Source organism: Homo sapiens, chromosome 4, assembly GCF_000001405.40.
Source record: "Homo sapiens chromosome 4, GRCh38.p14 Primary Assembly".
NCBI classification, from domain to species: domain Eukaryota; kingdom Metazoa; phylum Chordata; class Mammalia; order Primates; family Hominidae; genus Homo; species Homo sapiens.
This window is the reverse complement of record NC_000004.12, coordinates 31,684,230-31,756,318: the sequence shown is the minus strand read 5'-3', so window position 1 is coordinate 31,756,318 and position 72,089 is coordinate 31,684,230. Positions and strand designations below refer to the sequence as shown.

The 72,089-nt window shown below is 34.3% G+C and overlaps 1 long non-coding RNA gene across 1 annotated transcript; it reads left to right on the top strand.

Moving 5' to 3' along the window:
- Positions 1–26,800: 26,800 nt before the first annotated feature.
- Positions 26,801–54,259, top strand: LOC105374566 (uncharacterized). The gene is made up of 4 exons (XR_925555.1): positions 26,801–26,916; positions 39,118–39,194; positions 52,904–52,975; positions 54,200–54,259. It is a non-coding gene; the product is annotated as an uncharacterized LOC105374566 (long non-coding RNA).
- Positions 54,260–72,089: the final 17,830 nt, after the last annotated feature.

The window sequence follows — 72,089 nt, the reverse complement described above, 5'->3', positions numbered from 1 at the left end:
AGCCCATCTCTACTAAAAATACAAAAATTAGCCAGGTGTGGTGGTGGGCGCCTGTAATCCCAGCTACTCAGGAGGCTGAGGCAGGAGAATTGCTTGAACCCAGGAGGCAGAGGTTGCAGTCAGCTGAGATCATGCCACTTCACTCCAGCCTGGGTGACAGAGCAAGACTCCCTCTCTGAAAAAAAAAAAAAAGTTTCCGATTATGACTACATTTGAAGGTTCTGATTTATTTCCAAGGACTGAGGTATGGCAGATCTACCATTTTCTGGCTATGGAAATCATAAGACCTCATATGCTTCTCTCTGAGCTTTATTAAGCAGATATTACTTTGGTGCAAAAGTAATTGCGGGTTTTGCTATTGAAAATATGGCAAAAACCGCAACAACTTTTGCACCAATGTAATAGTTTCTTAGTTTTGGTGAGCTTCTAACATAAACAGGAGTTTCTGTAACATACCTACTTATCTGCCACCTCTGTGCATTTTCCCTGACTTTCCACTTTTCCTGCTAGTGTTCGGGATACATCTAACTTCTCTTTCCTTCTTACACCATCTGAGACTTTGCATTATTTGCAAGGCTTTTCATGATACCTAGAAGCTGACCAGCTGCACATAGCTCTCCACTCACAACATATCCATCATGCAACTTCCGTATAGCACTTACCACATAGTCTTAAATGTACTTTTATTATTGTGTGTCTTCCCCTGAAGAGTCCACAACTTGAAAACAGTGATATCTCCTTCATAATTGTATCCTCAGTACTGCAAACCGAGTCTGAAATATTTAGAGGCACTCTATAAAAAATGCTTATTGCATAAGTCAGAATTTGAAAGGGAAACATATCCTGTTGGATTGTCCTGGGTCTATATTTGTCACTGGTGAAGAAAAAATATACAATTATCAAGAGTGGGATGGGGATTGGGGAGAAACTCCTAAGCAAAATAATTGACAAGTTAGTACTTTTATGGGAAGCAGGTCAACTATATTCCAAATTGTTTCTTACCTGATTAAATTTTATTACTCTGCCTTTTTCTGTGTGTTTAAACTGAACTGAAATACCAGAGGAAAAATATTCAAAGGAAATAATTCAAACATAATTATTTGCCAGTAACTTTATGCTTGGAATTATTTTCCTATTGATCTATTATATGTTGTACGGGGAAGAGAAAGTTTGCCATGAGACAGTACATCATGCTGATTATTGATCTGTTGTGATGTACTGCCTCATCCACTCAAAGTGTTCATTTATGAAGGGTGCATTTCCACCAGCAGGGCCACTTTTGTGCTAAACTCCTAAAGCTTCATGAATCTCTTAAAAATCGCTTTCTTCAATGAACATATATTATGACTACACAGATGTGGCTCCTAATGGAATTTCCAGAAGCTGCACTTCAGAAATGCAGCTAGTACTAAAAAAAATGCACATAAAGATTTGAGAATGAAGTTTAAGAATCATAAACTTTGCAGACTATTTATTCTCTCTAATATGCTCAGATCATGCTTGATTATCTCTTGGAAACCAGGATAAATATCTCTTCAAATGAAATTAGTCTACATTTTGACTGTAAGTGATACGTGTCTAGAGCCTGTCCAAGGCTCATTTACATTGGTACATACATTTTCATTGAAAATAAATTAATGTGGCTCCCACATTGTGCCTTATAATTAGTAGATGATTATAAATGTTGTGTTTTGTATGGTTTGCATTAAATCTTAAGTCACATTTCAGGCAGAATTTTCAAAATAGCTATTTTCTCCTTCAGTTCAAAATTTAAAAAACAATAAATTTAGAGATATTTTAAAAAATTGTTTCAAGAAAAAGATACATATCAAGAGTTCATATACACTTGCCTATTAAATGTTGTGCTATGACATACTACACTGTGTGCATTTATGGCAGCATCACTTCTTTAGTACAGACATTGTATATCCTTCTATTTATAGTTCTAGTAATTTAAAGGTATAACCTACCATAGCACCCTGAAGAGTCTGTTCTAATCCACATGCTGCTCTATTACTGCAACAAAAAAATTACTTTGCCAAACAAACCAATACATTGCTTTCTCTGGTCTCAGGGTTTATTCTCCAAAAGACTACAGAAAACCTTATCATCTCAAATTCTCCTATCTGTGACACTGATGATTGTCACAATCCAAAGGTCCAGGGCATGTGAGATGGACAAAAAAGCCTAAAGCAACATCTAATTATGTTATTGTTTTTTCAACTACATATATATGTGTGTTTATATATATATGTGTGTGTGTGTATATATATATATGTGTGTATATATATGTGTGTATATATATATGTGTGTGTATATATATATGTGTGTGTGTATATATATATATATATATATATATATATATATATATAAAACCTCTTCATATTATAAAGAAGAATAAAAAAGCTGACTGCAATTTGTTTTCCTAGTTTAGGTTTCCAAATAGAATGTTAAAATGTATATAGCTGTGGGGAGGAGAGGTTACTCAGGAACATAAAAGTAAGTCAATGTACTAAAGAAAGAATATTATCCAGCCAAATTAAGACCTAAGTTACCCATCTGAAAGCCAGCTAGTGACACCAAAAATATGGGATGCCATGTATGCTCCAAGAAATAGCCAATAAAATACACCAACTTATAAAGGCCAACTGACTCTATTAATTATTTCATATAAACAGGTGTATATATATTTACTTGAAAACAGGAAACATTTATGACTAATTCATATCCAGATTGTTTAAATAATAGAAGATTTTACTCTACATTCTAAATTAAACTAAATTTCGATCATGGAAAAAATAGAAAAGTAAACTTTGCTAAATATTTGAGACGTCAATGCAAACTTTTAATATTATAAACCCACATATGTTGTAATATCACTAAATTGTCAGTGTAAACTGGATATAAAAATAATTCGAAAGCAATCTTGTGATGGCCTTTCTAAACATTGATGAAAAAGATTTTAAAAATTGGGTGCACACCCAATAAATTAACCTATTTCCAGAAAAATAGCCTTAATGAAACAAAAATGACAATTTGGGGAAAAATATTTTAGCATTAATGACAAATATATCAACATTAATCTGTCAGAGGACAAAAGTAAAATTAAATGCGTGTGCATGTGCATGCACACACACACACACACACACACACACAGGGAGATACAAGTCAGAATATCAAGGTAATAACATTATCAGAAAGATTTAAACCTGAGATCCACATCTGAAAGTCAATGAATATTATCAAAATATGAGGCATCCTCTTTTTCAAAACAATTAACTAATTAAAAAAAGCTGCTAAGATAAGAAGGATTTGTTGACCTGTTGGAATGTGTTAATGTATATGGACACACATAACTGCCTATGTATTACGTACATATGTACATATGTACAAACACACATATGTATATATATGCACAAATTTAGAAACATAAGTGTGTTTATGTGTGTGTTTATACTCACATACAAACATTCCCTAAAGTGAAAATAGCTAATGCAAATATTGAAATTTAAACTGTGGTGATCGTTGCACAACTCAGTGTGCTAAAAGCTAAAATACATTGATTTGGTTTGGTAAATAAATAATTTGCATACTATATGAATTACATTTCATTACAGTTTTTGTTTGTTTGTTTGTTTTTTGAGATGAAGTCTCGCTCTGTTGCCCAAGCTGGAGTGCATGGCACGATCTCACCTCACTGCAATCTCTGCTTCTTGGGTTCAAGAGATTCTCCTGCCTCAGCCTCCTGAGTAGTTGGGACTACAGGCACATGCCACCATGCCTGGCTAATGTTTTGTATTTTTGGTAGAGATAGGATTTCACCATGTTGGCCAGGCTGTTCTCGATCTCCTGATCTCAGGTGATCTGCCCACCTTGGTTTCCCAAAGTGCTGGGATTATAGGCCTGAGCCACCGCGCCCAGCCTCAATAAAGAAGTTGGTTTTTTTTGTTTTGTTTTGTTTTTTTGAGACAGAGTCTCACTCTGTCACCCAGGCTGGAGTGCAGTGGTGTGATCTCGGCTCACTGCAAGCTCCGCCTCCCAGGTTCAAGTGATTCCCCTACCTCAGCCTCTCAAGTAGCTGGGACTACAGGTGCCCACCACCATGCCCGGCTGATTTTTTGTACTTTTAGTAGAGACAGGGTTTCACCGTGTTAGCCAGGATGGTCTCGATCTCCTGACCTCGTGATCTGCCCACCTCGGCCTCCCAAAGTGCTGGGATTACAGGCATGAGCCACCGTGCCCAGACTTTTTTTGGTTTTTTAATAAAGAAAATGGTAACTCCTGAGTTTCCACTTCTTGAAATCTCAAAAAAGATAAGCATCCATAAGTGGTAAAAAGTTTACCATAAACCCTAAAGACAATAAATTGTGAGAATTTTAATAGGAAACTATTGGAATCTGGAAAGGAGGTGGAAGACAGAAAATTATTCAGTGGAGCTAAGGATGTTGAGTCAGAGCTAGCAGTAAGGAAAATCAAAAAGTAAACTGATTTACTCACAGAATCTTCAGGAATTGAAGGAATTGGGATACCCTAAAATGTCACAGAAATTTGTCTTACAAAGTAATGTTTTAGAGTTTAAGAGATAGTTGAGTACTCAGATCTCTTCCCATTGATCATTGCTAGGAAACGATTTCACTCACATCCGAGGAGATAACTGGAAACTTATTCTTTGAACAATGTCAAAGAAAAGATTTCTGAAATAAGGGACAAAAGGCATAGCTTGGGAGGATGTACTCAGACATCCAAGCCAGCCTTCCTCCCATTCTCAGCATTCAGAATAGAGATGATTTCACACACACAAAAAAATCTCATTAAGATTCTGGGGAAAATAAGTAAATACATCACATCTATGAAAAAGAATAGACACATACATCTTTCTGAGAAAAAATTAGACTTTGTGGAATTAAAATTACAATAGTGCAACTAAAAAATAATTCAACAGAAAAGTTAGCAGGTAAAATTGAAGGGAAAATAACTGAAAATAGAGCCAAATTTAAAAAGTGCAAAATATCAAATAAAATAACTATATTTGTCAGTGGAAATGCTTTTATTCAATTTTGTACATTATCAAAAGCGTTGATGTCTTAGTCACTTAAACTCATGCTCTAGACGCTGCATGCACACAAAAACAGGAGCTCAGGCCCGTCTACCTCTTCTCGACTTGTTCTTTCTCCAGCTTAGCATGTCCATCTCACTATGATTCCAGAGCCCACAAGTGTGTGTGTCCTATTTTCTCTCTGTTTCACCCACAGATCACATGAGTTCTACTGGAAGAGATTTTTCCCAAATGAATATTCATAAAGATGCCACAAGATGTTCCCATTAGACAACCTCTGAGTGTTTTGCTTTCTTAAAAAAAAGGAGGAGTTGAATAGCTCCTTTAAGCTTATTTTCCCTGTATTCTTAATTACATTAAATACCCAACAGCAAAGACTTGGAGCCAACCCAAATGCCCATCAGTGATAGACAGGATAAAGAAAATGTGGCACATACACACCATGGAATACTATGCAGCCATGAAAAAGGATGAGTTCATGTCCTTTGCAGGGACATGAATGAAGCTGAAACCATCATTCTCAGCAAACTAACACAAGAATAGAAAACCAAACACCACATGTTCTTGCCCATAAGTGGGAGTTGAACAATGAGAACACATGGACACAGGGAGGGGAACATCACATGCTGGGGCCCGTCGAGGGGTGGGGGTTAGGGGAGGGATAACATTAGGAGAAATACCTAACATAGATCATAGGTTGATGGGTGCAGCGAACCACTATGGCACATGTATACCTATGTAACAAACCTGCACGTTCTGCACTTGTACCCCAGAACTTAAAATATAATAAAATAACATTTAAAACAAAGTTTACACATGAAGATTTGGAGTTACAACATCTGAATATTAGGAATATATGCAAACACACCACATTATGACTTTTTAGAACATTGTAGACCCAAAGAACCTCTTTTGAGCTCCAGAGAAAGAGATAAAACAAAATGAAGCAAAATATTTGTAGAGTCAAGCATCAGAATGACATTTGAATTTTAGGTAGTAACATTCAGCAGAGGAAATACAACAATTTCATCCTTTAATGCTTGTAAACTTTCATTCACACAACTAGTAAAATTGTACCCTCCAGATGACTGTATAAATTTTTTTTAGGCTTCATTCTTTTAAAATAGGCAATGGTTGACAATGGTGGTCATTTCCTTCTTACAATTCTTATCTTTCATCTACTTCTTCTTGAGGACATGTATCATTAAAATGGCTAAGTTTTGCTACAGGAACAATAACTAATATTTTATTGGCTTACAACAACAAAGGTTTATTTCTACTTTTGCTACACCTCTCCATGATTCAAATTTAGCTCTGTGTGATGTGATCACTCAGGAACCTGGTGATGGGGCCTCCTCTACATAGAATAAGAAATATGAAGGACAGCCTGGGCAACAAAACAAGGACCCATCTTTACAAAAAAAAAAAAAAAAAGGATAGCCTGGCAGGTTAACATGCATCTCCTGGTGGGTTAGCGTGCATCTGTAGTCCCAGGTAATCAGGAGGCTGAGGCAGGATGATCTCTAGAGCCCAGGAGTGTGAAGGGACAATGAACAATGATTGCACTACTGCACTCCAGCCTAGGTGAAAGAGTGAGACCCAGAGAAAAAAAGAAGAGAGAAAGAGAGAGAGAAAGAAAGAAAGAAAGAAAGAAAGAAAGAAAGAGAAAGAAAGAAAGAAAGAAAGAAAGAAAGAAAGAAAGAAAGAAAGAAAGAAAGACGGAAAGAAAGAAGGAATGAAAGAAAATGAAGGAGGGAAAGAAGGGGAGAGAGAAAGAAAGAAGAAAGAAAAGGAAGGAAGGAAGGACGGAAGAAAAAGAAAGAAAGAAAGAAAGAAAGAAAGAAAGAAAGAAAGAAAGAAAGAAAGAAAGAAAGAAAAAAGAAAAAGAGAAAGAAAGAAAGAGAAAGAAGAAAGTGGAGAGAGGGGCAGGAAGGCAGGAAGGGAGGGAGGGAGGGAGGGATGGAGGGACAGAGGGGAGGAGGGAGGGAGAGAAGGGAAAGAAAAGAAAATTGAAATTTGAAGTAGCACATACATGCCAGTTTGTAAAGCTTCCATCCAAGAGTACTATGTGGCACTTCTACACAAAGTTCACGGATTAAAGGAAGTCATGTCTGTGTTCAACATGGTGGGAATTTGTAATCCTCCCCCTTGGAGGAGCTTTAAATCTTTATAGACATTGGTAGTGTCTATTGGATTGACATATCTACTTCTCAATAAAAAGCCCTATTTCTATATAATTATGTTGTCTCAGACTCACCATATCAAAGAATTAACTTTTCAACTCTCTCTTTAAAACAAGTTTAAATTTTGCCACAAGGTCAATTTCAATCTTTATTATTTGTTAATGGCACATTATTTTAATCGTTCACACATTGATGAAGCCCGTTTTTTTTCAGTATTCTAAATTTCAGGACAATGTATGACTCCATTTATTCTACCTCTAAAATAACCATCATCTTTATATTTATAACCATTAAAACAAAAAGAAAAATAACTCCTAAAAATGAAGGAAAAATTCATGTTTCATTTTCTATGTGCCAGGTACACAATTTTTTAAACATTTTGATGGTAGCAGTGGCACATCTTGGAGCAGCCACTGCAGGGACACCAGCTGCAGTTGGAGAAGCATGGGCAGGGCTGTGTGCTCCACATTGCTGATGGGAGCCAGGAGCAGGCAGGAGCGCTGCCCCCTACTGAGTCATCTGGGAGGGAACCCTGTGCTCTTAGGCGCAGCTGCAGCTGCCCAGCCGTGGCTCCAGACCCTGGCATCCCTGAGCTCTCAGGGGCCCAGGAAGCCCTCCTACCTCCACAGACTTGGAAGTACCTGCTTCTGCTCCCTGGTCTCTCCCCACTCCTGGCACCTGCTCCCCAGTGGAGCAAAGATGTGGCCGAGCCCTGGTGCTGTTGCAACCCAGGCAGTGTGCATGCACTTGGTGCAGCGCTAACATGCCAGCAGCGCCCTGATGCCTTAGCTCACTCTGGGCACTGATGAGCATGTGAGGGAGGTGGGGGAGGGGGAGCTGAGGGCAGCTTAGCATGGGCCCGGAGGCATCCCTCAGTGAAAACAGCCTGGGCACCGTGGAGGCATGTTGAAAGTGGGAGGCAAAGAGGTTCCTGGGCAGAAAGAGGCAGGTCCCTGGTGAAACCTCACCCTCAAACAAGGGATGGCCTGCAGCCTGGTCCTGGGCTGCCAGTTCTGGCAGTTCTGAGCAGGAGTGAGAACTAACAATGTTTTTTTCCAGGCCTGCCCATGGCCAGTCATAGACTAATCAGCACACACTTTTGCTTTTCTGAGCCCACAAAAACCCCTGGACTCAGCCAGACTCAGATATATGGGACTACCAGCTACAGGAAGGAGCTACCCACTTTAGATCTCCTCCACTGTCAGGATGACACTCCTGAGGAAAGGAGCTGCCTAGTTCTGGTGCCTGAGGAAATGAGCTACCTACTGCAGGTCTCCTCTCCTCTGAGATCTGGACACTCACTGGGACGACCTGCTGGCGGAAAGGAGCTACCCACTTTGGGTCTCCTGAGAGCTGTTCTGTCACTCAATGAAGCTCCAAGGGCAGCCTGCTGGCCAAGTGGGCAGAAGGAGTCCAGCAGGTACAAGCAATACTCAGGCAGAAGGCTCCACTCGCCACAGAGGTTTCCAGCTGGTGAAGCGACACTCCAAGGATCCTGTGACAATTTTGTATAAAACATGTGATATGGTTGTCATAAAAACTAAAGTATTATTGTAATCTCCTTGTGACACAAGATGAACTGATAATTACTCCCTTCATTTATGGTATAACCACAAATTTGTGTCTGTCTTGTCTGTTTCTGTATGCACTCTTGAGAGCTGCCTCACAGCTCTCATAATTTGCAGTCTAACAAATGAATCCCCAAAACAAAAGAAACCAAAACACTGAGAGATGAATTCTCCAAAATACTATTTTCCCCTGATATCATATCCTACTCCAAATCCTTCATTGGCTTTCATACCCACCTGTGTTAGATATGAGCTTTACAATGCCACATTGAAGATCCTCCAAAATACGACTGTAAATTCAATTCCTTTCCATTTGTGTCTTATTACACTTCAACTTGCACTGACTTTCAACTGCTCTTTTCTAAACATATTGCCTACATCCTCAACATTGCTTAACATATTGCTCACTTAAAACATCTTTTCTTAATTGCCTCTGAAATCTCATTCATTAGAAATACTCATAATTGGAAGTTAAACTAGTAAATAAAAATAATAAAATCATGGTTTATATTTAAATTTTTATGCATATACGTGGTATAAACCATTATGTATTATTTCATTATCTTATTTATAGTTTTGCTTTTCAAAAATTTAGTGCCATTATGACATACTTCTTATATTTTATAGAAAGAAATAAAAATTAAAATGTTATTCATTTTTCAAAATTTTCTTTCAAAGGAACTGACTTTCAGACTTTTCAATTAATCACAGAAATGTTAGGGAATCAAAGATACTCTTTTTTGTTTTCTATTACTTAAATATTTGTTCCATTCTCTGTAAATGATCTCAAGATTCTTAAGAAAAAGGGATATTTTGCCTCTCTACCTAAACATTCTCTGTTTTTTAATGTAAGATATCATGTTAAGACGTGGGTCACAAAATATTGACAGAATATAACTTTAATGAATTCAATAAAATATAAGCAATTAATAAATATGAAATGATCAGATGGTTCATTTTGTAAGGACAAAGAAGAATAAATATATTTCTTCTTTAAGTGGAATATTGACTAGAATTGACAGAAATTAAGGAGTAAAATTAACAATTCAAAAAATGATATAATGTTGTATGTTGACATAAAGGGAGTTAAAAGTGATTAATTAGTTTAAATTAAAGTTATTTAAATAGACACATAAAAGTATTTAAATAAAAGCTAGGACATTCTTTTAAGACCAATTCAAATAAATGAAGTACCCAGTGTGTCAGTATTTTTAATGTGAACTTTTCTCTGTAATTGAAAAGGATTTGTTCATTTGAGAGAAATAAAAAAGAAAAATAAGCAGAATTGAAAGATTTTACAGAGCACCATGAAATAAACGACAGAAACAGTGATTCACATACACTCCCCATATGTTAATTTACATATGAGTAGCATGTGTTGCATATATCAAATTTTGTGACATTTATTTCAGGAAGCATTGTAAAACTTTCAACTCTGGTTACAGCATTCACTTTGAATTTTATCTCAATGATGGTGTCATTGCTCAATGGAGAAATCACACAGAAATTACTGCATATATTTTCTGTTCGTAACACATTAAGATTACATGAAGTTGTATATTTTTACATGTGACATTATCCCTTGTTAGTTGCATATCAAATATGATGACACTGAAACAAATGAAACAAATATGTGTAATGTTTCTTGCTACTTCATCAACTTTAAAGGTATATCTGCCATTAAAAAAAGTATTAAAGTATTGAGAGTTTTTTTTCTGGATGATAATATATTAAGTAGGGTGAAAAATATGCAATTAAGTCACATTCTGAAAATTATTTTAAAAATATTTAATAATTTATATATTTTACATTTTAAAATATAAGTATTTCCAAGTAAACTTTATAAAATCAGAGCTATTAAAATTTTATTTTTTCACATTAAATTTTATTTAAAACTAAATGTATTTCTGAGTTATTGAAAAGACCATATGCTATAAGGTATTAAATATTTAGTAATTTATTGTCATTAAATGACCAAAAACTTCGTTTTAGGACTTAATACCCCCAGCCTGCAAAAGGAGTAGAAAGTAATTATATATTTCTTATTAAAGTCCTTTTATGACCATTTTCAGCATTGTTTTTTAAAAATGTAGTTTTTAAGTTATATGCTATAGGGAAATCAGAGTTTAAAACAGAAATATTAACAGCTACACTAAAATCCGTTGTGGTGACATGACTAGAAATCTATAATTACCCAAATGCTTTATAATTATGCCTTCCAAGCCACTTGTTCAGTTTCGCTTTCTTTGAGCATAAAGTAGTATCCTGATTCAAAAGAAATGATATTTGGTACTATTCAAGGATTAGTAGGGGTTTAAATGTTAATACTCTGAAACACTATTTCTTCTGAAGAATTCTCATTTAAATTCTTACAGAGGCCCTCCGAGTATATGCTGTGCTTAAAAAGGGCATTTGTGGAAAAAATACTATCTTGGGAATGCAAAATGCAACACACCACAGTAATCTTTGAACATTACAGCACTCTGCCTTTTACAGTGTTCTGAATACAGCTAGCTCAGTAAATACTGCATAACTGATATATTTTGCTTGAGCAAATATTTAGCAGAAGGTAAAAATGTCTTTTTATTCCCTCCTTAATGATGTATATAAAAAAATTAAATATAATTTTAGAATTGGTAAAAGAAGAGGTCAACTTTCTTCATATTAAGATGTAAGATTAAAAAAGTTAAAATGAAATTCATTTTGAGCAAATGAAAAGTCAGTCTCTCTCTCTCCCTTTCTCTCTCTCTCTCTCTCTCTCTGTCTCTGTGTGTGTGTGTGTCTTTCCCTCCCTTCTTCCTTGTTTCCTCTGGCTTACTCCTTCCTTCATCTTTTCCTTCTTTTTCCTTTTATTATGTTTGGTTTTGTTGCTTGCAATATAAACAGAAGCATAGAAACTTGATTCAAGCAGAGGCATTCTCTGAAAGAGAAATGTTCATTTCACATGGATTAAAAAAAGTGACTACTTAATTTTCACTTAACTCTTTCTCATTTATAGTTCTCTGAAAATGTATTATAATTTTCAATTTTTGTGGGCCTTAGAAAGTGAACATTTATTGAGAAAATTAGTTCTTTTCTTAGTTCTTCAATAGTTTGTTTCATAATTTAGGTTTTGCTCTGCTCTGAGATTAATAAATTCTCCAAGCAGCATTCCAGGCAATGGCTACTCTGGGGACACTTTTGAGAATTTGGGGATCCTTGGATATGTTATACTGGAGACTTGTGTCTGGGCCTTTGCCTTTAACCATGGGCCAATTGGTATATATGACCAATTGATTTCTAGATAATCCACGGGTTTCAAAAGCCAATGCGTGCCTCTAAGCCCCAATTACGTTAGGTTGGTTGGTTAGTCAGTTTCAGTCCAGCCTGAAACAGACATGCCATATAGTTTTAGAGTTAAAAATGACACATTATGGCCAGGCACAGTGGCTCATGCCTGTAATCCCAGCACTCTAGGAGGCCGAGGCGGGCAGATCACTTGAGATCAGGAGTTTGAGACCAGCCTGGCCAACAAGGCAAAACAAGGCAAAACCCCGTCTCTACTAAAAATACAAGAATTAGCCCAGCACGGTGGTGCACGTCTGTAGTCTCAGCTACTGGGGAGGCTGAGACATGAGAATCACTTGAACCTGGGAGGCAGAGGTTGCAGTGAGCTGAGATCGCACCACTGCACTCCACATTGGGTGACAAAGACTCTGTCTCAAAAAAAAAAAGTAAATAAAATAAAAAAAATTAAATGATACATTGTATAGTTTCTTCTGTTTATACATAAGGGCACCGAAGTCCAGTTTTGTTAAAGAACACATCCAAGGTCACAAAGCTGGTTAATGACAGAGTTAGGTTAATAGTAAATGTCGTGACACCTAATTCATTGTACTTCTTTTTCCCACACTCTTAAAATCTTTTCCAGTTTCTACATTAAATGTAGAACTAAAGATTGGTCCATGAAAGCCAGTAGCTGAAAACTTTATACTGAAATAATTCTCATTCCTGGGACAGCATATATTTTAATAAGACAAGTGAAAGGGTCTTTAAATGTTAATCACCTACCTCAGCTCAGCAAGACTCAGCAGATCCATGGACTGTTAAGTAAAGTAACCACTTATTTGACCATCTGTAATGGTGGTTATCAGTTATAAAATTTGGTTTAGGAGAAACTGGCATATGCCAAGTTATTAACAGCAACTTTTATCCCTTATCTACAAGTAATAGCTTTTGTTTCCTTCTAAATTGTTCTGCACACTCCTGTCAAAGACAGCACAGTATTATCTTCTCATAGTGTAGAATCTCCCAGTCCTAGTATTTCTTATGTCCATGTTTTCATTGAGTCTGACAATTATCTCTTTGAAATTATCAGATGAGGGAGAGATATACTTCTTAACTTACTGTACTTACATATGGCTCATGAGAAAATAACATAATCATATATTCTAAATGACAATCTGGCTAAATCTTAAATGCAGACAATGAAAAATTTGGTTGATTCTTGAATCCAACTAGCCAAAATTGTATGGCTATGCTACCAATATCATCTAAATTACTTGCCAAAAAGAAAAACAGCAGCACAAAACAAGGCTAATACATGAAAGTACTCTTTGCCCTTTCTCACTATTTAGGATTTTTGACACCCTATGAAGAAACAAATTGAGACACTAGTACTAATCCCAAAAGGTAAGACAATCTCACTTGCAGAGTAATGCCTAGTGAGCAGTGTTCCAAAGGTAAGTGTAACAATGAAATATGGCTGTTGTCACTAGACAGCATGAAGACAATGAACCTAATGTTGATGAAGAACAAGTGTTCTGTGTCACTGAAATCTTGACCAAAGACTGTCTAAATAAAATACATGACCATTTTGCTCTACTCTTTTATTTTTGTTCCTCACCCACTTTCATAAATCAAACCTAATCAGAACATAAAGCATTCATGATTTAAATACAGTAACAATAATGAATCTGATTCTTCCACCTCAAGGTAAATTTGACAAAAATTATTGGGAGTTTTAGGGGATGTCGAGAAAAATATAATTCTTGGATTTCAAAGAACTGATGGTTACATTTTACACAATTCCCAGCATAATGCCTTAAACACAAGGAGATACACAAAACTATAAATATTTATTGAACAAGTTAATATGGATGTCGAACCTGTGTTCTAATGCTACTTATAACACCAAGTTTATCTTCAATTCGATATAAACACTCCTCTTCAGGACAAGTTGTTTATCGATACTTTTCTCCATACCTCTTTATTTTTTTCCACCTTTGTAATTTGGTTCTCTTTAATGTACTTGATTCTCTTAAGTATTCTGCCTATCTAAATCACAACACTTTTTTTTTTCAAAATTCAGCAAATCAAAATTATTCATTAAACCTTTCCTGTCTCTTCAAAATTGAAATCGCAGAAGAGTGCTGCCTCAACCAAGTTGTCAAAATATAAATAAATTCATCTTATGAGACACATACTCTTTGTGTGTTCCTCATTGCTTATATTATGTGTGTTCTGTAATAATTTCTTTTTATTTTTATTACAAGATATATAGGATATGTGTATATAGTGAGTTCCGTTAGCAAATACTAACCATTCATTAGATATTCATTGGATATTCATGCTTTGAAATATTTTGTGCCACTTGAGTATGCATGGGAAAGAAAGGGTCATTGCAGAGATTACCTGTGATGACCACATACGTAGAAACTTTACCTTGTCTGAGATAATGTCCTATTTGATATTTTAATTTTTGGACATTCATAAGTAGGTCTGCTATAAGAATCTTGGTGTCAAGAATTCTTAATTAAATAAACACACACAGATTAGAAAGACAAATTCACTAGTGGTGAAAAAGTGATAAGCATCTGGAAGCATCTGTTGCTACTCACTTGATACTGGATCACATTCCTTCAGTGGTGTCTCTTTGCAACTTTTGTTGTCACAGGTTTCTGGTGTGTCAACTTTGGAAGAAAACTGAAAGGGAATCTTGGTTCATCCACTTCCCTAGCATTTTGCAAACTTGTGCAAGAGAACACTTGTGACTCATGATCAAGTAATCCAAAAATATACTGTATGGACAACTAAGCTTAAAGAATTGTGTGCACCCATACCCCTGTTGAAGATTCATGATGTCTACACTGGCATCAAGGGTCCTGAGATGTATTTTTATTTTATAAAAACATGTAGAGCCTGACATGTTGGATACAGAAACTATTCTAAATCTTAATATTAATCCATTTAAACTTAGAACAAACCTGAGAGATAGCTGCTATTATTAATTCCATTGTGTATATGAGGGGATGAGAGGTTAAATAGATTTTTCAAGGTCAAAGTCTAGGATCCTAGGTAGAGCTGGGATCTGCAGCCAGGCCTCTTCTGGCTCTTACTGTCCAAATTTCTTCTCATCTAAACCAAACTGCAAATTAATGTAAACTCCTTCCACAGATTTATAGCCTGAACTGTCAATATCCTCTGTAAATGAGTTTTCCAATGTTGAAGCTAGTTTTCCATGCAAGTCAGATTTTTAAATAACAATTATTATTCAATTATCTCTTAACTGAATATTGAAGAAACTATAGAGATGACTACAGTTGTAGCTTATAGGTGACACCTAGCTAATTGTGGGTGTATGACTTTAAGAAAATCAGTCTTTGGTAGCATTGGTCCTACTTTGCCATAGGGAAACAATGAGCCAGGGAAAAGAATGTAAACTTTGGATTTTTTTTCATAGTACCTTTTAATCTTATATCTGGTTCTGCACCCATTTTTATGCATGTATATGTATGTACACGTGTACGTATGCACACACAGCTTACACGGTGTTTTAAAATTTTGAGTGAAAATTTACAAATCAGGAAATATCTATGTCTATATCTATATCTGTATCTATCTATCTATCTCCATCTCAATTTATCAACTACCCTTTCTTTAAAGCCCTCCCTGATCAGTTCAAAATAAAGTAAACTTTAGCAGGTAAACTGAAGTAGCTTTATGTCTGTTTTTGGCAATTTCACGTACATAATGATTCTGCATCCAGATTTTATGTTCAAGAAAGGGCAAAAGCATTACTTACCTGGTTGTTGTCAGCCCTTTAGCAGGCAAGTGCAATAGTGTACTTAATTAAGTTAATTAAGTAAATGATTTTATTTCTTTAAAATACATCTATCATAAACTACTTTGGGAAATTCTTAACTATATTGCAATAAAATGTCCCCATTTTTCTTTTGTTTAATCAATTTATTCCACCATTTTAAAATACTCAGTAGCTCCCTGGAATTGTTTATGGAAATGAATCTGTTGTTGTAAGCAAAATCACCTCTAATAAGCATGGTTTTGCATGCACACTCCAGAGAGAAAGATTAAAGCATAACACATTTATATTGTCAATATTGATATCATTCATCACTATTGATGAATTCACTTATCCAGATCAGCCTGCTCACAATAAATTAATTTAACATTGATTTTAATCATGTTCTCTGACTTAACTTTCTTAAAATACATAGATCCATAACTAGATAAAACTTAGACTTGAAAATATCTTTCTTCTGTGAGCAATAATGTTTTTACTTTCATAAAATAACTTTCAAAAAAGAGAGCTAATACAACTTACTGTAGTAGAGGCCAGCTTACTGCTACCATGGAATGACAGATTCCTGGTGCCATGAGACTCTCTGGGAAATGTAGCCTTGTCAAGTCTCTGGGTCACAGAACATCAAATAAAATGGCCCTTCAAGGTGAATCACTCAGCACATCAGTGGTAAGGCCTGGCATTCCAAGACTTTGCTCAGAAAAGTCTACTATCATGTAATTGCCTGCCACCATCTGTGACTATTTTGAAGAAATAGAAAATTATCAAATTTAAGGGGGGGTATGTAGAGATAGATAGTGTGCTATGCACAAAAACAGACAAAACTGGTATCTCTTGTTTGTAATCAGCAAACATCCCCTTATTATCAGGGCACTCAATTGACTTTTGCTATTTTTAAAGTCAAATATAATCAGAGGCAGGAAAAAGGAATTGCTTCTGAAAATGAATGCACCAGTCTCTAGCATTTTTAAACCAATTTATCTCTCCATATTTTAAGTGTTTGTCTAAAACAACATGGAAAAAATGGACACATTTATGTCATCAGCAAACTTACATTTACTGACTTATTGATTTAGCAAGCATTTGTGTGACAGGGAAGAGCACATTGGTTTTCCTGGCAGCTCTGGTAAGATAATTCTAAAAGAGTTAGACAACCAACACATTTCTTACTAAGTCAATTAGGATATGATTAATTGAAAAATGGTAGCTAGACAAAACTACTGCCTTTACTTTCGAAAGTCTGTTTTGGGGAATACAGTTCAGATTTAGTTCTAGTTACTATTTGGTATTACCCATCACTGAAGTAATTGACTGTTTATTGCATCTGTTCAAAAATTCAGTACATACAAGATGTAATAAAATAAACATTTGTGTAATTACGTTAACTCAGACTCTTTTACTTAGAGACAACCACCATCCATCACATTGTCCTTTAATTCCACAGTGTTTGTGTTGGAGATGTAGTATTCCAAAATAAATGCTGGGTGTTTTTAAAAAATATATATTGGGATATTCGAAGTGGAAATATGATAAAATCAACATTTATCACATTATAGAAACATTATAAGTAGGAAGTAAAGTTCCAGAAATACCCTAGCACTGAATGAAATGACTCAAGTATTATTAGCTGCAAAACAGGAAAATGAGATCACTTGTCACTACAATTTGTTTTAGTAGAGAAAATCCATGTAGTCAGGTGAATGAAAGTTGACACCTATAGACATAATTATAACCTAATATTCTCTTTGTTATAGTTAATTCTCAACTTAAAGCATAAAGCATCAAAATGTTCCATTAAGAGGCTAGCCCTTGAATCTTTGGGATCAAAGAAAAGATAAAATTCCATCATTTCCACTTGCTAGCTACATCACTTTGTTAATTAAACATCCTGAGTTTTAATTTCCTTCTTGATTTGTTGTATAAATTAAATTATATTTCATGATATGTGACACATATATATGTATGCTATCATTTGCAAGAAGTATTGGGAAATTACATATAATACATGTAATTATATATATTATCATTTTTTATAATATTTCACGTTACCAATTATTTTCCCGCCTTTCCTTCAAAAACAGATGGTAGAACATTAGTGATGACAGGGACTGGTTATTTTTAATGGATTGCATTATTGTAAAAATTTAGAAAGTAAGTAAAGTTTGTCTTCTTACTTCTTACATTTAAAACTTCACTCTTACTTCTAGCAATTCTCCTCATCCATGCACTATCCATCCATCCATTTATTCCACAGATAGTTTTGAGAACTTCTGATTATTAGGAATTCTGACATTGTGTCAATCTGTTCTTGAGTTGCCAACATGGAACTAGAATTGCAATAGACTTATTGAGGGAAATACTTATGGAAGACAGGACAGGGAGAAAGAGTTGGCAGGACAGAAAAGACCTTTAGACCATGGCACAGTTGACACCCATGTGAACAGAGAAAGAAGAAAGATTGGCAGAAAAAGCCTCATTCTGGGATGCAGCTCTTAGAGATTCTTCACAAGCCCAAACGGGAGCTTCAGCAAAAGGAGCGCCCATAGAGGAATCACAGTCGGCAGAAATGGTCAGGCTCCAGCATCCCCATTGTCGTCAGCCATTTCCTATAGGCTGCCTGGAAAAAGCATGAGTGGCCTCAGCTCAAATACTTTGTTAGAACTTGAAGGCCAGCAGGTGGACAATGTCAGCTAACTGCACTCCTCCCGGCTGATTGACAAGTTCTCTCTTGAAAGGATATTAGGCTGCTTATCTTAACAAATGCTGCAAAGAGGAACTGGAAGTACAACTGATCTGCTATGGCCTACAACGTAACCTTCTAATGAGGAAGTGGCCATTGTAAGCAAATAACTGAAAGTGAGTGAGAGGAGTACTAATACACGAATAATATTGAAATGTGTCCAATTGCCTAATTGTGGCTAGGGAAGCAAGCACCTAATGCCTTTCAGGGCAAACCTTATGGTAAATTTAATGAGAATGTAGCATGAGGGAGGAGGGTTATGAATTGACCAAATAGGACAGGCAACACTAGGGTCATCTATTGACTCCAGATAAAATAGTCTTAAAAACATACATTTAAATGATCCCTATTTCTTTACTCCTACTCAAACATTTTGCTCTGATCTTTATCATAAACATAGCAGAGAATTCATGTGTTTCTTCGTTAATTACACCTATGCAATATATTTCCCAAGTATGGTGAGACTTCTGAATATCTCTATTAAAGCAAATGATGAATACTATATTTTACTTTATGATTACCCTTGATTTGGCAAACGCTTGTCAAATTGCTCGACAGAGAAAAACAGAAAAAATTCCTTCTAAATGCTTACAGTTTTTCGGTCTCAATCTATTTCTAAAGAAATATAAGCCTCTTTATATTCAGCCATGCAAATTTGTATGCAATTCACCACCCAGTACTTGCTAGATTCTCCCTCGACCCTTTGAACATGATATTATTTCAAATCTAATTTTGTCCTACCCATATGAAATAAGCCATAATTCTTTATCTCATTCAAAATGCCATTTGAATAACTTTCTCCTAGAATAATCTTCCTAATGGTGATCATTCTCTGAAGCTAAATGTAAATAGAAATCCTTCAGGGCACAGTTCAAACGCTCCTTCTCCATGGAGCATTTACTTTTCTTCTTTAATGGGAAAGTGTTTGCCTCCCTGACTACCTCTACATTGCATTTTTACTAAGACTCTTTTGAAGCATGTCTTACTTTCTAATGTAATTATTTAAACACAAGCTCATATTAGCTCTTAAGTAAACAGACTGCCTCAATTTACAAGAAGCTTTTATATAAATCTCATTTTCTATCTACAATGACCCCATGAGGAACGGGTCATTTTTAGTTTTTAATACTATTTTTAAATTTAATTATATTAACAGTAATTGTTTTAATACTAACTCAAAGAATTGTTCAATTTGCTTAGATATCAAAATGAGTAATGAGCAAAACCAAAAAGGAAACTCTGATCTTTTAGTATCAAATTAAGTAAACTTTCTATAATTCTTTGATGACAGCTCTCTGAGGACAAGATTGATATTATGTCCAAATATCTATATAATCTTTATGCAATAATAAAGTTAAACATTTAAAGTAATAAATAGTATCCAAACTGCAGACATCATTTGAGTACGTATTCCACAAACAGCAAAGAGTTAAATTATTTCCTCCGTTTGACCATACTCTATTTGGCATTTGTTCATTATTTGCTTATGTCAGTGGTCCTAAGTAATTTTAGCATGTATATTTTTTGCCCCTCAAACTCTAGTGTATTCTTCCAGGGCAATACGTAGCTTTTTTGATGGTGTTTATTTATTTGTTTTGGCATCTGTGCTGTTACTTGAAAACACCCAGTGAGAGTGTGTGTAAATCTTTAGTCTCCCTTGGGAAAATGAAAGAATAGTCCTTAAAACCTGTACAATTATGTATCTTTTTAGAGAAATTTTACTTTTTGATTATTAATTGTACTATTCTACATCTTCGATTTTTTTTGGAAAATTTTCTAAAGGTAGCAAATCCTTACAGCATATTAATAGTAAAAATAATTCATTTTAATAAATACTTGTAAAGCTACAACTGAGAAATGCATTGCAACTTTCATTATTTATTGTTTGCTGACAATATCTAGTATATGTAAATCCACTTGGCAAATTTATTCTTATTAAAGTATTTTTGAAATTAAGTACATAAGGATACAAGGAATAGTTTACTTAAATTGTTTAAATATATAAGAAAAAGTCATTGCTTATAAATTATGGCTCATAACATTTAATTAATATACTTGGTCTTATCTTTTAGTCATTTTGAATTAGGATATTGATAATCAGCAAAATATGTTCATTTTATGAGGGAATATTAAAAAGTGTGATACTGTATTGTTCTACATGTGCCCTCATTATGCTCTTTATATAGGTCAAGAAAAAGAGTGCAAAGTTGAAAAAGTGCGATTTAACATTTTACTCTAGTACAGATGTGTTCTGACCATCTTTGACAGTGTATCTTACAGGAAATTTCCAGATCTTTAAGTAACACACACCTAGAGGATTTTTTTTTCACTTGAATAAAAGCTTTTTTTTCTCAAACAGTTTAAAAGGTTTTAGATGAGGAGGTACCAGATGTCAGCAGTCCCAGTCTTTTTATTACAACTATAATGGAGAACAGCTTAGTGATTACCGCTGTGGAATTTAACCTTCGGGTCACCGATTCAATCCTTTAGTGCTGCTGGCTTTTTGATAATGATAGGTCTACTCTTGGACACACACACACATACACACAGAGAGACATACATACACCACCTACATTCACAAAAGGATCAAGCAGTCAAGGCAATATATGAAATAATAGAAAGTAAAACTTTATCTTAAAATGAGTTATAAAGACCAAAAGGAAATGCCACTTAATATTTATTATACTAAAAACATTAATGGGTACATTGATATAAGGTTTAATAGCTTCAGTGATATTACTGTAAAATAATATTCTGGATTATATTTTAGATTTTGCATTTCTTGTATACTCTTCTACTAGGATTTAAGGAAGTTTATTATCACTGACTTATTGCCAATTAATTCACCTTAGTTATGATCCTAATCTGCAAAATGGTATGGAAGGCCAAAGTTAATCAGACTATGGAGTGTTCCAGAAAACAGCGTGGAGTTTCATTAGAAGTTGTCCTTCCTTTTAAGTCAGGATAAAATGATTATTTTGAAGCAAATTTTGATTGTGAATGGGTTGGTTTCTACCTCAGCAAGAAACCAGGCTATGCATTCAATGAAGCTAATGTAGAAAAACTATTGTGGTTATAAAAGAGTTACCATAGGATGCAGAGTAAATTTTAAGTCCCTTAGTAATAATATTTCAGCGTGAAAGACCTGATCAGAAAGACCTTTGCTTCTGAGCAATGTTTCAACAACCCATTTGAGCTAGGGAAAATAAATGAAGGAATGAAAATAAAAACAACAGTCATGATTGCAGCTTATTGACAATTTGTACGAACAGTGGCCCTGCTAAAGAAGTTAACGTCATTTCCAAATCCAGGACACATATTAAAACAGTCATTTTTGGCCGGGCGCGGTGGCTCACGCCTGTAATCCTAGCACTTTGGGAGGCCGAGGCAGACGGATCACGACGTCAGGAGATCGAGACCACGGTGAAACCCCGTCTCTACTAAAAATACAAAAAAGTTAGCCGGGCGTAGTGGCGGGCGCCTGTAGTCCCAGCTACTCGGGAGGCCGAGGCTGAGGCAGGAGAATGGCATGAACCCGGGAGGCAGAGCTTGCAGTGAGCCGAGATCGCGCCACTGCACTCCAGCCTGGGTGACAGGGCGAGACTCCGTCTCAAAAAAAAAAAAAAAAAAAAAAAAAAAAACCAAAAAAAAAACAGTCATTTTTTGGTAGAAGTAGTTAAATATCTTGCTAAGATAATACAGCCAATGAATACATAAATCCAAGGTAAAGGTTCAAATGATATTCATCTTAACCTAGACTATAGGAAGCACTCTTTTTTTTTTTTTGAGACTGAGTTTCATCCTTGTTGCCCAAGTAGAGTGCAATGGTGTGATCTCTGCTCACTGCAACCTCTGCCTCCCGGGTTCAAGTGATTCTCCTGCCGCAGCCTCCTGAGTAGCTGGGATTACAGGCGCGTGCCACCACACCTGGCTAATTTTTTTGTATCTTTAGTAGAGCCAGGGTTTCACCATATTGTCCAGGCTGGTCTCGAACTCCTGACCTCGTGATACACACCCCTTGGCCTCCCAAAGTGCTGGGATTACAGGCGTGAGCCAAGGCACCCAGCCAGGAGGCACTCTTAACCACATTGTGATATTGAAGATGTTCAGTAAAGATGAACTGAAGAAAAGTGACTTACAAGCTAGTCATACTGTGTCTAATGGGCGGCTAAAATGCTTCAGGAATGTTACTTACACAAAGAAAGGAAAAGAAAGCCTACAGGTCCAGATAGAGTCCTCTAATCTTGAACAAATCAGTGAACTGGAGATAAGCAAGATTTAGCCTTTAGTTTATCATTCAATTTTTTATAGCATTATTTTAGTCCAGTGACTTATGTTCCTCATTATGCTGGAAGTAGACACCACTCTTTTTCCTCCTTGACAATACATAAATCTGGGATTTTCTCAATCTGATTCATGATGTAATAAAAATGAATATCTATATATATAGATATGTATGTATGTGTGTGTGTATATATATTTATATAGCTTCTCCAGCTTCATTGTACAGATTCTATGATCTCTTTTTCTTTCTTTTTGCTTGTATTTGTTTGGCATAAGCATTAAACATAATTTTTTTAAAAATGAAATATTATCTTTAAAAGACGAAAAAGAAATAGTCTTAGATAATCAGTGTGTGTGTCTTTCCTTACTCAAAGATACAATCATCATTTGTGCTACCCACCACTCTACTTTAGAACAAACAGGATTATCTTTAATTCCATGCCTTTCTTTCACACAAACCCACTATTCTTATTCTGGAGTAATAATCCCTTAATAATCAACCTAGGTTCCCAATTTTCAAGTAAAACTCCTTACAGGAACCTATATTAGTTCATTTTCATGCTGTTGATAAAGACATACCTGAGACTGGGCAATTTACAAAACAAAGAGGTTTAATTGGACTCACAGTTCCACGTGGCTGGGGAGGCCTCAGAATCATGGTGGAAGTCAAGGAGTATCAAGTCAAGTCTTACATAGATGGCAGCAGGCAAAAAGAGAGCATGTGCAGGGAAACTTCCATTTTTAAAACCATCGGCACTCATGAGAGTCATTCACTATCACGAGAACAGTGCAGGAAAGATCTGCCCCATAACTCAATCACCTCCAACCAGGTTCTTCCCACCACATGTGGGAATTGTGCGACTTAAAATTCAAGATGAGGTTTGGGTGGGAACACAGCCAAACATATCATTCAAAATGATTGGTTTTTTTTGTTTTTTTTTTTTTTTTTTGAGATGAAATCTCACTCTGTAGCCCAGGCTGGAGTGCAGTGGTGTGATCACGGCTCACTGCAACCTCTGCTTCTGGGGTTCAGGAGATTCTCCTGCCTCAGTCTCCCGAGTAGCTGGGATTACAGGCATGCACCACTGCACCTGGCTAATTTTTTTTTTTTTTTGTATTTTTAGTACAGACTAAAAATACAAAACCATAGAACAACACCATCTTGGCCAGGCGGGTCTTGAACTCCCAACCTCAAGTAATCCGCCTACCTTGGCCTCCCAAAGTGCTAGGATTATAGGCGTGAGCCACCGCACCCAGCAGAAACTTAAATGTAATGTAAATATAACGTGAATTGAGCCCATGAAACTGTAGACCTCTGGCTCCGAGCAACACTAAGGCTCATCTTTCTCAGCAGTATTTACCTTCGTAAGACTCTGAGTGTTTGTGGGTGTAGGGGTGTGTATTTGTATGTACTTTAAAAAATATCTGATTTCTGTGGTGATTCTGACATCACTGAAGCAAAACTGCTACTATATCTAGTAATTCAGAGTGTAATCTCTTAGAGTAGAATTTACTCCTTACTAAATAAATAAATGACAGACAGTTTTAGAAAAGGAAGGAAGGAAGGAAGGAAGATGTAGGAAGGAAAAGAAAGGTAGATTAAAATAAAGTAAGCCTCATGGTTTTTTTGCTTAGAAAATTTTGAAAACTGTCCCATTTTGTTTAGGAAAATCGAGTGAGACTCACTGGGTCTTCATGTGATAATATCGCTTTCAGGAAAATAATTTATATAGATAAGAGCATTTTTGCTAAATCTCAAAGAATGGGTCCTTTTTTCATTTACTACATGGTTCATTACATAATTCAGCATCTTTTGCTTTTTCTGATGGAAAATGGAGCCATATTTCAAAGTGGAATAGGAATAACTACAGAACCTCAGGCAATTTTCACAAAAACAAACACAAAAATGATATACAGCCATTAAATTCTAGTGTTTTGGTCATATACCAGTTTGGGTAATATGTGGTTCTTGAAGTTTTAGCCAGCTAGAATGTTTTTTACAATATTCTATCAATTCATGTTGAATTGCTTTCTGCTCTGCTAAGCAAACTACAAATTTTATTTCACAACAGAAGCAGTGTATCCTAGCATAAAAAATAGGATGTATGCTATTATGTTCAAAACATTTGAGCTTATTATTGCCCATTCTCCTCTTCCTTATATTTTATATGATTACTTTTGCATTTATTACTATAATTACCATGCAAAGTTTTAAAATTGTAATATCTTTACAACATTGCTATGACACTATAGAGAGCAAATATGAGCTCGCTGATGAGCTTTGACATTCTGAAATTTGGCAGATGACCGCTAAAGATAATTGGCTAAAAATTTATGAAAGTATTATTTGAAAGCTATGAAATCCAGGTTTCTTTCTATATCACAACACATTGAAGCTTGCAATTCAGTGTAGCACAAGTCATCTTAGACCTGAAGAGTGAGAAAGAATTTGTAACTGGTCCCATAATATAAATACTATCTTTTAACATTGTCCTTTAGATCAATGAAGTCTTGGAACGTTTTACTAGATTTCCTTAAAAGAAAAACAAATTGGTTATTGCTAGCATTATATATTAAAATATATATCATTTTATCTAAATAGTTCATGAAGTTATTATTTAATTTTACAGCTATGTAATTGGCACCTATTTTGTGGCAGGCTCCAGAATGTTTTAGGAAATACAAAGACAAGTAAGGCATGATCTTTAACCACCAATATCATAACCTTGTGAAGAAAACCAGATTATTTAAAAAGGGAGCTATGATGGAAATATGTATTAAAGTTTTGGCTATATAAGATTTATTAAAATCCTAAATAATGGCTTATTTCATGGGTTGATAATACATATAATATCCAAACAGACAGGTAATGAAATATATCAACTTAATTACCTCATGGATCAATTATACCACACTGGAAAAAAGTTACTGGTAATTAATGATTCAAAACAGAGTAGATCACAGGCTGAACTGCCAGATATTACCATCTCCAGGAGTTGTACAAAGTTTAATATCACTTAATATTGAAAATGATAATTTGCATGATTGTGAAAAACACATTTCCATAATGACTATTATATTTAAAGCACGTGTCTATGTAGCAGAAATAATTGCTTCCATTTTATTAATAATAAAACTAGGCCCAAGGATACTACCCAGGTCAAATAAGTAGAAAGTGTATGATTGTTATTTTTGCCTGCATTTTTCTTTCACTTTGCTTTTGACTCCATATCTCAACTCTCAGACCTGTTATTTCCCTAGCAATTGTAAAAGACAGAGTTATTTCTATTCTTTTCAAATAGGTATGAAAAAATACATTCTACACAATTCCTTCACATATCTAGAAATGTTCTTCCATATAAGGTTGGGATTTCTCAAAGTTTCTGGTTATTTCTCTCACAAAATTAAAAATAAAGGGTCTTTCAATATTGTAAACATGTAAGGAAGAGAAATGCAAAATATTTTTAAGTAAATTGCACTGCATTTAAAAAATATGTTTTTCTTGTTTACATTAATGGCCATCAGCAGTCAAAAATGTTAATGTGGCATCAGGAATAAATATGAAAAATCATGTTTTCTAAATGAGACATCATTTTGAAGGCAATTCAGAGATTTTTTTTTTTTTTGAGGCGGAGTCTGGCTCCGTCGCCCAGGCTATAGTTCAGTGGCGCCATATTGGATCTGGATCACTGCAAGCTCCGCCTCCCAGGTTCACGCCATTCTCCTGCCTCAGGCTCGGGAGTAGCTGGGACTACAGGCGCCCGCCACCACGCCCGGCTAATTTTTTGTATTTTTAGTAGAGAGGGGGTTTCACCGTGTTAGCCAGGATGGTCTCCATCTCCTGACCTCGTGATCTGCCCGCCTCGGCCTCCCAAAGTGCTGGGATTACAGGCGTGAGCCACTGCGCCCTGCCAGGCAATTCAGAGATTTTTGCAATATTGCTGCGTGGCCATACAGGTTTAAAGAACTTTGTCTTCTTAGAGCATTCATTCATCATGACAAAGGTACTGACTATAAATTTGAAACCTTCAAAACTATAAACTATTAGTATTAAATAATTATACAGGAAAGACATATTAAATTGCAATTAGAGAAAAAAAAAGAGGAGATAACCCCTTAATCTCTCTGTTGCTTAGTTAGTAAAACAAGGAGTTTGTTAGATATATTGAAGCGCATTTTATTTCTAATGTTTTACTGGACTGAGTCAAATTTCCTTTAGATAATGAATCACATTTCAAATATCAATTAATACTTCAAAAGAATCAGCTCAATGCATTTCAGTAATTTAGTAGATGTCAAATTAAGACTAAAATATTTATCAGGTGAAGGGGTGCCACTCTGGAAAGAGAATGAATAAAATCACTATACATTATAGGATACAATTGTGTAAATTTTTATTTGTTCATTAAAAGACTTGAAATTAAGAAAGATCAAAAAATATTGGGCAGACAAGTTATTTAGACCCTCTTTCCAAATAGCCCCAAACTAAAAGCTAAAAAAATTAAATGATACCTACTTGCTGCTAATATTCTATAATAGTATTCATATAAATTCATAGCTACTATTGCAATAGTAACTAATAGCACATGTATGATATAATAAATTATGTCTCTTAATTGAAGCTTTGTATATTTTCCCTTAAGCTCAAGTAAAAGTGATTTTGAAAATAATATATTGTGGAATTTCAAAAATCACACATCAAACTCTATATAGATAAATTATTCCAGAAACATGGTAATAAAAACAATTATGGTCTGTTAGGGTGGTAACTGGCATCCACAGGTACATTTTATAAAACCTAACATTTCATAGTTATAAATGTTAAAAATAAAAAATCAACTCAAACGTGAAAAAGACCACCTGGTTAAGAGAAAATATCAGCTCAGACTCTAGGTGAAGATAATGGGATTTAAAAAAAGAACATATTGAGAATACATTAAAGATGTAAGTCATGTGATATATATATATTTAAAATCTGCAGTCCTTGGAACTTCAGTCTGGACAAAAATGAATTTCATATAGCCTCATTAAATATTTAGCAACATTTGACACAAAGCCAAGAAAAAACCCAAACTTAATTTATACTTTTATTATAAAAAATTATTAGACCAAGCAGTGTGTTTTACTCTGCAGCAAAGTAATTAAGGAAAGAAAAAGAGAGGAATGAAATGGAAATGAAATTGCAAGTTAGATTGTGGAATAACACTCACTGGAGACTCAGAAGGGTGGAAGGTTGAGAGGGGGATGAGGGATGAGTAATTACTTAATCAGTACAACATATATTAATCGGGTGATGGTTACAGTAAAAGCTCCAACTTCACCACTGAGCAATATATCCATGTAACAAAACTACACTCATACTCCATAAACTTATGTTAGCAATGTGAAAATTAAACAAACAAAACAAAAAACTGCAGGATGAGTTGGATGGACCAACAGCTAAAAAGGGAAGAAGAATGAGAAAATGAGCTAGCATTAGAAGCAAACTTAATGTACTAACATTTTAAAAAAATTATCACAAGAGCTAAAAGGTCTGAAGTTATTCCCTTTATTTTGACTCAAATATTGAAGCACAGAACACTTAAGTAATTCTAAATAAGAGGTAGAGCAAGAGCTCCAACTCAGATATCTTTGACTCCCAAACACCAATGTTTTGTACTACAAGTGTACTGCAAAAAAGTACAATTATGGATCCTTTGAGGCACCATTCAAATTGAATAATTTAATTGATCATTTTATATGTAATAATCAGCATAATTAAAAATAACTAGTAAGAATTACCCCTTGAGCATATTATATGCCAGACATTGCTAATTTTCTCCAAAAAAATCTTTCTTTGACGGTTTACTTCCACCCTGCTTTTAACGTTGTACACATTCATTTACTCTGTGAAGTAGAATACATGAACAATGAATAAATATGAGTGGAAGAAAGAAATATGTATTATTTTTATTAGTGATTATTGAGAACTATAATATTTATATGATTAGTTATTTAGCCATATGTATTTTCAGTTAGAGCATGATAGTGTATTATTGTTTTGTTTATCTTCCCAGCAAAGAGGACATTTCACTTTGCAATGAGGATCCAGACAGCTCCTCAGCCTTGTTTTCCAAGAAAGACTTCATATGATGTCTTTTATCAATCTTCTTTCTAAATGTGCATGACATTTTCTGAGTGAAAATGTTTTGTCATGTGTAGCTATGGAATGAAGACCATAATATGATATTCATTACATTGACACTATCTTACTGAAGAAATCTTGCTTTAGAATTTCAAGATTTTTGTGTAATCTGACTCTGACATTCAGCATTAAATCCTCAAATTCTTTAAATCTATTCAGTGTGACTTAGATTTGCTCCTCCCTATCTAACGTTTGTATTATACTGGTCTGAATGAGATTGAATTAAGAAAAACAAATAATGTCATCATGTAAGAAATTTATATTGATGACATTGGTTGGAGAAACCCTGAAATACTAATACAGACACACACACACACACACACACACACACACACACACACACACACACATCTTTCTTTTACATCAAAGGGCAAGCTTTACTATACAGGAAAACACTCTTAGGCAAATATTCATGTACAAATATAAAAAAAAATCAAAAGAATCCATCCAATGTCCTTGATGTACCTTTTAAAATTATACATTTTTAATACCTATCTTGGAATTTAGAGCATGCTATTACCTTAACAAAAAGAAGGCAATATAATGTGATACATACAGAAGTAGTGCTTATCTTAAGCCAAAAGAGTAAGATCTACTATTGAGGTTAAAACAAGTTGAAAAAAAATCACTATTTATGGTGAAACTATCTGAGCCAATGTACCACAGAAGCAAAGCCAAACAAGGAAATTAAAAATATTTTTATTCAAAATGAAAGATTTAATAGTCTATTTGGTGAACTGAGCATTCCAAATTATAGGGATGTTAGTGTTATTTAGGGGAAAATATTTTATTGACAAATAAGTTTAAGCAACGTTTTATTAAATGATGTTTAATTAGTTTCTTTACTGCTAAACTTATCAGAACCCTTAATATGTCAAAGCGTATTGTAGAATCCAAGAACAGAACATATGTGTCTTTTTTAAAAAATTCAGAACACCAGTCACTGTGCAGAGAGTTTTGCCTGATCAGCAATCCACAAAAGTCACTTTGAAACATATGTTTATCACCAATATTATATGCAAATATATATAATTAGCCTAAATCAAACTATGTAAAAAAATGCAAAATGTAATAACAGTACATATAAGAGTTCTTCATAGTGCACAAGTACACTTTCTCTCACAATTTCTATCTTAGTAGCTGTTAATACAGTATTTCTTTTTATAACTTTCAAGAATGTTGAATGTTTTTATATTTAACTATTCAAAAAATAAGATGTTAATGTTGTCAATATATGGGGCCTTTTTAATGACACACTAGATTGAAAAATTCAAAGATAAATGTTGTATTACAATTCGTTAGCTATATAACCTGCTATTTGATAACTTTGTATTTCATTTTCACTTTATCCTATGAATGCAATTCCATAATTTATCCAGTTACAATGCTCTGCAAAGTAAAATAAATGATGATGATGATACTAATAATGATATGTTTTAAAAGCATAACATTACAAAAGCAAATTTTGATGCATATATGTAAAAAAATATTGGTAGGTTTGAAAAAAAGTCGTTTTAAAACATACTGGACTTTCGCAGTAAGTTCTGTAATTCTAAATTCCTCTTAAAAATATGGCACTCTTGAAATCCCAATTGCAGTTATTAATTATCGCTTATTTGCCCCTAGAATTACAGCCTTTGTCTGCAATCATTAACCTTTTGCTACATAAGACATTGAATTAATCAACTTTTGTCATTTAAGGACTTTTTTTTTACTTTAGTATCCCACTTCTCTGTCATTACCTTCCCTACAACAATCAACACAAGGAAACACACATACATGTGAATACACACACATGCACATTCTCCAGCTGGCCTTATATTTCCTCTTACCTACTTAGAGTTATAGTTTAACATCATTTCTCCACCCCACATTGTTCTTAAACACACTATTTCAAATATTTTTGAATTCTATTTTCTCATTAAAATCAACTGGCAATTTTTTTCCTTCCTTAATAATTTCCTTAAAATGAAGGTAGCATTTACATTTTAGTAAGGCATACAAAATCTTAATCCAACATAATTATAAAGAAGACAGTTTATGCATCTCCAAGGAGACTGTAAGGGGATAAAAATGGTTGTACATGAGCAAATGCTATTATTCCCAAAAATAAAACTAAAACAGATTCTATAGTCATTTAGATTGTAATTTCAAAATTAGACATAGGGTTTTGTTTGATATGCAACTCTATTTGAAAGCTACTCATATATCGTACATCTTTGCATCAAGATGTCTTTAAGTAATATAAAAGTAATATAAATATAACTAAATTGACTAGAGCGATACAGGATTGATGGGCTCACTTTAAAATCTGGGCATAGAGTGGGCTTGAGGTAATGATCAGTAGGGTTCTGGTTTAGCTTTCTGTATTTTCTTCTCTGCCCTCTTCCATATGTTGACTTCATTCTTAGGCTGTCTTTTCTCAGGGTCACCAAATGGCTGCAGCACTATGAAGGGAATATCACACTTCGTTCATATCCATAAGAAGATAAGGTGTCCCTGTCCTGTCACAACCATTAATTGTGCTGATATATCTATTGATTGAAACTTCCTTCAGGAATACTTACCTTTAGATAATGTGACATGCAAATAAGCTTAAATTTAAATTACCTGAACCAATAACAGCAGCCAGAGGAAAGCACTTGTCACCTTCACTCCACTCAAACCACAGGGGAACTAGCCCAAAGGTAGAAGTGTGAAATAACTGCAGCAAAGCAAAGCAAATATCTAGTAAAGATAAAAAAAAATAATAATAATAAAGACTAATGGTTCGGATTAGTTGAATTTTTATTTTCTTTAAAAAATGAATTACGTGGAGTGTAAATCATGTTGATATTAAAATCTCTATTCTAATATTGACTACAGATTTCCTCATGCTTCAAACTTCAACTCAGTATGTCTGTTTTGAGCCACTAAGTTCTATGTAGCCTGAGGTCTAGATATTATAATACCCTTTACTTGTTCAGTCATAAATATCTTCTTGTAGGTCATCTTCACATTTTAGCCAATGACATGAAAAACATGTTGTCCATGATGTGTGTCCATGATATTTAGATGTGTGCCCATGATATTCCTGTATTCCTTCACACATCATAAAAAAAACAATGACAGCATACTGTTAGGAAGTCTTCCTTTTGAGAGTTAATGGCTTTAAAAAAATAATACTCAATTGTAACTCCAGAAAATATATAAATTAATATAAATAATTTATATATTTATTTTATTTATCTTATTTTTTATATTATTTATATATTTATATTAAATAAAATAAATAATATAAAACATGTTATTTCATTTAATATTAGTAACTATAGGTAAATAAGTCATAAAGACTTAAGATCTTTTCAATATAGACTTTCTAATAAGCTCCCCTTAGTGTTAAATTTATTAACAGTATTATTAACAGTAGTGAGAAAATATATGCATATTCCACATATATATGTATATATTGTATATGTATAAACAAACACACATAAATATATATATTTGTGGGTGTATTTATAGATGATGAGATTATTTTATTTTCCATTCACTAAATACAGAGAGACTCATCAAACCCTCCCTTTAATTCTGTTCTGGCAAACTCTTATTCATCAATCAGAATTAACTCAGACATCACTTCTCTTTGATTCCTTTCCCGAACAACTCAGCCAGAGTCAGTCATGCCCTACCCTAATGCCTCTGTACTTTATCCCCATTTCTATAGTTAGCTTCATTGCACTTCATTGTAATTATTTGTTTTCACAGCTCTGACCCACTACACCAGGGCTAGCAAACTTTCTCTGTATAGAGCCAGATAGTAAATATTTTAGGCTTTGAGGACTGTGTACCCTGAGTTGTAACACTCACACCTGTTCTGTAGCACAAAAGTAGCCAGAGACAATATATAAGGAAGGGCATGGCTATGTTCCAAAAAGACTGTATTTCCACAATCAGGTGACAGATTGTATTTGGCCCACAAGCTTTTGTCCATAAGACTGACTATGGAGTTCTTCAAAGGTAGAATCTGAAGTTTTCAATTCTTTGCACCTTTGTTCTACAGCTGTAAGCATAAGTTTAAGCATGCAAAGGAGGTTTGAGAAATGTATTTTAATTTTAATTTAGTTGAATCAAATCACAGCAACTCAAATTCCAGTAATTTCCAACTGCCAGAAGTCCGGTGCTTAAAAATCAAGATGCGTGCTGTCCACTATATAGCCACTAGTGTTGAGTGGCTGTTTAATCTTGTTAATTAAAATCAAATAAAATTAAAAATTCAATTCTTCAGTCACACTAACCAAATTTTAAGGGCTCAATAGCTACACGTAGTTAATGGATACTATATTTAAATAGCATAGATATAGAACATATCCATCATTACAGAAAGTTCTATCAAGTAGTGCTGGCTTAGACAATGGGAACACTAAGACAAGTAGATAGCCTCAAAGAGGAATTCTGATGGTGCATAAAGTATGGCTCATGTCAGGAACCTCAAATGCATTCTCTGGGCATAATTTTCAAAAACTGAACTTGTAATATGCACAACACATAAAAGAGTGTGAATTCATTTAATAGTCAAATTAATTAAAAACATTTATTGTACTCTTTGAAGCAGAATTACTCAGAGACCTTTATGTCTGTGGGTGTTTGGGTGTATATGTGTTAGAAAAATTCAAGGTTCACAGTAGATGTTATAAAATTTTAAAAAATAACGGTTCTTTTCATCAAGTGGTTTCAACCTTATTGGGGAAGTATTGGGGAAATACGCAGACTATAACTGGGCTATTTTTTGAGTATGTGTATTCTATTCTTTGTATATGTCTCTCTCTATATGTATATATAATGCACTTATTATATATACAATATTATAATATATACAATACATATATTGTTCTTTGAAATACATAGATATTTGTTCAACGAATAAGATACACATTCAAGAAATAGAGATATCTGAATATATATAGATATATATGTGTGTATATATACATACATGTTTAAATCATAGGATAAGTTAAACAACTGCCTTTTAACATTTTACCTTTAATCTTCTATTCTTCAAGTCTGTATTTGTATCTCCAGCTTGATTTTTCCATGACCTAATTACTTCTCACCTTAGTTGCACTGATAATCTTCTAATCTGTCTTCTTAGAAGATTGCTACCATTAATCTGTCTTTTACCTAGTCATTTATGTGATAGATTTAGAAGGAAAGGAGAGCTACGTCATGTCAATGTTTATGAATTTTTAGTGGCTTCTCTCTGACTACCAGATTAAGTTGAGGCATTAATGGTCCTGCTCATTGTGGATTCAGTTCAGCATTCCAAATTACTCCTTAACCTTTATATCTTATACTCTTAAATTACTGAACTACTTATATATCCTAAGCACACTGTATTTGTGATTTTAATAATGTTGTTCCATTTCTCTATATATACTTCCTTTTATCCTCCTTTCTCTTGATTATAACTTACACATCCTTTAAGATTTATCCATTTAATTTATAACACTGCAGAAAGCTGCATATTTCTATTAAGAGACAATACAGAAAAAATGCAATTTAAATAATAATCTAAGTGCTTTATCAGGGAGGAGCACATAAAACAATCTTCAAACCATGTTTAGTGTAGAATGGTAAGAAAAGGCCCTCACTAAGCATGAAATTGTGACTACAAGCATGAATAGAAGTCAGTCAGATAAAAAGGAGAAAAGGATGTTCCAGTCAATCACAAGGAATAGCATGTTCAAAGGCATGGTCTGTAGTCTAGAGAAAACAAACAACAAACAAACAAACAGATGTTCCTGGATCTGCAAGTAATTTAGTAGACTTGTAGCAAAATTTCTGAGTTCAGATGAGAAACATCTAATGATGAAACTGGAGATATAATCAAGACCCTATTGTTGAGAGTTTAAATCCCATTCCAAAGAGTTTGAATTTTACCCTGAGTTCAGAGTATGGAAGAGTTTTAGGATAAAAAATATAGCAATTAAATATATGCTTCTAGAATCAATCTACGGAGACAAAACTAGTTTGGAAGATTTTTGTCTAATTAACTCAAGTACGTTGGTTATTCCGATTGGGTAAATCAGAGGTTATTAAAGAGGTGAAAGTAAAAGTGTTTCATGATTGGTTGGACATGCTGTGTAAGTGGCAGAAGAGCAATCAAGGAGCAACACAGACCTCTGGCATTGGCTAGTATTTGAATGGTGTTTTTATTTCATTCACTGAAAACACTGACCACTGAAGAAGAGATTATGTGTGTGTGTGCACGCATGCACACGTGCGTGTGTGTTAGGTATGAGAAAGAAGTGATGATGAGTTCATTTAATATGTTGATATTCCTTTGCTCATTCAAATGGATATGGCAATGGAGAGTAAGCAGTTAGATTCATAAATTTGTAACACAAGAGCATATAGGAATAGAGACATAGATTTTAGATGCATCAAATTGTAGATGAGACAGTAGGCTTTAAGAATGATTGATGTTAAATATTTTAAGGGCAGGTCATAAAAAGAAGTGTCTGAAGACATATTTGAATGGGAAGGAGGAAAACTATAAAAATATGGTGTCAGAGGAACCAAAGAAATAGAAGATGCCAAGAAGGAAACTGTGGTAGGAAGAATTCTAATATGGCCTCCAAGATTCCTAATCAGTGGTGGAAATGTCCTTTGATCTCCTCCCCTTGAGTGTGGGCAGGACCTGTTAATATGATAAATGTTGTCTCCCTTGATTAGATTACTTTATATGGCAAAGGTAATGGTATAGTCACTCTCTTTACGATTATTATTATTTAAAATTTTACCATAACAAATTGAAGGGCGATTGTCTTATTGACTTTGAAGAAGAAAACTGCTATGTTGTGAATAAGCCCTTATGGCTAAAACGTATCTCCTAGAAGAAGACAAAGATCTCTGGCTTATAGCAAGCAAAAAAAAAAAAAAAAAAAAAAACTCAGCGACCTCTCTCCTCCAACTATAATGTGCTTAATTCAACCAGCAACCTGAATGATCTTGGAAAAGGACCCTGATCTCTGGATGGGAATGCAGCTCAGCCAACACTTTGATTCCAGCTGTGTGAAACCCTCAGCAAATAACCTTGAGTTGCCATGACCTACAGAACTGTAAGATAATAAATGGATGTTGTTTAAAGATGATAAATGTATGTTACTAAATGTTTGGTAGAGTGTTATGCAGCAGTATAAAATTAACACAGGGATATTTCCAAATACTGAAAAAACATGAAACTAAAAGGTTATAATGGATTGACCAACAAGTTTTTAGGTGATGCCAGTGGAAGCAGTTTCATTGGAAAAGTGGGTAGAACTCGTATTTTACTATATAAAACAGAAAAAGGAAGAGAAAGAATGAGGATATTGATTATAAACCCCCCTTAAATTCTTCACAATGTAAGGATCAGAAACCTAGAGTAATATGTAGAGAGTGATAATTTTTGCCTTTATTTGTAAAGATGGGAGTTTATTATCATTAATATTATTATTGTTATTTGAAAGCAATAATTGGAGAAGATCCAATGAAGGGAAAATTGAAGCTATAAAGAGAAAGTGGGTTATATAAAATAAAAGAATTTATGTAGTCATAAGGGGATAATACAATATTAGGTGCTTGTAGTAGTCCATTTTCATGCTTCTGATAAAGACTGGGCAATTTACAAAAGAAAGCGCTTTAATTGAACTTACAGTTCTACATGGCTCTGGAAGCTTCACAACATGGCAGAAGGCAAGGAGGAGCAAGTCATGTCTTACATGGATGGCAGCAGGCAAACAGAGAGCTTGTGCAGGAAAATGCCTCCCTATAATAACCATCAGATCTCATGAGACTTACTGTCACAAGAAAAGCACAGGAAAGAACTGACCCCATGATTCAACTACCTCCCACTGGGTTCCTCCCACAACACATGGGAATTCAAGATGATATTTGGGTGCGGACACAGCCAAACCATATCAGTGCTCATGTAGAATTTTGACAATATCAAGAGAAAATGAGAAACAGAGGAAAGAAAATGCATTTATAATGGAAATACAGAAAAGAAGACACTTCTCATCTAATAGATTCTCCACTCTCAGTAAAGAAGGGAGCAAGTTCTTTTCTGCTGTAGGGGGCATTTCAGATTATGAGGTTGGGAGTTCAAATCCAAGCTCCAACTATTATCCATTACAGAACCTTGACATACTCCTTATCACTCTCACCTTCTTCTGTTTATCACTCAGTAAAATAAAAATAATAAAACCACTTCATGGGTTATTGAGAGGATGAAATGAGGCAATATTTGTGGTGGGTTTAGTAGATTGTTCAAAACATCAAATACTCAGTAAATTGTAGTTATTCTATTACTGGGATTGAGATAGTTTAGAAGGATAAGGAATTTGAGAAGAGTGGAGACAGTTTGAAATGCCCTTGTGAATAAGAGAGGCAGTTAAGTGGGAAGATATAAAATAATTCTTAAAACGCTTTTAGGTCTCAGGTGAGATAGGAGACAATGAATTTCTTCTGACACCAACATCCAGTGTTCTGTGATTGTTTTGTGCTGGCTATATCAAAGTTCCTGATACAGGAGAGGATACTGGGAAGTGGATCATGTAAGCAAGAAGGTAACATGGGTGTTCAGGATTGAAAGTACCTACAACAAAGCCAGGAAGGAGTGATAGAAAGAATTAAGTAGAGAGGTCAAGGTACAGAAATTCCCATGATGCCAAAGATACCTATGATAGGAATAACACATAAGAAGAAAATGGAAGATTGCCATCACTGATGTCAATGCTTAAATTTACACTTTTGGTGGTAAAATAGATAAATATAGATTAAGAAAATAACAATCAAAAAAATCCTGAATGTTGTCTAGGATTATGGCAAGAATTGAGGTTATAAGGAAAACCTGAAGGCAGGTATCAAAGAGTTTTAGGCACACATAAAATTGAACATGCCAGTTGATAGAAGACAATGGCAAGAAATGATGGGGGTGATGTTGTCAAATGTTGTTTAACCTCAAAGTGATATTTATCCTATTCCTGTAGTTTTTAATTTTAAAAGTATTTAAACAAAATTGGCAATGATACACACATTATTTTATGTCTGAGATTGAAAACTTTAGTAAAAAATTAAAGTTTGCTTTGTTTTGTGTGTTTATTAGTAGTAGCATTAATATTTTTATTATGTTTTGTCAAAACAGAATAAATATATTATGGTGAATATTATTTTAAGAATGACAACACTAAGAAGCTGAAATGTTGCTATTACTGCAAATGTTCATGAACACAGTGGCAAAATGTGAATCAAAAAGAGGTACTTTCCGAATGTTTAAGATATTTGGGAATACAAAAATGTTAGGTTGTCCTACACTATTTGATGTCTAGAGAGTACTGAGGTACAAAATAAACCTGATTTTCAAGTATCGATACATGAGTAGCAGTTCCTCATATTGCTCAGTCAACAGAAAATAAATCAATATGTTAGATCTTATAAAATTTATGCTATAGATTCAACATCTTTAGAGACTAATTTTAAAAAGTCTTCATGATGTATATATTTTTCTCTTTTAAAATCTGGAGAGACTGGGTGGTGGGGGTGAGGACTCTTTGTAGTACACTTCCTTAGATTTATTTTTCAGAAATAACAGTCTGAAGTCTTTTTATTCAACTAAGATGGCACCTGCAACCTCTTCCAGGGAGAAGCAATCCCTGCAATAAAACAACAAGTCTTCAAAGAAATATGTGTACCAAGGTAGAGCTAGAGGCTTATAACACACATGTTACACCTGTGTAGATAGCATGCCGTTTCAGAGTAGTTTGCAGTTTCCATTTCATGTATATTTTGAATTCAAACTGCTGACTAGTATTTTTGTCAGAAAGTGTATTTTTCCCAAATTTTGAAATTTGATTGCTTTTTCTAATTAAGCTGCACCTTTCATAAATGGTTTAAAAAAGAATTCTCTGTATGTGGCATCTAATCACTCAGTTCTGTTACTTACAGTGTCTTAGTTATAATTGAGAACAGCTTTGATATTCAAACTTAATGACTTTTACAGGATCAAGGACCCCCTTAATTATCTTTGGTATGGCTCAACATTGGTTTATCCTGCATGCCAACATTGGAATGATCAAGGTACTGCTTTCAATTTCTGAAACTATTGTTTCTCTCTGGATTATTTTTTAAAAAATTAAAATTGGGAGGTGTGTTTTGCTTATTTCTTTTCTCTTGTACCATTTATAACATCACAATAACAAACTCATAAGTAAAGCTTTCACTTTAGGCCCATGATAACAGTAATGTCCTAAATTAACTGGGGAATACCCTGGCTATTGCTATTTGTATGGTACAGGGTAGCTTTTGATGTTTATATGGTACAAGGTACGGATTGAGGATCTTTTTATTGGGTATGACTATACAATTGTTTTAGCATCGTTTTTTGAAGACTATCTCCATTCAATTGTCTTTACCCCTTTATCAAAAATTAATGGACAAATTAATTGTTTAATTTAATAATTAACTGATTAATTATACAATTAATATAAGTAATTCGTTTAATAACATACTGATTAATGATGCATGAGTCTATTTTTGGACTCTCTATTCCTCTCCACTTGTCTATGTTTATGCTCCAGTACTGTGGTTTTATAGTAAGTGTTAAAATTAGATGACATAAGCCCTTCAACACTGATCATCTTTTGGAAAGTCATTTACATTTCTACACAAATTTTAGAATCTGCTTGTCAATTTTTACAAAAACACCTTGTAGAAATTTGTTTGTGATTGTATTGAACATATAAATCAATTTAGGAATTTTTAAGAGCAAAAATAAGATTTTAACTTTCACCTAAACGTATGTTTCTGAAGAGTAAACTAAATATCTTAACAACTCGGATTAGACTTAGTTGGAGCATGGTTTATTGATTGATAAGTATTACTGATTCTTATTTAACATGCATTATGCACCAGACATTGTGTTGTTGGGTATATTACAAATAAAAATTGTTAAATGATGCACATTTAGATTGTTTTCATTTTTTGCTCTAATATGCAATGTAAACATGGACACTTTTATATAAGCATGTATAAGCTTAAATATTAAAATTTTGATAGAATTATTAGAAGTAGAATTGCTAGATGGAAGTTATGTGCATTTGAAATATAGGTAATAATTAAAATTACTCTAAAATTAATCTTTCCCAAACAGAAAATATTCCCATCGATCCTTACCCTTGAAACCACTTGTTATTTTCATTGTTTTATTTTTACCCTTTAAAGAACAAAATAACTATTTTATTTCTTATGACACAAATATTACTAAGAGATAATCATCTTCAAAGTATTTTTCTGCTAATATTTCTACATATTTATTTTTAGCCATTATCCTATTTTGTTATTTTCAATAATGCAGGAGTTTTTTGAATTTTATAATATCAATCTTTTCATGTTGCATAGTTTTTCATAGGTTATCGTATTTTTATTTGATATTTATTTTACTTCATTAATGCTTTATATATTTATAAAGGCAATTTTTTCGTGTTTTTGTATGTTTTGTTTTTTTATTTTTTGGCCTAGAAAAGCATTCTTCACTCTGTAAATAAAACACTCACACATTTCTCTAATATTTCCTTTAATGTATTAAATCACTATCACAATAATAAAGCACTGTTGCAAAAGATGTCAAATCTCAGTTACATTAAACACACATTTATTTTTCCTGCTCATGGGGCTGTAAATCAGCTGGTGTTCTGCTAGACTAAGCTGTGATTCATTGGTTTCATTCCAGGTTGTAGATTAGGTTCAAAGATGTTCTAGATTTTTTTTTATTCTGATGTCAGTGGCACTCCAGAGAAGTCCTTGCCATTGGTGGATGGCAGAAGCATAAAAACAAGCCAAAACTGCACAACCACATGTAAAGTTCCTACACACGTTTTACCTACTCATTTTGCACTAGGCAAATTGAGATGAGTGTTCCAGCCCAAATGAAAAAGGAGAGGTAACTGCATCCTCCCAGCGCTAAAAGCAGGGCAAGGACAGTAGGAAAGGAAAACTTACAATTATGTAATACAGCTGCCCACACACATTTCAAATTTTCACTTAGAATTCATTTTCATTTTGCACTTTATAGCTTTATTGTTATATATGATATTATGTAAGATCTATTTTATCAATAATATTTTGTATGTGTGTGTATACATATATATAAAATTTTATATATATTGAATTATTCCAACATGATCTATTGAGTCATGAACAACTGGATCTCTTATCTGCTTTTTTGAAATGGTTCAAAAATGTGATATGGTCAATATATGACCATTTCAAAAATCCACTTTTTTGAAAAGGTCATATATTGAAACCTCATATATGTTAATTCTAACCTCCCAGTAGGTTATTTGTCTATTATACCTACAAGAATGGTATTATATTCAATATAAATTTAGACTGGATGAAAAAGGTACCACTATATTTTTATTCTTTCCTCAAAATATTTATGGCTATTCTGAGTGTTTTTCTCTTTATAAGATGTAATGGTTAATTATATGTGTCGATTTGCCTAGCCTATATTACCCGTTTACTTAACCAAAGAAGAATCTCAGTGTTGTTATAAAGCTATTTGGCAGATGTAGTTAATATCTACAATTAATTGACTTTAAGTAAAGGGGATTATACTCAATAATGTAGGTGGGCCTCATTCAGTCAGTTGGAAGCTTGGGGAGCATAAACTGAGGTTTTCCAGAGACAGAAACATTCTACTTCAACACTGCAGCATCAAATTCTGCCCAAGTTTCCAATCTTAGAACAACTACTGATAAACTGGCTATGTAGAATCAGCTGTCAAGTTTCACATGACAAACCTGTTGGAAATAGCTTGGGAACTGCATTTAAATATAGACTAGTTTGGAGATAATTGACATCTTCACAATATAGAATTTTCTTGGAAAAGAAAATGGGATGATATCATTTGATTTACTTTATAGACTCAATAAAATTTTATGTATTTCTGGCCCAAACTGGTAATAGAAATAAACGAGCCTCTTTATAGTAGCACAAATGCTGTATCTATTAATTAACAAGCTTAACTGATGGTTGGTATGAAATTAAGATTCTTATTTTTCTGTATCTTTAGTTTGTATCCACCCATATTTTCAATTTTTCCAATTAAATTCCAGCTGCATATTTTGGATATTTTTAATAGAAAGACTATTATTAGGGAAGATGTCTCTTTTTTTTTCACTAAGAATATGTCCTTAGATTTAGAAGTAGCTGTCCAAGAATTACACTCTTGGACTTCCTCTGGCCTCACATTCACTTATTTACAGGGGAAAGAAAATGTGAATCACAAATAAGCCTTGTTCTCCTGGAATGAAAAAAAAAAGTATAGTGAGCATCTCCCCTTAATTGCATTTGACTATTTGTTAAATGGGATGTAGGCCCAGTCCATGAGGAAGCCTTGTGGTGGCATCCAGCATAACTTTTGATAAAGTGTGTCATTTGATTTCTGAATTTCTATTATAAGAAAGACATTTGTTGCAATTATAACCACCATTTTTCAGTACTGGAAGGTAATAGATTTCTTCCTTGTCTTGTATGCTTCTGTTTGTTTCTCAGTGTTTCCAGAACTCAGGCAGTGAGATGAGTTATTAATTGAATTCCCTAGGTATCCACTGAAATAGAAAGCATCTATAATTAATGATATTATTTCTCTTATTTGTTTCTTATCTTTTGCATTAAATATGATTACTAGTAATATTGTAAGAAGGAGCTAAAATAGGAGGCTGTTTTATCTGATCTTGGGATGACCTGATTTTAAATCACAGAAAGGTTATATTTGCTATAAGATTCTGGTAGCTTGCATTTATCAATTTTGAAATACTTTCAGTAAATCTTGCTTATAAAATTGTGATTATATTGTTATGAATGTAATATATTTGCTCTATGATATTAAGGTGATTTTCTTTAATATATTGAAACTTCATTAAACAGTAAATTGTGTGGCTGTGCACAGACGTATGTACATGCAAAAGCAAAACATTGCAATGAGCTCTCTGACTCAGACAAATTTGTTAATATGTATTGCTAGTTTGGCTGTCACTTCATAAATTAATTGTCTTTTTAGGTAGACTGTAAGGATGTAGAGGTTTTTTTAAAAAAAATCGCATTAAAAAAATTATTTTCTAGCACTATGTCTCACCTCCATGTTCCTCCTTTTTACTTACGTGTGTTTTTAAAAAATGAGTGCTGCTTTGAATGTAAGTAGTTAGTACTTCACATAAATGTTAGTCATTTTCTGTTTTGTAAGCATCCAGTCTAACACTGGCCACCTTTTTCCTCAAACACACCAACAGCTTCTGTCTTAGGATGTCTGCCCTTGCTTGATTCTGGCTGGAAAGCTCCTCCGTTAGACTGAAGCACAATTACTCCGTCAACCCCTTTAGGTCTTTTCTTAAATGTCGCCTTCACTGACTGTATTAGTCTGTTTTCATACTGCTATAAGTAACTGCCCAAGACTGGGTAATCTATAAGGGAAAGAGGTTTAATTGGCTCACCGTTTCACATGGCTGGGGAGGCCTCAGGAAACTTACAATCATGGCGGAAGGTGAAAGGGAAGCAAGGCACCTTCTTCACAAGGTGGCGGGAAGAAGTGCTGAGTGAAGGGGAAAGAGCCCCTTTTAAACCATCAAATCTCATGAGAACTCAAGATCACGAGAACAGCATGAGGGAAACCACCCCCATGATACAATTACCTCCACCTGGTTCTGCCCTTGGTATGTGGGGATTATAGAGATTACAATCTGAGGTGAGATTTGAGTGGGGCACAACTTCTCTCCTTCCCTGGTTTATTTTTCTCCTAATCTCCTATTATGCTGTAACCTATGCTGATTTTAGCTACAGATGTCATTTACTTTCTATCTCTCCAACTAGAAAACGAGATATCCATGAAGGCAAAAATTTTTATTTATTTACTTTTCTGCTGTTTTATTATCACAATGAACAAGAACTTAATGGCTAATTTCTTACATATTTATTGTTTAAATGAATGAATGGAGAAATCAATAAATCTAGTTTGGTAAGAATTCAATTATCTCTTTTTAATTTAGAAATTATTAAGTATGACTGAAAGCTATTAGTACCTGTTCAATATTCTACTCCATAGAAAAACAAAACAACAAAACAAAATAAGCAATAAAATTTTTTTTGTCATCTTGATCTGTCTTTTCATAATTTAGCGATGATTTTAGATATGTTATCTTCTCATTAAAAATTGCTTAGAGATTACTAAAAATAGGAATAAATAATTTATCCCTGTAGTGCCGCTGAAAGCATAGAATACCACGGACACAGAGCAAAATGTATATTTAAATGTAATACAAATTACAAATTTATATTTAAAATCTTTCCATTTACAAAGTTTTATGTACCTGCACAATGGACACTTACATACATATCTCTGCATAATATGTACAATTTGTGTGCGAGGAAGCAAATCTGTTCCCATGAACTGTATTTTCTAGCAGGAGATATAGACAATAAACAATAGAAATTATTAAAATAACATATAGGACCTATTTTTCTGGAACAAAAGTAATGCAAATCATACTAAATCATAGATTTATATTTTTCTCCAAAAAGTGGAACAAATTTAGCAACAATTTTTCTTTTAACTAAGATTGCATTAATTTTGTAACATATGACACTGTTTATTAGCATACTGTGAAACATTACCATAGATGATTATAATTAAACTACACTTATCAAAATAATGAATAAAGCACATTTTGTGGTACAGCAGTGTTGATGTTTTCATATTTATTTGTTCACTAACTAATCTGCCAAATTCAGTAGTCTCTAGTGAGTCTCTCAGTTATTAGTGTAAATTACTGAGGGTCTAGTATAATAATAAATAATAGCAATTCTGGGAAACAAAGCATTAGCAGTGTAATGTCTAAACATTTTTGTAGAAAATATAAATTAAGAACACAAGGAAACGTTTTTCATTCAATTAGAGTATGTTTCCAGAGGGTTATAAGGCAATTTAAAAGGCTGTATATAATGGATATATCAAAGCCCCTGGATTTTAATATTGTGAAAAAGTATTTAAGATATTTTAAAGGAGAGGATTGGTTACAGAATGCATCATCCAAAAGGGAGGACACAACATGAAAACATCTCTAAATCTAAGATGCTAAAATGTCTTTCATTAGTTCATCCACTTTCTTAACACTCTTAAACTGGAAACTATTGTGCCTAAATTCTAGTACACAGGTGTCATGACTACTGACAAAATCCAGACAGTGTATTAATAAATAAATGTTTTTTAAAAAATTTAACAAACGTCACTTAAGCACCTGCTATGTGCTCAGCACTCTTCTAGACCATGGTGGTACAATACTGAATAAAACAAAACAAATTATCTGCATGTGTGTAGTTGAAGAGAAAAGTAAGATAGATAACTAAAAGAATACACAACCTTGACTGATATAGTGTTAGATGGTGTCAAATATTAAAGAGATAAAGCACATAAGAGGATAGAAATAATACAGTGAAGCATTTGCTTCTCTGCCACGTTTGGTTGCAGCCTTATGATACAATAAGGCTGCTCAGCCTCGTGCCTTCATGTCTGTCTTCCAGCCAACAAGAAAAAGGAAAGAAGTAAGGGAGCCTGTCTAAATTTAAAGGTTTGTGGTGATAATTAAATTGTAAAAAATAAAATATAAAAACTTTGCTGAGCTCATGTGAGACATCTGCTTACATATCTTTGAGTTGAATGCCCATTGCATGACCTCCCCTGTCTTGAAAAGAGACTGGGAAATACACTCTTTATTCTAGGTATCTGTTTACACACAGAAAAATCAGGACTTTTATTAGTAAGGATCAAGGGAAGATACTGTGGGCACAGGAACTCTTGATACAGAGCATTAGGTATAAAAGAACCCCAAGTGGAAGAGACTCTTTTAAACATGGATCTTGAAACTAACTTGAAAATTAACCAGGTCAAGAATAGTTGAAGGGAAGTATAATTGAGACAAAGGAAAAAGCACATAGGCATGAGTGAGCTTGGTACATTTAATAAACTCTCAGACCTCCTTTGTGGTACAGATGTTTGACAATGCTCAATAATAAATTAGGGCTCAGAAAATATAGAAGAGCTGAATAAATAGATTTGAGAATTATCCGCATATAGTTAATTTTGAAATGATGAATGCAATGAAATTACCAACTAGAATATGTAGAGAAAGATAGGGGTCATATGTAAGTGTTGCCTAAAAAAGAGAAGAGTGTAGAAAAGAAAAAGAGAAATCTGAGAGGAAATAAAATAATTACTATATGGAAAAGTTAGTATTAGCATACTTAATATTAGAAGAATCGTTAAGTGTTGCCTAAAAAAGAGAAGAGTGTAAAAAAGAAAAAGAGAAATCTGAGAGGAAAGAAAATACTTATTATATGGAAAAGTTAGTATTAGCATACTTAATATTAGAAGAATCATCAGAGACACATAATACTAAGAAGAAAAACTTGATAAAGAAAATGAGAAGTAGAGCTAGGATGAACAATGGGATAATGCCATTGAATTTATCTTTGGGGCATTCACTAGTAACTTTTGAAACTTTATTTTCTAAAGAGTGTTCATTTAAAAATAGATTAGAAGGCATTAAACAGCAGATGTGGGGTGCAACTTAATGTTAATATTGGTCCACAGGTCAGCCTCTAGAATCAGACTTTTGTCAGAATTTCAGCAACAGCACCAACAGAAAGTCAAATTTTTGAATAAGAAATTAACTTCTCCTTGCCCCCATTTTCAACACGTAGATTAACTATAATAGTACCAATTTCAAAATTTGTAATGAAGATACAAGGGAATGATATATGTAAAAGTTTTTAGAATTATGCCAGGTTCAAAGTTGTAGGACAAATGCAATGTTGCAGATAAATGAATAAGAAAAAAATACAATAACGGATATTGAATTGATCTTTAAAGAAACAAGAGGTGATAACTTCAAGGGCATGATTAGATGGTGGATTTTGTAGAATATGATTAAGTAGTCTTTTTGTCTGCAATAAAGAGAAACTGAGAAGAGATAGAAACTTTAAAGCAGAAGGAAAAATAATTAATGGGGTTTACAATGAAATCTTTTTAAAGGCCAGCAAGACTTGTTCATTCAACAAACAAATATGTACTCTGCTCCAGGCACTAGGAAAGGCAATGTGAATACGAGGCACTTGATGCCTCTAGAAAGTAATGGAGTAGGATGAAGTTGAAGGCCTAGGGATTTCAAAAAAATATTTGGGAAACAGGTACTATGGGTAGAAGGTGAAATAAAGTGTGTAAAGATTAGGAGAAAGCTGCAGAAGGAAGAGAATGAATGTATACTGGGCACACGCAGTGTGATTTGATTACTTTAGTCTAATAGTTTAAAATTTCTCCTCTGTTTTTACAGAGACATTCAAATCAAGTTAGTGAGGGGAAAAAGGATAGATAGAGGGAGAGATAGAGAAAGAAAATGAAATTTAAACAAGTGAAAAACTCTACCAAAGACTTCATAATTTATTCCAGCCCCTGTCCTTAGTCTCAGTTCCTCATATTACATTTTGAAGGCTTTTTTGATCTGGAGAATAATGAGGACATTCGCTAACCCTTGGTATGAGAAAGGCCTTTGGGTATTTTAAGAATGTGCTATTCTACTTTATTATAATGATAGCTTTTTCTAACAGCAAGGGGCCTTGACTGTATAATTTCCCATGTCTTTCTGTGGGTGACCTCCTGTTCAGACCAAGTCAGCTCATTTCATATTATACTCAATGATGACTGGGAAACTCTTGCAGCTGGGAGGTTACTCCTTAATTATAGACAGTGTATTATTCTTTAGAAGTATGCAGTCAATTTTTGGAAAGATCTCTAATGGCTTTTTAACTTTCTTAGGTCCTTGGTCTCGTACACATAAATAAATGTGATTCTGAAGAATGCCGTTGTTTTTTATTGTCTTTAAAAATAACCATTATTCATTCTCTGATCAGGATTCCTTCGTTATGATGCTACATTTCAATATAGTGAATATGACTCAATAATTTCAGATAATTCTATAAACATGTATATGGGTCACATGTATTCAGGCTTTGAGTCATATTCACTGTATTGAAATGTAGCATCAAGAAGAGGGAACCCATTCACACACATATATGGGTGTGTGTGTATATATACACACCCATGCTTTTATAAAGGGATGCACTTTTTACATATCTAAAAATAACAAAACAATAAAGAAAACCACCACAGTGTGCTTAGCCCTAAGAATAAATGACTAGAAAGTAATCAAAAACTGATAAATCACTGGAGATAATGTGATGAAGGCTCTGACACTATATATCAAAACCACATGAATTTGTACTTATATGTTCATACTTTCTTCACAATATTTCTCATATACTTTCATTTCAATCACAATGACAGTTCTTGAGGTTAGGTCTTTTTGTGTCATGCCTAAATTGTTCAAACAACCCTCTAATGTAATCTCCAAGACTTTGATCTCTTCCCATAAACCGAGTCTTGAACATTACCACCAGATTTATATTATTGATACAATTTTGATATTATGTCACTATTTTGGATAGTGTTTTTCAATAATGCATTCATTAGTTTAATCATTTGTTCAGTCTGCCATTTGTGATACAGAACTAAGTCTTAGTGTTTGATACTAAGAATGAGAAGTGATTTCCTTCAAGGAATGTACAAGTTAGTAGCTTGATGCTTTTCTGAGAACACATCCAAATTGCTTCACTTATGTTTATGCAAGCCCCCATTACTTAAATTTTAGCACCAACATGCTTACTTAAACTGATCATCTGCATTTCAGAAAGTCTGCCCTACACTCTGCCTCCTAATTCTTTCTGGCATTTCTTTTTCCTTGAATTCCCCCACTCTATGTACTAAAATATTTACCTTTAAAAAAATAGCTCAGGCACCACTTTTGCATTTAAACTTACCCTGATCATATTATTTTGAATTATTTCAAAATAAAATAATGCCAATAATAATACATAGTTCATAATTAGAAGTGTTTAGCATGTATACAGCACTGTGCTAAAAGCTTTACTTGGGTTATCTTTTTAATACTTGAAACAACTGATTTATTAATTCAACAAATATGTATTGGACACTTATAATGTTCTATAAACTGACCTGAAGCTGGGATGCAACATAGACATTGTAATGAACCAGTCAAAAGGACAATTATGCTATGGAGCTTACCTTCCCAATTGAGGATGCAAGCAAATAAATAGGTAGATAATTGCAGGTAGTGATAAAACTCTGAGGAAAATAGAAAGACCAAACTTCTTTAGGAATATTTAATGTGACTGTTATGTTTGTGTTCTAAACTCCAAAGGAATGTGTGTGTGTGTGTGTGTGTGTGTGTGTGTGTGTACTTTCTTTTAACCTAAAAATATTTATTTGCATTTTTAATCATACTCATTGACTGTTTTTTTCTAGATTTAAAGTCCTTATGATGAGGATTCACATGCGGAATATTAGTCATCTGTGTTTTTGTTGCATTACCTACACTAGTATCCTGTACTAAACAAACCTTAACTAAAGGAATGTATCCAAGTTTTCATATTAAATGCCACAGTTTAGGGTTGTTTCTAATAAATGAAGACATATTTTTAAAATCACTGAATTAAAAAATAAATGTAATGAACTAAAGAAGTACTTTTCAAACATATGCCAAAAACTTAATTGATAATTTTATTATATTTTTTCTATTTACCATTGTAATACCAAGGAACAAAACTGAAAGACACGTGGAAACCACAATTGAGAATATTCAGTCACCAACATTTTTTATGTTTGAAATTTATCAATGATTCCATTTTGCTTTATAGCAGGTTTACTTGCTAAGAAATACATTGTGAACATTTTTCCATGGCCATAAGATCATGATCATGATTGAAAACATCCCATGACACAGAAAAACAAAACACATTTCTTCCATTTTTATTTGTCCTAGGCCTTGTGATATGGTTTGGCTATGTGTCCCCACCCAAATCTCATCTTAAATTCTACTCCCATAATACCCACATTATGGGAGAAACCCAGTGGGAGGCAATATGAATCATGGGGATGGTTTCCCCCATACTGTAGTAGTATATAAGTAGTATATTCACTTATAGTGAATATACTTACAGTAGTATATTCACTTATAGTGAATATACTTACAGTAGTATATTCACTTATAGTGAATATACTTACAGTAGTATATTCACTTATAGTGAATAAGTCTCACAAGATCTGATGGTTTTATCAGAGGCTTCCGCTTATGCATACTTCTCATTTTCTCTTGCCGCTGCCATGTAATAAGTGACTTTAACCTCCCGCCATGATTCTGAGGTCCCCCGAGACATGGGGAACTAGAAGTTCAATTAAATCTCTTTTTCTTCCCAGTCTCAAGTATGTCTTTATCAGACGCATGAAAATGGACTAATACAGTAAATTGGTACCAGTAGAGGGAGGTGCTGCTGAAAAGATACCTGAAAATGTGGAAGTGACTTTGGAAATGGAAACAGGCAGAGGTTGAAACAGTTTGGAGGACTCAGAAGAAGACAGGAAAATGTGAGAAAGTTTGGAAGTTCCTAGCGATTTGTTGAACGGCTTTTCCCAAAATGAGGATAGCAATATGGACAATAAGATCCAGGCTGAGGTGGTCTCAGATGGAGTTGAGGAACTTGTTGGGAACTGGAGCAAAGGTGACTCTTCTTATGTTTTAGCAAAGAGACTGGTGGCATTTTTCCCCTGCCCTAGAGACTTGTGGAATTTTGAACTTTAGAGAGATGATTTAGGATATCTGGCAGAAGAAATTTCTAAGCAGCAAAGCATTCAAGAGGCGACTTGCGTGTTGTTATAGGCATTCAATTTTATAAGGAAAGCAGAGCCTAAAATTTCAGAAAATTTGCAGCCTGACAATGTGATAGAAAAGAAAACCTCATTTTCTCTGGAGAAATTCAAGCCAGCTGTAGAAATTTGCATAAGTAACAAGTAGCCGAATGTTAATCCCTAAGACAATGGGGAAAATGTCTCCAGGGCATGTCAGAGGTCTTCATGATAGCCCCTCCCATCACAGGCCCAGAGGCCCAGGAGAAAATGGTTTCATGGGCAGGGCCCAGGGTCCCTGTGCTGTGTGAAGTCTAGGGACTTGGGACCCTATGTCCCAGCCACTCCAGCCTTGACTAAAAGGGGCCAAAGTACAGCTCAGGCTGTTGCTTCAGAGGATGAAAGCCCCAGGCCTTGGCAGCTTCCATGTGATATTGAGTCTGTGGGTGCACAGAAGTCAAAAATTGAGGTTTGGGAACTTCTGCCTAGATTTCAGAAAATGTATTGAAACGCCTGGATGTCCAGGCAGAAGTTTGCTGCAGGAGCAGCACCCTCATGGAGAACCTCTGCTAGGGCAGTTCAGAAGGGAAATGTGGGGTCAGAGCCCCCACACAGAGTCCTACTGGGGCACTGCCTCGTGGAGCTGTGAGAAGAGGGTCACAGTCCTCAAGACCCCAGGATAGTAGATACACTGACAGCTTGCACCTTGCACCTGGTATAGCCACAGACACTCAACGCCAGTACATGAAAGCAACCAGGAGTCCGTGAAAGCAACCAGGAGTCCATGAAAACAACCCTGCAAAGCCATAGGGGCCAAGCTGCCCAAGACCATGGGAACCCACCTCTTGCATCAGCATGACCTGGATGTGAGACATGGAGTCAAAGGAGATCAATTTAGAGCTGTAAAATTTGACTGCCCTGCTGGATTTCAGACATGCATGGGCCCTGCAACCCCTTTGTTTGGGCCAATTTCTCCCCTTTGGAATGACTGTATTTACCTAGTGCCTGTACCTGCACTGTATCTAGGAAGTAACTAGCTTACTTTTGATTTTTTTAGGCTGATAGGTGGAAGGGATTTGCCTTGTCTCAGATGAGACTTTGGACTGTGGACTTCTGGGTTAATGCTGAAATGAGTTAAGACTTTGTGGTACTGTTGGGAAGGCATGATTGGTTTTGAACTGTGAAGATAGAGGGGCCAGGGTGTGTCCCCACCCAAATCTCAGCTTAAATATCACTCTCATAATTCCCATATGTTGTGGGAGGGACCAGGTGGGAGATAATTTGAATTGTGGGGGCTTCCCCCGTACTATTTTCCTGGTAGTGAATAAGCGTCACGAGATCTGATGGGTTTATCAGGGGTTTTTGCTTTTGCATCCTTGTTTTCTCTTTCTGCTGCCATGTAAGAAGTGCCTTTTGCCTTCAGCCATGATTCTGAGGCCTCCCCAGCCATGTGGAACTGTAAGTCCAATTAAACCTCTTTTTCTTCCCAGTCTCGGGTATGTCTTTATCAGTAGTGTGAAAATGAACTAATACAAACTATATATTTGTAGCAAAAACTAAAATAGTGGTAAGTCTTCCACTTCCACTTCCATAGTCAATGTATGTGTGTCAAAATTTTAAAAGATAAATGGAGATTTTAAACAATTCATCATCAAGTAATGAGGAAAATTATTGAAATTCAATGCACATAAACTAAAGCACATTTTGTTACCACTAGAATGTACTCACATGAAGCTAAATTTAGATTTTAGTGTACACATTCATATTTACTCTCCACCTTCAGTAATACATGATTATGATTTAGCTTATAAAAATTATATTTGCTTAGCCACTTGCTGCTTCATTATTAAGATTTGCATGGAAATAGATTATAAACAAATTTTATTCATTAAAGTAAGTAAAAGTCTTCAATAATTTTCAAAGCAATTCAGGTTTTGTCTTCTCTCTCTCACTATTCTTTTTCTCCTATCTCTTCTAGTTAACTAGCAGTTTCCTAAGCATGAATTATCTTGATGTGCGAATGTCTATACTCACACTTGCTTTGTAAATTGTAAGTACATAGCAACAATATATTGAAATTAGAGATGCTGCAGTTGTATTCTTAAATTTAAATACCAGTGTTGTCGTTTAAAATGCAAGGCTCTTCTATTGTAATGTTTTAAAGGAATATAGCTGTTGGGCAGTGAGTTCAGAGTTTTAATGTTTCTTTATTTTTATTTATTTATTTATTGAGACAGAGTTTCACTCTGTCATCCAGGCTGGAGTGTAGTGGCACAATCTCGGCTCACTGCCACCTCCACCTCCCAAGTTAAAGCCATTCTTATGCCTCAACCTCCCCAGTATCTGGGATTACAGGTGTGTGCCACCACAGCCGTCTAATTTTTGTAATTTTGGTAAAGCTGGGGTTTCTCCATGTTGGCTAGGCAGGTCTCAAACTCCTGGCCTCAAATGATCCACTGGCCTCAGCCTCCCAAAGTGCTGGGATTACAGGCATGAGCCACCAAGCGCAGCCTAATGTTATTTTAATAACAGTCCTGCAGATACATAAAGGAAATTTCTTCCAACATTGGAAAAAAAATCATGATTTATTGTGTTCTCTTAAATTGTTGCATGGGTTATCATTCCTTTGTTTTTACTATTTAGTCTTTGTGACATTTTAAATTTTCAATCTGACTCTTCTAAATGATTTCTGAATGCACATACATAAGAATATCATAAAACATACCATTATGCTTTTTCTCCCTCCATACATAGATGGATATGTAGTTATCGTTATCTCCTGATTTCATAGTTACTTAATATTAAACTTGCCAGAGCACACAAATCTTCATGTCTGCAAGATCTGGCAAAAGATTTGAGTTCTCTGTGGTAATCATAGAAAGAATTCAAAGCACTAAGTTGGTTTTGCTGTGCTGTTTCTAATTTCTTTGACTTTGGAAATAGTGGGAGGAGATTATGAAATAATTTTATTTTAAAAAGTCAGACAGAAAAATGTTCCCGTTTTTTATGGCAAATGTTGAAGAAGCAATTCAAATACATTCAGTACATTCAAGATCCTCCACTTAAAATATTTTCTACGCAAAGAAAATGTTATCTGATATTCACAACAAATAAGCAGATCACTGGGGAAGAGCAAACAGGAGCAGCAGCAACAACAATAAGAATGGCCATTTATCGATGACTGACTCTTATCAGGCACTATGTTAAGAATTTTAAGGACATGTTTTAATTAATTCTTAACCATGAAGCAGCCATGGTTTTCTCTATTTTACAGATGAGACAATCATGGCTCAAGAAAAGTTAGATAGCTTGTCAAGTTCCACACAGCTAAGAGGTAAGTCCACACCTAATACTGAAACAGGAAAAATTTCCTTGTCCCCCTCGCAGGCCGTGTGTCAGGGGTGTGGCTCGCTTCTTCAGTTCCTGACTCTCAAAACCCCTAGGGAGAGTAGGCAGATGGGCACGTCCTGGGGAGCGTGGGCTCCGACCCCACGGCAGCGTCTAGGGGTGAATGTTTTTGCAGCTCCTGAAGCCCCAGTGGGTATGTGTTACAGTGTGCTCTTTTAGTTTTGCCATCTGTAGGTGGCTTGTGTTTATCCACTCAATTAGACCTTCTGCCTTATTGCAAGGACAGAGGGCTTTCTGTCCTGGGTTCTTGCCTTGGTGTATGGGAAAAATGAGATCACACATGGGCTTGGAGAATGAGTGCAAGTAAGGTGGAGGTAGCTCTCAGCAGATGGATGGGGAGCTGGGAAGGGAGTGGGAAGGTGGTTTTCCCCTGGAGTCCTGCCGCTTAGCGGCAGGACTCTCTTCCAGCCGCCCCGGGGAAACCACGTCATTCTGCTGGTTGATGGCCTGCCAGTGTCTGGCTGTGCCTGTCGGTGTGCTCCTATGCCCGTGCCTTCCTCTCGACGTCCAGCCCTCGTGTGCACGCCTGCTGCGGTCTCGGGGTTTTTATAGGTACAAGATGGGGGTGTGGTGGGCCAGGGTGGTCTTGGAAAATGCAGTCGTTGGGCAGGAAACCAGAAAGGCCTTTCTTCACCTAGGTCCATGCGCACAGGCCCGGGGGGTGGAGTTCTAGCCACAGACCACACCCTTCCCTTCCCAGCACTTCCCTGCCCCCCTCCCATATCAATAGCTAAACCTGTATGTTAAAAACTGAGCACACTCACTTATATATACTTCCAGCAACTGTACCCTTCCTTCCAATTTCTAGCTGCCTTATACTTTTCCCATTTGTGGAATTTCTGATTTCGATATCCAACTACGTCTCAGGTATATTACCCATGTAATTGAACTGGATATTACGTTTTAGTGGAACACGTTCTCTCATGTCAATCAAATGACTCTTTAGGTTTTGCGGATCCTCACCATGCTTGTCTTTGGTTTTAATTCAGAGTGGCCCCGTCATCAGGGCACTACCCCTCATTGCTGTATTCTGACTTTTGCTTTTCCTCAGAACCCTCTCCGGCTCCAAAAATCAGCCCTTCGTTAGCCTTACCTACTTGACTTCTGAGATGAGATGGTTTCTGCTTTGATTACAAATAGTTCCAAATCATTAACCCGCTCCTCCCAGTCAATGTGTCTATTCTACATTATGTTCCTGTTATATATAAACACAAAGCAGGACAAGCTTCCATTTCTGAACTTTCCTTTATTTGTGCAAAGTTTTTGAAAGTGTTTATTTAGTATTCTACTATCAAGCATTTATGGTCAGGAAAAAATGTCTACCATTTACTGTGTAACTTCTTTTCTCAAATTTTTATGAATAAGCTGAATGTTATCTTTCTTTATATCTTCTCTAGTACAAAACCTTGCATCTTTTTTGTTCACTCCCCAGAGAAACCCCACTTTGAAGAAGAGAATATTTATTTGGTTAATTAATTCTGTTGATTTATTTGGTACATAGAATGATGTATTCCATAACTTCAAGTGGTTGAGAGTTCAAAGGGTAAATTAGACACATTACACAAATGCAGTATAGGGAGGTTACTAGAGATAAATCCTAAACACTAGGGGAAAACCATGGGTGAATAAGCTTAAAGCTTAGAAGAGAAGGAAATGATACTGAAGCAATATCCAAATAAGATGTACGATTGAGAGTATGGATTCTGTTACATAGTAGCTCTGTTGCCTTCGTACTTCCTTTGTTCTTTGTTTTGTTCTTTGCCTGTTTCCTCAGCTATAAAACTGTGCTAGCAATTGACCCTATCTTATAGTATCGTCCTTGATAAACTTTAGCTATAATGATGAGGACTATTATTCAAGAAAGACAAAACTCCATATGCATAAGAATCCTTTCAGGGAAAACACAGGTATAAAGTTTGTAATGCACCCACGAAAATAGGAATTAACTCTGGTTGGCAAGAGTTTGAAAAAGAATAAAAAGAGATGAAACCAGAAAGATAAGCAAGAACCAACTAAATCAGTTTTCCACCACAACAAAAATGTGATGTAAAAAACTATTAGTTTCCACCATAATTTGTATCTCTTTTAAGATAATCAGTAGAGATATATTTGGAAAATGAATTTTTTTTCCTTGTGGTGGTTGAATTACTTGCGGGAAATCATAATAAGCTGGGATTTGGGAAACGTGCTTTTGAGGGCCTATCATGAGACAAATAAGCTTTATCTGCTTGTATTTTATTATCCATGCATTCAGAGAAGTTTGGTTCAAGGTCTAATCCAATTTAATATTCCAAGATTCCATGACATTAATGTACTCACCTAGTTAAAATGCCATGCACATTTTTATCAGTTGGTTTTGAACTTGAAGCAAGTAGTTGAAAGCACATCTGATTGACATTTCCCTTCTCTGATAGAAAACTCACTTAGACTGATTAACAGACATAAAAATAAATCATAGTGAATTGAGACTTGAGATGATGTATCCATTGAAACCAGTGATCGTTTTGCAGTTGCTATACAAGATGACTCTCATTATCATTTTAACCTGCTTAAATATTTTATCCAAGAAATATTTTACAAATAGTGTCTTATTTTTTTTAAAAAAGCACATCATGGTTTATTTTTGAATCCCTGAAACAGAGGAATCGATCCTGCTGTGCTTGCACATGTATTCATATGTAACAAACCTGCACGTTGTGCACATGTACCCTAAAACTTAAAGTATAATTAAAAAAAAGAATATAAATAAAATATTTCTAAGTGGCCCCTTCTGATAAAAAAAAAGTCGCAAAACATTTTTTTTTTAATCTTTCCTCAAACTGTAGTAGAAATCAAGGGTCCCTTCCTCATTAAAGACTTTGGCCCTTCAACTTGAAATTATCTGCTTCAAATTATAGTAAAAGTTTCTTGAGGGACATTTTACCTTTGGACCTTGAAAAAATATTTTGCTAGAGTGGGAGTGTGAAAGTGAAACAGCCTGGGAGAGAGAGAGAACAAAAATTAGTAAACTATGGAACTAAATAAAATAAATTAATTTTACCCTCATAATGTAATACATAGTAGGCTTGCAAATATTTAGTAAATGAATGCATTTTGATGATTTTAGATATATTTGCCAAATGTTATTATTTGTCCACAGATAATAGTGGGAATTTCTAATTAAATTCCATATTGACCTAAAAAAATCCCCTCACATAGTTGCCTAAACAATTTTTTAACAAAACAGCTGTTGGAAGTTTGTTTCTATCACTCGTTTATAAAATTTTAAAACATGGCCCACTGCAAAGACACAAACTAGATTGTGACTAGCAGGAAGCAATAAAACACATATTAAGAAGTATCAGAATTATGAAGGGAGTGTGTGTTTTCTACAGGACATATTACCAATATCTTTAAGAATGGAATATTGGCTTAGTAGAATATTGAACTTAGAGATTGAAACTTTGGGAACATTTCCTATTAGTCTTCAGTAAGGTATGGTATAATGTATCACAAGGGACCAGGGATCATAAGCTGATTTTCACCACCTGTATTCCTTTTTCCCTTTGTCCTTCACTGAATCTTAAGCTTCTTTTTTCTACCTCTGAAGTACCCCTTAGGGACTAGTTAAACCAAGATAGAACATTCACTTGCTACCGCTTCAGTCCTTGAGAAGAATGTGACAGGGTTAAGAAAGAGAGACAAAAAAGAGGAAAATTTAAAAAAAAAAGAAAAATCCAAATTTAAAAAAGAAAATCATAGGCTATTATCAATATAAACTTCAGCATGCATGATTTGAAAGCTAAGTGTGCAAATAAGTCAGCCATTAGAAAAGCGTGTTAGATTTATCATGTACATTTTTAATGTTATCATTAATTTGGAAAATGCTTCACAGGGTATGTGATCAATTTCCTTTTATATTCATTTCTTTTTAGCAAAACCTCTCTGAGATGATGTCAACAAAATCTCAGTGTTAGAGATATGGATGCTGCAGTGCAAAGAGTGACTGCTGGTCATGAATAAAAGTAAACCAAGTACCCTCTTCCAATTGATAATCAAAAGAATCTTAGTTGCATTTAGAATTTGTTCTGTGTCAATGTAATTATTACACAAAAAGAAAGGTAAGACAAAGTTGCTTAAGAGAATTCTCCAAGGTTATTTCACTGCTCTCCTGCTTTTGTCTGCTCCAGAGGCAGCAGAACCTTGACTTTAATATCATGTGGCGTCCACCCCATCCAGGTTGAAATAGATAGTTAGCTAGGTAGATACAATGCTAAGTTGTAAGGCTTTTTTTTTTTCCCTTTTCCTATTCAGAACTTTCAAAGACTGCTAAAGGAATGACTGGACTGACATTTCTAAGAGGAACTATGTCAAGCTAAGTTCAAATACTTTTTGTATACACAAAATATCAAGGTGCTAATTTCAGACACTGATTTTTCTCTCACAAAGTATTTAGGGATAACTGTCACAACTAAGGAAATAGTTCAGATCAAGTTGATATTATTTTCCTTGTTTTCCAGATCTTATGGCCTGATTTTTTATGAGCTTATTGCTTCAGCACTCCAATGACCCTATTTTAGTTTTGTTTATACACTTATTCAAATAATAGTTAATAACAGAGCATTTATTGATTCCTAAGAAATGCTTAATTTCCTCCAAAATGGTATAGTCATGCCTGAATCTCCAATACTTTCTTTCTAATTGGAGAACTCAGTAAATTTGTGTTTGTTTTAGTGGTTCTATTCTGTAAGCACCAGCAATCCTCTGTGCAGGAGACATAATTTTAAAACCTCTTTGGTGATAATTCACAATTTAACATTTTAGGGTTAATGTTTAAGTTCTGCTGTAGCTATTACAGGGAGACTTATAGGAGAACATGTTAGTATTGTTCCTCTTGAAAAGGGAAAACACATTCTTTGGAATAAAATAAAATGAGAAAATCTTAAAGTGGAGACTCAGTTGCACATGCCTGGCAATTATATTTCTTTCAGGTTTTTGATCTCTAGATTCTTGACTGTCTATAGCACTAGATACCAAAGACAACAGACAAAAAGGAATCCTATTTTTTTTAAAATATATTAAGTGATGAGCTTCTGGGTTCTAAATTCCAATCCTGTCACTTTTCACCATGTGTGAGCTTGAACAAATAATCTAATATTTCTAAGTCTGCTAGAAATCTACTAAAACAGAAGGAAAAAAATTAGGAAATATGAAAAGAAAGTTAAGTAATTGAGAATATGTAGAAAATAAAACAAACTAAGAAATAAAAAGTGCTAGAATAATATTTATCTGATGTGATGGGAAAACTGAGGTTTCAGACTTAATGAATTCATTGTTTGAGAATAGAATATTAATGATAAAATAGTCTTATAAGTTACAAAATGATGAAATGATGAAAACTTCCAAAGAAAGGGTAAAACCTATATGTAAAAAAATAAACCTTCCAACAGAATTTTTAATTGCACTATCTGATTAAAAATAACAGAGGAATGCCTTCAAATTTAGACCAAATATAGACAAAATTTAAGAATTTTATACCCAGCTTTCTATTTTAAGTATGTTATTAAATGATGAATTTTAAAGTTAAAAGTGTAGCTCTATAAATTTCACACATTTCAAAGATCTATTTATCTCATAGAACTGCCAAACATTCTAGCAATCCCATTTCTGGGTATATATGCAAAGGAAACAAAATCAGTATCTCCAGGAGATATCTACACCATATGTTTATTGCAGCATTATTCACAATAGCCAACATGGTCCAACATAAGTATCTCTGGACAGATAAATGGATAAACAGATATGAGATGTACACACACATTCACACAATGAAATATTATTCAGCCATAAAAAGAAGTACATCTTGCCCTCTGTGACAACAGAGACAAACCCTGGTAAGTGAAAAAAGCCAAACATGGATAGAGAGATATTTTAGGAACATATTATCATCTAAACTTAAAGTCATAGAAGAAGAGAGTAGAATAGCAGTTACTAGATAATGAGGGTTAAGAGAAATGGGGAGATGTTGAACAAAGAGTGCAAACCTCCTGTTATAACAGGAATTGTTGGGGGATCTAATGTTCAGCATGGTGACTGTAGTTCTTAATATTGTATTGTTTACTTGAAATTTGCTAGAAGAATAGATTGTTAGTGTCCTTAACATGCACACACACACACACACACACACACACACACACACACATTAACTATATGTGGGTGATAGAGGTGTTAATTAATTCCACTGTGATCATTTTTACAATATACACATCTATCAAATAATCATGTTGCATATTTTGCATATATACAATTTTTCTTTGTCAATTTTACCTCAATAAAGCTAGAAAAAATGTTTGTCTAGCTCATAATTAATGAAAAAGCCAGTAAAATGTAAAAACTGGCTCAAAGAGAATGCAAAAAGCAGATACATTTTTGGGCAATTAGGAAAGTCAAATAAATATGTTTATAAATGCAAAACTAGATGTTTTAAAAAAGGGAGGTTATCAATTGCACCTCTAACAGACAAATTCATTTGTATTTCTGTGGAAGAGAATAAATTACATTACTATTCATTTTCAACATCTTAGAGAGTAATAAAATAAGTCAAAGACAATGAAAGGCAGAGACTCCATACAATAATGTAACCCAGAATAGGTTATAGTTTTTCAATGAAAAGATACTTTTTAGTCTATTTCAAAGTATTTTACAGAGTTTAAATGACATGACATTTTTGTACATTTAAATACTGCGAATATTTTCTATGCGCATTTTTTGAAATACAACCAGTATAAAAGCAAAATATACAGAATGAAAGTGGAATTTTATACACAGATCTGATTTATGGCTTACTTAATATATTGTTTTGATAAGACAGAAGGAAATATCACAAATATGGTTTTCTCCCACAAGACTTTCTCCTACTTCATTTCTAGTAATGGCACCTCTATTGGCCTTTAGGGAAAATGTGTCTCTCAATAGTAGACAATGTTTTGATCATGGAATTAATAAATTTAGGCTTTGATTTAGTGTGTTAATTAGAAAAATGCAGTAAGTGAATACAGGAAATGAATACATTAGGTAAAATTAGACAATGTAATACTCATCTAGCAGAGGGAAAAAATAAGTCACAATGGTTGATAGAATATAAGTCATGGAGAAGATGAAAACAAGCAAAAAATAGTATGCAAAACAGAAATAATCCCAAATATAATAGAAACTAAAATATATGTACAAGCATACCTCAGAAAATTGTAGGTTCAGTTTCAGACCATAATAAAGCAAGAATGAAGCACATGAATTTGGGGGTTTGCATTGCATATAAAAGGCTTATTCTATACTGTTTATACTATACTGTAGTCCATTAAGTGTGCAATGGCATTATGTCCAAAAAAGTACCTATTTTACTTCAAAAAGACTTTGTTGCTAAAAACAGCTAATAGTTTTCTGAGATTTCAGTGAGTAATAATCTTTTTGCTGGTGGAGGGCCTTGCCTTGATGTTGGTGGCTGCTAACTGATCAGGGTGGTGGTTGCTGGAAGTTGAGGTGGCTGTGGCAATTTCTTAAAATAAGACAACAATATACTTTGCCCCATTATTTAACTCCTCCTTTCAGGAAAGATTTTTCTCTAGCATGTGATGTTGCTTGATAGCATTTTACCCACTAGAACGTCTTCCAAATTTGGAATTAATCCTCTCAAACACTGCAAATGCTTTATAAATTAAGTTTTCATGTGATATTCTAAATCCTCTGTTGTCATTTGTTGTCATTTCGACAATGTTCATAGTATTTTCACCAGGTGTAGATTATGTCTCAAGAAACCACTTTCTTTGCTCATCCATAAGAATCGACTCTTCATCTGTTCAAGTTTTATCATGAGATTGCAGCAATTCAGACACATCTTCCGACTCCACTTCTAATTCTAGCCTCTTGCTATTTTCACCTGCCATTTCCCTCTGTATTTATTTCCTCCATGAAGTCTTGAACCCCTCAAAGTCATCCATGAAGGTTGGAATCAACTTCTTCCAACTTCTGGTAATGATATTTTGACCTCCTTCCATGAATCATAAATTTACATAATGACATCTAGAATGATGACTTATTTTCAGAAGGTTTTCAGTTTACTTTGCCCAGATCCACCAGAGGAACCACTATCTATGACAGCCATAAACTTACAAAATGTATTTCTTAACTAATAAGACTTGAAAGTTGAAATTATCCCCTGATCTATGGGGTAAAAAATGGATATTGTGTTCAGAAGTATGAAAACAACATGAATCTCCTCATACATCTCCATGAGAGCTCTTGGGTGACCAGGTACATTGTTAATGAGCAGTACTATTTTGAATGGAATCTTTTTCTTCTGAGCAGTAAGTCTCAAAAGTGGGCTTAAAATATTCAGTAAACCGTGCTGTAAACAGATGTACTGTCATCCAGGTTTTGATATTCTATGCCAGAGCACTGGCAGAATAGATTTAGCATCATTCTTAAGGATCCAAGGATTTTTGGAATGGTAAATGAACATAAGCTTCCACTTAAAGTCACCAGTTGAATTAACCCCTAACAAAAGAATGAGCCTGTCCTTTGAAGTTTTGAAGCCACGGCCATGTATTGACTTTTCCCCTCCAGCCCTCAAAGTTACAGATGACATCTTCTTTCTTTTCTTTTCTTTTTTTTTTTAAGATGGAGTTTCACTCTTGTTGCCCAGGCTGGAGTGCAATGGTGCTATCTTGGCTCACCACAGCCTCCGACTCCTGGGTTCAAGTGATTCTCCTGCCACAGCCTCCCGAGTAGCTGGAATTACAAGCATACACCACCACACCGGGCTAATTTTGTATTTTTAGTAGAGACGAGGTTTCTCCATATTGGTCAGGCTGGTCTCAAATTCCCGACCTTGCCCGCCTTGGCCTCTGGAAGTGCTGGGATTACAGGCATGAGCCACCGCAGATGGCATATTCTTTCCATAAAAAGGTGGTTTTGTCTACATTGAAAATTTGTTGTTTAATGTAGCTACCTTCATCAATGATCTTAGCTAGATCTTCTGGATAACTTGCTGCAGTTTCTATATCAGCACTTGCTGATTCACCTTGTACTTTCATGTTACAGAGAGCTTCTTTTCTTAATCCTCATGACCCAACCTCTGTTTGAATTTTCTTCAAGAACATTTCCTTTGCATTCACAGCTTGGCTATTTGGCACAAGAGACCTAACTTTCGGCCTATCTTGGCTTTTGGCATGCTTTCCCCACTAAGCATAATCATGTCCAGCGTTTGATTTAGTGTGAGACAGATGCAATGCTTCCTTTCACTTGAACATTTAGAGGCCATTGTAAGGTTATTAATTGGCCTGATTTCAATTTTGTGTCTCAGGAATAGGGAGACCAGAGAAGAGGGAGAGAGATGGGGCAATGCCCGGTAGGTGGAGCACTCAGAACACACTCAGTGTTTATTGTTTCAGTTCAGTTTTATGTGGGCATAGTTTTTGGCACCCCAAAACAATTATGGTAATGAAATCAAAGTTCAATAATCACAGAAAACCATAACAGACATAATAATGAGGAAAATGTTCAAAGTATTTTGACAGTTAGAAAATATGACACAGAGACACGAAGTAAGTATGTTCTGTTGGAAAAATGGTGCCAATAGACTTTCCTGATACAGAGTTGTCACAGATCTTCACTTTGTAAAACACACAATATTTCCGAAATGCTATAAAGCAAAGTATAATATAAAAAGATATGCCTGTGCTTAGATTATACTTTTTTCTTTTTAAAAAGTGGTTCTAGATTAGACTATAGAAAAAAGCAAAATAATTATATGCTGTTACAAAAAAACCTAAAATATAATGGCACATAAAGTTTGAAAATAAAGAGGATAGAGTACATAAACTATAATTATATAGAATACATATAATATTCTACCTATAATATAGAATACATATAATTATACAAATATATATAATATAATTCAGTCATATAACAGATTATATTATACAATCTGCAAAAAGTAATGGGTCAACTTTGTAATACTGGGATACAAAAGGGTTTCTGTTATATACTGTTAAGTAAAAATCTCGAGGTATAGCACAGTCTATATAGTATGGTATCATTTGTGTTAAAAAATTAATGTGTATTTGTTTGCATATGTGTACTTATATACACATAGACTATCCTAGAATGATGGATAGGAAACTGACAACACTGGCTACCCCTGGAGAAGAAACTGTGTGGTTGAAGTTAGGAGTGAAAAAGAGAAGTACTAACAATTTGCAATTTTTAATTTTTATGTCTTGTACATGCAGTCAATACATTTTAAAATTTACAGTATTTTATGAGTCAACAAAAAAGTGCAAGAATGGCCAAAGGAATATGAGACAAATTGGTAAAGCAGAATGACTAAGAAGAAACAAAGAGAGGGATTTTTTTAAGGTAAAGGAAAGAATTCAAGGGAAAGATATTTTAGGCTTGAACCAAAGTAAATCTAACAAAATAGTCTAAATATATAAAACAGTTAAGTATATTAAGAGAAAATGTTTTAAAATACACAATTATAGGATATAATTTGTGGCAAATCCACCCTTCAATTTGCCTAGACATAAAAAAATGGAGATACCATTGACACACATATCTAATATAACTGAAAACACTATTAGCACTACTTCAAAATATACACAGAGTACAATCATTTCTCAACATTGTCCTACTATTTCCTGGATTCAAGCCACCATCATCTCTCAACTGAATGACTGCAACAGCCTTCTAAATGATTTCCATGAAAGCTGAGACTTATCTTTTCACATTAAAATCAGTTCATTGTGTTTGTCTCCTCCAAATTCTGCAATAGTTCTGCATTCCAGACAGGTATAGCCTTGGTAGTTCATCATAAGAATTTTGGCATTTTCTGATGGATTGTACATGTGTACTACAAAAGATTTCAAGCTTTTTGGGCATGAGCAATTGAAAGAATAGATTTTCTACCAGTATCCTCCTTATGACACATTGAAGTTTCTCAGTGAATAGTAATTAAATGTACTGAAGAATGACTGAGTAAATAAATCTTCTGATATGCTTTTCTTAGAAATAGAAAGACCAGGCAACTTAAAAGATACAAGATATAGTAAACATTCATAATGCTAGCACTAAAACTGATGTAACAGACATACAGAGTAACATTATTCCCCAAATTAGTGCATATTCTTTTCAAAAATATATAAAACTTTTGCAAGAAATAGTAGCATAATAATCCTTGAAGGAAGTAGTAAATATATTCCAAATAATCAATATCAAATATGCCACATTCTATGACAATAGTGCAGTAAATTTGATTTTAAAATGTCTTATTCCTTCAAGAAATAAGACATTCCACTCAGAAATAAACTAACATCTACCTAATTTATAGATAAAAAAGAAATAATGTTATAACACAATTATAAAATAAATTGCTAAATTTTGATACGAATAACAAATGCTAGTATTAAAAGTTATAAGATATACCCAAAAGACTTCTTAAAGATAATTATATACACATATATTATTTACATTATTTTTTAAAAAGCTACCAGAAATATAAACTAGAACTAGAGATTAGAAACTAAATACAGTAAAAGAAAGTAAAATATAAAAATAAGAATGAATTTAATAAAAGTCATACATTTAATGAATATCTCATTCTGAAAAAAGATGAATAAAATGAACAAATGTCTGACAAACTCATCTCAAACAAAACTGAGAATACAAATGCACACATATGTGCATTATTAGAAAAGACAAAATGCAAACAGTGCAAGATAAAACATAAGCTTTTAAATATCATAAAACAACACTATGATGAAAATGCATGGCAAAATAAAGCTTAAATGAAACATACAGTTTTTTTTAACAAAAAGTAGTAATTTTGTCTCAAGAAGGAATATTAAATCTGAATTATCAATATTCATTTGAATAGCAGAAACAGTAGAAATTTGCCCACACAAACTTAGTGTTTCAGGTTATGTTAATGGCAAAATGTATCAAACCTTTAAGCAAATGATGAGTCCTCTGTTATAAACACACGAAACCGTTTTACGATACTATTAACACTTTTTTACCAAAATGGGACAAGGACTGTTTAAGAAAAAAAATTATTAGCCAATTTCTCCTATGAACATTTCATGAAAAATTATTAAATTATTAACAAACTTTACTTAGCAATGTCTATTAAAAATAAGAATATGTCAAAACCAAAAAATATGAGTAAAATATATTTTATGTTTATGGTTATAAAAGAAGAGCTGAGTTAATGTTGATAATTTATTGTGTTTATTAACTATCATAAATAAATTTCTCCCTAATTAGTTATATAATAATTGTATAAATTCAAAGTAATTTTAATTGAAATCTAGTCAGTGATGTGTCCTAAATATTAAAACAAAAATATTATCTAGAATTATAAAAATAGCTCAAAACAGTGAAGAAAATGCTTTAAGAAGAAGAAACAAAGATGAAGAAAACAACCTACTTAATATCAAGATAAGTTTATCAAAATCTAAGTAATGTAGTTAATGAAATATTTTCTATAAAAGCAATAATATAAATGAAATGACCACAAAAAAATAAGGAATAGACAAATAAATTGTGATATTTGTACCAGTAAGGATAAGGCAGCCAACATGGCTGAATGAAATCTACATTCAAAATGTGGATACGTTTATAAAGGTAAATTGAAAGTGATAAATATATTACAATTTATGTAAACGTTTGAAACACAGAGAAGTACTAGTATTTATGGATACGCACGTTTACTTTTTAAAACATACATGAGAAAGATATAAAGTTACCAGAACAATACTGACATTTAGGCAAGAAGAGAAATAAATGAGACCATGAAGGTGGGGTGGGAGTGGGGACATCAAATGCATAATTAAAATGCTATTTTTTTAAAAAATGAAACAAGTAGAGCCATAAGTTAATTTTTAAAATATAGATGTTGGGTGCCTAGATGTGTATTTATTGTTCTACTCCAGTTTTCTATAGGATTGAAATAGTTCATAATTAAAAACAAAACTGATTTTAAGTAAAGAATTAAACTTTTGATAAGTTATATGTACAAAGAAACAGGTTTTAATGCCTGTTGCATTTCCTTTCTGAAAATTTATGGAAAGTCTCTTAATTTAGCTCCTATTTCTCCAACTGAGAGGAGGATCATACTGTCCAAGACTTCAAAAAAAAGAAAAGTTACAGGAATCAAAGAATCACATGAAATAACATATGTAGAGGTTTTTGTAACATGTATTTATCACAGTCCCAGATGTCAATTGCCATTATTATTCTGTTGTAAATAAAATTACTACAAGCAATATTTTATTGTATTTTTTAATCATTGCCAAGTTACTTAGAGATTAGATTCTAGCATAGGTGGAAACTGAAAAATCTGACATTCCGTGCAGTATATCTCTGGGATCATGGCCTATGTTTGTACATATTTTAGAAATGGAGATGGAGTTGGAGTTTTATAATTAATCTTCTAATATTAGTTCTGAATGTACTCAAGATTTCAAAATATGTATAGAATATACATTTTGCAAAAGATGTTGATGCAAAATCTTTATGAAACATTAGATTGACATGTGCATTGCATAAATCAAAATATTAAGAGAAGGAAAGGAGAGAATTTATGAAAAAGAAGGAAATCCCTGCAATGGGAATGGAGCAAATAATCAGCATTTTCTAAGTTGCAATAGAAGATCTCATGGAGAAATTAATTCTCTGTGGTAAATGTTTAAGGGCAGAGTGAACAAGCAATGCAATTATACATTGTAGTTTTCTGACTTACAAACCGGGAGCAAGAGGCCCCTGAGCTGGGTTGCACTGAATGGAAGGATGCTGGTCAAATAGCTTCTCTACTTGGCTTTCTAAATACTTTATGCCCATTGACTCTATGTGCTTTGTAATTGGGCCTGATAGTTCTGTAATTACTTTGTCTCAACAAACACTGAAATTGTGAATAGGTTTTATTTTTTCATTTGTGTTTTTCTTGCCAGTTCCTCCTTTGGGACCCTGTGGCTGTAGCAACTTGATGAGAATGCGTTTGTGTGAGAGGAATGTGTCCAGTGATTGTTTATCTTTCTTATTTCTGGTTTACTCAGCTTTGCTGCATAGGCGTTGTAGCTCACCCTCCAATTTCCCAGGATGACAGTAATGCCTTTACTGAATTTACCTTTGTTACCTAGCTATTGGAGATCAATGTTAGAGAGAAGTCTGAGGTCAACTCTGCTTGGGAAGAGAGGGGTTCAACCAAAAGGCAAAGAATGCCTTTAGAGACAAGACAAGGGCCTGACTTCCACTTGTTTGAAGCTTGTTAGATCAGCATGATTTATGTAACTGCTCAAGTTACACAGTTTTTCTGTGTATATATTTGTATGCCTTTGTGCAAACTAACTCATAATGATTCTGTACATTCCTAACCTGTCTTTCTGAATCCTTCAATAAAATACTACCCTCACATCACAGTTCTGCTTATAGCTAGAGAGGCTTAGTTCTCATAAACAGAGTCATCCCTTGTCTAGGCATTGGGGCATACATTAATGTATGATTTCAAAATTTACAAAAATAAAATCATAGTGTGAGACTGAAGGCTGATGTCAGTCATTTTTCGGGGATATGATTATTTGAACTTTGTTGATCCCAGAAAGTTCTATGACATGACCCAAGCCAGGTATAAATGTTTTCATTTCCTTTTCTCAGCATCTATATAATAATCTCCTATTTTGTATAACTGACATAAAAAACCCACAAAAATAATTGTTCCAAATGAAGCAGAATGTCTTGAAAATTCAGAATAGGTTTAATTACTGTAATTTGCACTTTATATTTTTTCTATAATATATAGTAGCAAACGAATAGACTTGGAGTCTGAAGGAAGTATTTGTTAGAATTTTTATATTTTATTATAGGGCTGTTGAATTTTTGCCAGCGTTGTCCTAGGCAATAGATAAAGAAATCATCTAGTGAGCTGGCTGAATCCAAATATTGATTCAGTCTAAATGTAATGGGATCAGACAATTTGCATTAAACAAATAAAATAAATCCTAATAATAAATCCTACCAACTTAATAAATACAAAAATTTAGGTATTTATTACCACAGGTGGTCTATGAATAATATCTCAATAAATAGAGGCAAAAAACCCTGTGCTTAGATAGAGATTCTCTTGATTTTAATATAAACCATCAACCAATGGCTGATGCTTGCTTTAGGCATAACTGTATGGAGAAAAACACAACAGTATTGAAAATGTAATCTGTGAAGTGTTCTAGTCCATTTTAACAGCATTCAATGACAGGCTCTCATTGATTATATTAAAAGCGTTAACAGCTCCTCAACAAACAAAAATATGTCTTAGTATTCACTGTTGGATTAGAGTAATGCAGAACACAGTTTTATCTGTCCTTATGCTGGTATTGCTTCTCTACAATTTAGTACTGTGCAGTTAGGCCACATTTATTAACACTTATCCAAAGATAGGCAAGACCTGATTAAGAACAATGGGACTACGGAATCTACCAGGGCTGACAGAAGAAAGAGAATCATCAGCCGGGATAGGGCAAGGCAGTTGGCTAAAGCAGCTTAGACAAAATTTAATCTAGCCCCCAGAAACCAGCAACCTGAAAAATTTGAACTGACCCTAGATAGAAAAGAGGCACCCTAATAGATGAACAGAGTTTAGCAGCAAGAGCTCCAAACGTAGTTATTATTTCTTATTCAAGTTTTTTATCAATAAACCCACAGATTTCAGGAATCAACATCAAAGTTGAATCTCAAAAGGCAACAAGTTCCCAGCTCCTAGGATGGTTGACCAGCTAATCAAGTCAGGCTCTAATGCCAGGAGTAAAACATGGAAATAGAACTTGAATGCAACAGCCTTCAAACCCATCACATTTTTTTAAAATTATACTTTAAGTTCTAGGGTACATGTGCACAACGTGCAGGCTTGTTACATATGTATACATGTGCCATGTCTGTGTGCTGTACCCATTAACTCATCATTTACGTTAGGTATATCTCCTAATGCTATCCCTCCCCACCTCTCCCCACCCCATGACAGGCTCCAATGTGTGATGTTCCTCTTCCTATGTCCAAGTGTTCTCATTTTCAGTTCCTACCTGAGTGAGAACATACGGTGTTTGGTTTTTTTGTCTTTGCAATAGTTTGCTGAGAATGATGGTTTCCAGCTTCATCCATGTCCCTACAAAGGACATTAACTCATCCTTTTTTATGGCTGCATAGTATTCCATGGTGTATATGTGCCACATTTTCTTAATCCAGTCTATCATTGATGGACATTTGGGTTGGTTCCAAGTCTTTGCTATTGTGAATAGTGCAGCAATAAACATACGTGTGCATGTGTCTTTATAGCAGCATGATTTATAATCCTTTGGGTATATACCCGGTAATGGGATTGCTGGGTCAAATGGTATTTCTAGTTCTAGATCCTTGAGGAATCACCACACTGTCTTCCACAATGGTTGAACTAGTTTACAGTCCCACCAACAGTGTAAAAGTGTTCCTATTTCTCCACATCCTCTCCAGCACCTGTTGTTTCCTGACTTTTTAATGATCGCCATTGTAACTGGTGTGAGATGGTATCTCATTGTGGTTTTGGTTTGCCTTTCTCTGATGGCCAGTGATGATGAGCATTTTTTCATGTGTCTGTTGGCTGCATAAATGTCTTCTTTTGAGAAGTGTCTGTTCATATCCTTCGCCCACTTGTTGATGGGGCTGTTTGTTTCTTTTCTTGTAAATTTGTTTGTGTTCTTTGTAGATTCTGGATATTAGCCCTTCATCAGATGAGTAGATTGCAAAAATTTTCTCCCATTCTGTAGGTTGCCTGTTCACTCTGATGGTAGTTTCTTTTGCTGTGCAGAAGCTCTTTATTTTAATTAGATCCCATTTGTCAATTTTGGCTTTTGTTGCCCTTGCTTTTGGTGTTTTAGACATGAAGTCCTTGCCCATGCCTATGTCCTGAATGGTATTGGCTAGGTTTTCTTCTAGAGTTTTTATAGTTTTAGGTCTAACATTTAAGTCTTTAATCCATCTTGAATTAATTTTTGTATAAGGTGTAAGGAAAGGATCCAGTTTCAGCTTTCTACATATGGCTAGCCAGTTTTCCCAGCACCATTTATTAAATAGGGAATCCTTTCCCCATTTCTTGTTTTTGTCAGGTCTGTCAAAGATCAGATAGTTGTAGATGTGTGGTATTATTTCTGAGGGCTCTGTTCTGTTCCATTGGTCTATATCTCTGTTTTGGTACCAGTACCATGCTGTTTTGGTTACTGTAGCCTTGTAGTATAATTTGAAGTCAGGTAGCTTGATGCCTCCAGCTTTGTTCTTTTGGCTTAGGATTGACTTGGCAATGCGGGCTCTTTTTTGGTTCCATATGAACTTTAAAGTAGTTTTTTCCAATTCTGTGAAGAAAGTCATTGGTAGCTTGATGGGGATGGCATTGAATCTACAAATTATCTTGGGCCGTATGGCCATTTTCATGATACCACAATACACCAATAACAGACAAACAGAGAGCCAAGTCATGAGTGAACTCCCATTCACAATTGCTTCAAAGAGAATAAAATACCTAGGAATCCAACTTACAAGGGATGTGAAGGACCTCTTCAAGGAGAACTACAAACCACTGCTCAACGAAATAAAATAGGACACAAACAAATGGAAGAACATTCCATGCTCATGGATGGGAACCATCACATTTTTTATTGTAAATCTCGGGCTATTTAAATACCCTCAAAGTCATAACC